Source organism: Manis javanica, chromosome 1 (genome assembly GCF_040802235.1).
Source record: "Manis javanica isolate MJ-LG chromosome 1, MJ_LKY, whole genome shotgun sequence".
Taxonomy (NCBI): Eukaryota; Metazoa; Chordata; class Mammalia; order Pholidota; family Manidae; genus Manis; species Manis javanica.
Genome location: NC_133156.1, coordinates 154,284,466 through 154,356,554, shown reverse-complemented (window position 1 = coordinate 154,356,554; position 72,089 = coordinate 154,284,466).

Genomic DNA, 72,089 nt, shown 5'->3' with positions numbered 1-72,089 from the left:
TTCTGTGCTCTTTTGTGTTTCCTTTAACTGCTTTTAGTGGGTAGGTGATTTTATTTTTTGCCTTTAGTTGGTATTTGGTTGGTGTGCTTTCTTTGCTGTGATTTTATTTTCTCTGGTGACATCTGTTTAGTCTTAGGAGTGTTCCCGTCTAGAATAGTCCCTCTAGTATACCCTGTAGAGGTGGTTTGTGGGAGGCAAATTCCCTCAACTTTTGCTTGTTTGGGAATTGTTTAATCCCTCCTTCATATTTAAATGATAATCGTGCTGGATACAGTGTCCTTGGCTCAAGGCCCTTCTGTTTCATTGCATTAAATATATCATGCCATTCTCTTCTGGCCTGTAAGGTTTCTGTTGAGAAGTCTGATGATAGCCTGATGGGTTTTCCTTTGTAGGTGACCTTTTTCCTCTCTCTAGCTGCCTTTAAAATTCTGTCCTTGTCCTTGATCTGTACCATTTTAATTATTATGTGTCTTGGTGTTGTCCTCCTTGGGTCCTTTCTGTTGGGAGTTCTGTACACTTCCATGGTCTGTTCGGTTATTTCCTCCCCCAGTTTGGGGAAGTTTTCAGCAATTATTTCTTCAAAGACACTTTCTGTCCCTTTTTCTCTTCTTCTTCTGGTACTCCTCTAATACAGATATTGTTCCTTTTGGATTGGTCACACAGTTCTCTTAATATTGTTTCATTCCTGGAGATCCTTTTATCTCTCTCTGTGCCAGCTTCTATGCATTCCTGTTCTCTGGTTTCTATTCCATCAATGGCCTCTTCCATCTTATCCATTCTGCTTATAAATCCTTCCAGAGTTTGTTTCCCTTCTGTAATCTCCTTCTGGATGTCTGTAATCTCCCTCCGGCTGCATCCCTTATCTCTTGTATATTTCTCTGCATCTCGGTCAGCATGTTTATGATTTTTATTTTGAATTATTTTTCAGGAAGACTGGTTAGGTCTGACTCCTTCTCAGGTGTTGTCTCAGTAATCTTTGTTTACCTCAAATTTGCCCTTTGATGGCAATAGAGATAGTTTGCAGAGCTGGCATGGGTGACAGCTGGAAGAACTTCCCTTCTTGTTGGTTTGTGGCCTTCCTCTCCTGGGAGAACAGCGACCTCTAGTGACTTGTGCTGGGCAGCCGCTCACATACGTTGCTTCTGATTCTTGTCCGGCTGCTATGGAGTATATCTCTGCTGTTGCAGTGGGCGTTGCCTGCCTTGGGCTGCTCCTCCAATATGATGGAGCCATGTTGGAGGGGGAATGGCTGGGAGGGTGTTTATCTCCATGAGGGTCCTCTAAGCTGCCCTGCTATCCAGGGGTTTAGGGTGCCCGGAGTACCGTGCTGCTCGACTAAGTGTCCCAGGATGCTTCCGTCCATCTGTGGGGTCTCTGTCCCTTTAAGACTTCCAAAAAGCACTTGCTTTTCTTTGTTCCCAGGGCCCTGGCTGCAGAGACCCACTCACAGGTCTTACTGTCCTGTTTCCCTAGTATCCAGGACCCCACATGTGCACTGTGTCTGCGCTCTCGTGTGGATAGCTAGGGCTGGGTGTTCAGCTGTCCTGGGCTCCCTCTCCCTCCCCACTCCAACTCTTCTCCTCCCACCTGGAGCTGGGGTGTGGGACACTCAGGTCCCACCAGGCCAGGGCTTGTGTCTTACCCCCTTTGTGAGGTGCTGGGTTCTCGCAGGTGTGGATTTGGTCTGGATGTGGTCCTGTGTCTTTTGGTCTCTCTTTTAGGAAGAGTTGTCTTTGTTGTATTTTCAAAAATATATGTGGTTTTGGGAAGAGATTTCCCCTGCTCTACTCACGCCGCCATCTTAGCTCTGACACGTAAGACATTTTTAAGGTGGTAAATGTCACATTAAATAGTCTTACCACAATAAAATAAATAAAATAATTAATTTTAAAAGTTAAATTAAGTAAAGAAAATAAAGCAGTTATGGATAACTTATGACCCTAAGAGCATACCTTCAAATTAAACAAGTAAAATCAAATTGAATTACAAACAGAAACTGACAAAGTCATTATGTGAGATACACGAACCTCTCTCATAAAATGGCAGATAAAGTAATCAGAAGCATAGAAAGTATGCTGGAAGTTTTAGCAACACAAATATTCTAATAGATGCATAAAGGCATGCAACCAAACAAATTAAATAAAGCATATTTATTAAAAATTTACAATAAAATTCATACTTAAAATTTCAGAAGTATTTTTATTAAAGCCAAAAATAAATTACAGCTCCTTCATTTAGTCCTCTACAGTTTAATATTCTATGGCTGTTATTTTGCAGTTTAATAATACAATAGATAAATAAGGTTTAAGGATGAAAAATAAAGAGAAGATTATTTTTTCAGATATTAATATTATATAAATAAAATTTAAACAGATATTTAGAACAAATTATAAAGTTTGAAAGGGTTACTGGATAAAGGATAAATATATGAAATTTTTTTTATATCTTTATAACAGTGTTACTGTGCAACCTATTAGAAAATGGAGTGTTACAAATACAACATTCACAATAGTAATACAAACTATATAGTACCTGGAAAAGGTCCTTTTAATTAAAAATTTCTAATTGAAGTATAGTTAACACACAATATTATATTGATTTCAGGTATACAAAACAGTGATTCAATAATTCTATACATTATGAAGTACTCACCATAAATGTAGTTACCATCTTTCATCATGCAAATGCAAAGATATTACAATATTATTGACTATTTTGCTGTTCTTTTCATCCCTATGATTTATTTATTTTACAATTGGAAGTTTGTACCTCTTTATTCCCTTCACCTATTTCACTTATCCTAGTTCCCACTTCCACTAAGGCAACCATAAAGTACTGATAGGTTGATTTTTCTTGTTTGTATGTTTAGATTTCACATATAGGTAAATCACATGGAATGTACTTCCTGTGTCTGACTTATGTCATTAGGTATAATATCCTCTATGTCCATGCATGTTGTCACAAATGACAAGATTTCAGTCATTTTTATGGCTGGGTAGTATTCTATTTCATACATATAACACCTCTCCTTAATCTGTTATCTGTTGATGAACACATAGATTGCTTCCATGTATTGACTATTATAAATAATAATTCATCAGAAATAGGGGTGCATAGATCTTTCTGATTTAGTTATTTGTTTTCTTCAGGTAAATACTCAGAGGTGGGATTACTGGGTTTTCTGATATTTCCACTTTTAATTTTTTAAGGAATCCATACTGTTTTCTGTAGTGACTGCACCAATTTATACTCCCACCAATAGTGCATGAGGGTTGCCTTTAGAAAAGGTCTTTTGGAAAGAACTACAGTGTGTTTATGGAGAATATTACAAAATAATATAGAAGAATATAAAAAAAGATATAAATAAATGGTAACATATGCATATACCATGTCCATGAATTAGAAGACTCAATATTATAATAGCATCAATTCTCCCTCAATTAATTCATAAATTCAGAGGAGGGTGAAAGAAAACCTAACAGGGTTATTTGTGTATATGAGTTAATTTTCTTAAATCATAATGAAGAACAAAGGAGAACATACATTAGCATGTCTACATTAAGATGCTTTTTAACACTATAATTAGATCAGTAAGCATAGATATGCAGAGTAGATAAATATACTAATGGAGAGCTAGGAAGCAGACCTAAGCAGATTAAGTGACTCGGTGTATCATAGAGTAAGTATTGCAATCTTTGAAAGTAGGATGAGACAGATGGAACTAGACTTACTGTTGAGCATTTTGTAAAGGTTAAAAATAATAAGATGATCCTTTTAATAAGAGGTTTTCCAAACTGAAAATAAAATAAGGCCCTTTTTCAGACTATACATAGACACAAGACCGATCAAGATTTAATTATTGAAAAAACCTTTAAAATAAGTAAAATAAAATACAGGGAAATATCTCAGTGGTACACACAATACAAATACATTTCATTGTATACATTTTTAAAAATCTGTAGACAGAAAATGGCACACACAATATTTAGAAGGTAAGAACTGGAAGAGGATATACCAAAGGATTAATATTTATACATACAATATATAATTCATACAAATCAGTAAGAAATATAAAATTTAATAAAAATTGTCGAAGGATATAAACAATTCACAGAAGAAAAATCAAGAAAGTAAAAATCATGAAAATATGTTCAACATTGAGTAACCAGAACTCTTTTAGAATTTGACGGATTACGAGGACAAAAAGTAAATAATAACTGAAGCAACACTGTGTTTAATCCCAGCTCCACAAAATGTTGTATTCTATAAATAGTATAAAGCCCACATATTCACTGGTTCCTTAGACAAATCCTGAGACATAAAAGAAACTGTAATATAGAATTTCCCAACAAATAGTCCATGAATGTTTCCCAGATTTTTTGAGATATAGCTCCTTTTAGTTATCCAGAAAGTCGGGGAAGTCAGAGCCCCTACCTCCAGGCAATCTCATCCATGTACATATAAATGATCATTTCTATACATATTATTATGTTAATAAAAAATGTTGAGAAGTGTTGTTTTAATGATTTCCAAAAACCTGAGATTTTACAGGTCACATTTTCTCACCATAAGAACAGAAATCAACAGTAAATCTTTTCTCAAAGTAAAAAAGGAAACAAAAATACCACCCCTTCCAAAAAAAAATGATAACGAAACTTAGTGGCTTGGAGATTCATAATCTTTCTAAATAAACTTACATTAAAGATGTAATAAGAACAGAACAGCCAAAGTATTGTATAAGTAAATTACTTTGTTTAAATGCTTAGGAAATGTAGTCAAAGCTAAAGTTCAGAACAAATACATATCTTTAGAAGCTTTTATTAATTATAAACCTACTTGATTATATAAAACAGGCTGCTAGTCAATCGATTTAATGAAATCACTAAGGGCCAAGCATAAAGAGTGACATATCCAACAAGACTTATCATCTTAACATTTCATATCACCAGGAATGGAAAATATTCTAAAACTTCAGAAATTAAAAGAACAGCAAGAATACTATTCTTATTATTAATCAAAACAACACTAAATTGAATAGTTTTAAATTTGAAAAAAAAAAAAAGATTTTCTGCCAGAATTCAATACCTAGCTTAAGTATCAATCAGCTAAAAAGGCAGATTAATTTTTTGATATGCAAGCTCCCAAAGTATACCTTTCTTAGGAACATACTGGAAGATATTTTTCCAGCTAAAGTATTTAATAATAATTCCTTTATAAAGCAGAAGACAAAAGATTCAGGAAATGTGCTCTAAAGAGGAAAGTGTTAGAGAGAATCACTGGACTCATCAGATCTAGACAACAGCTAGTCCTGCCTAAAATAGAAGAGAGGGCTATAGCAACATTCTGGATAATTTAGTCTGTATAGATGATGTAGCATATGACAAGACAGAACATCCAGAAAGAAACAAGTGGATTAGTGGAAGCCTATGTAAATGAAAAAGTGGTAATTATTAAATTAAGGAAAAACTGTATATGACTAGCTTTCTACAGTGGATAATACTTACATAGTGATAAGTAATGTGAAATATGTTTACTAACATAACTAAAAGTGGTAGTTAACTTTATTATTGATATAACCAAAACTGGTGGTTATATTGAAGAGATAAAGAAGGATATGCTAAGGGCTTAAATAACAAATATTTGTCATATTTAAATTTAATAAAAATTAGTAAAATTAGTATGTGAAAATATGGATGTAACTATCAAGATAAATAGCCAAATGGTTAAAAGTGAGTGACCATGGAGTTTCATAACAACAGCTAGGAAGTACCTGAGCAGAACACCAGTCCTGGTAGTGTTTATTGGTATCAACTAGTGTTCTCAACTTTAAAGGCTTATTTGCTGAGATCACTTAAAATCACAAAAAAATGTTTTACTATTTTTTATTTATTTCCCCTCCCAAAATAATTGAAATAATTTAACTTTGTAAAAGCTTTAAATAGGTTAATTTAGGCAAGTGGTCACCAATTTTTAAATTTTTGTCCTATCTCCTCCCCACTCTAGATGACATTTTTTAAATTTCTGGGGAAAGTTTAAGTTTCCACAATAATGAGGGAATATCACTGGCATTTAATGCATAGTGGATGGGAAGGGAAGGATAGGCATGATAAACATTCAGCCCACTCAATGTTCCCTCAAGTGATCCACCAGATATAATTTACTTGAAATATATCTATCAGGTGCATTAAGATAAGTTAATACTTTTTCACTACTTTGGAAAAGTTACACCTACAAACAGCATATGGTACCTGTGTGGGTAGAAATATTGCAAATATATATAAGAATATACATACCTCCTGTAGAAGTGGGATCTGACTACTTTATGTTTTCTGGTGCAGTTGTATGAAATCAAGTTATTTTTCATGAAACAATTTAAGAGCTGGAAGGAAATCTTTCCTCTAGCTTCAGGGACCCTTAAGAGAGATTTGATCCTTCATCAATCTTTTTGCAGTATCAACTCAAGGAGAATATCTACCAGAGATGAAGAGGATCTTGCTGGGATGCTAAGTACTTATTACTGATCTGAGAATGTCCTACACATACCACTCTTTTGTCAAGGTTGTTTGTTTTTCCACCTGTAACGCGCTTTCAGGTGCATTGAGTAATAGAGGTTGGATAATTACCTAAGTAGGTGCTGCACAACACGACTAGCAAGATACTTAAGCTGACAAAGCCCAAGTGGGAGCTCCCTGTGCTGATGTGATTTCCAATCATGTCAGTGCTCATCTCCCAAGTTAATATTTTTTTTGGACATTGGAAGTCTTGTCTGGGTATCTGGGCCCTTCAAAAGACTTGATTCTGGGCTGGTTATTGTGTTTGCTGTTCACTTTTTTTTATAAAGCTAAATGTAGCTGGTGCTGGATAAACCTACTGTGTCATGTAACTCTGAATGACAATCGAACCTGACATCTACTAATGCTGTCTCTTAGGGCTATCTATATAGTAGTCCCAGGATAGTAAAGTGTGTGTCATACAATATTTGTCACAAAATGGAGAATTAGCTCTAGAGAGTTGAGAACCACAGTTACAGGCCATTAGACATTAATTCTCATGGAGTTTCTTGTTCTGTAGATCAATTAAAATATTAAATAAAATAATATATTCATAACAGGTGGATGCTTAATCCATGGCATAACAATATTTAAATTGAATTCTCAATTTATGTATTGTGATACCAAGGAATATTCTGTGACTAATGAATTATCTAGAGATTTAAAAAGTCAAATCAACACTCATGCTCCTTGAGTTTATACATAAACCTCTATTTAAGAGGATAATATTTCAAGATGACAACAGAAAAACTCCAACTCTATCTTGCCAGAAGGGAGAATTTTAAAAGAAATATAAGGAAAGTGGGCAGGGTTATGAAAATGGAAATGTTATGTGAAATTTTCTGGAAAACTCCACAGAAGTAATTCAAATGTAAGGAATGTCCATTTTCCTACTGTCCCTTTCCCCATTTGGTACCTCTTGATGCTTGCACAGAGTATGTGATGTCTCGAGTCTTAGTAAATGCTTTGGAACTCTGAGGTTGTACACAGTGCTCTGGGGAGATCAAAGAAGAAACACAGAAGCAGCCTGAGAAACTGATGAAGTTACAAAGCTTCCTACCAGCCCTGAGTGACAGCCCTTAAATGAGCCCTTTAAATGAGAAAAGAAAACAGCCCTTATCTGTTGAAGCCATTGCTATTTTGAGTTTTCTGTAACATATAGTTTGATAAATCCTAATAATTCTGCCAACTTCCTCTCTCCCTTCTTTTCTAAAAAATATCAAATCACTTGTTACAACATATAAACACCTGAAGAGTTAAAATAAGAAAAAATGGGAGAAAAATATTTGGAAATTAACATGTTAAGAACCAGGAATTAAAGTTGTAAGTGAAAAATAACATAGCAACTTAAAAAAAAACAAACAGTGCCTTCAACCAAAGGGAATGAAATGCATTTATATGGTGAGAAATAACATTTTTGGTGAGGTTGCTCTGATACAGCTTGATCAAAAGTAAATTCCCCACAGCTCTTACTAAACTGTACACCTCCTAGCATCAACTAGTTTTGATCAATAAAGAGAATATTCATTTTTCTTTTTTGCATAAAAAGAAAGCTTTCATTGGAGTGTATTGCTGGATGATTAAAAAAAATAAAGCTTGCTGATTCTAGATTCCTCTTGTAATGTCCTCCTCACCATACCTGACTGAGTCTCCATGCTCCAGGCAAGTGGGCCATGTCTTAGCTCTAACATTTTAAAGCCTTGTTAGGAGCAAAGAATGAACATGATAACATTCAGATGATACCATAAGCTACGAAATGAAAATACTTTCCAGTCTATTTTCAGGATCCCACTTTCACTTCCCACAGTAACTGAATTTCACTTATTTTGTGTTTGTTTTAAATTCCTTTATGGTTGTTCTTTTTTAAATTTTGGTATCATTAATGTAAAATTACATGACCAACATTATGGTTACTAGACTACCCCCATTATCAAGTCCCCCCCCACATACCCATTAGTCACTGTCCATCAGCATAGTAAGATGCTGTAAAATCACTACTTGTCTTCTCTGTCTTGCACAGCCCTCCTCGTGCCCCCCCCCACATTATACATGCTAATCATAAGGCCCCCTTTCGTCTTCCCCCCTTCACTCTTCCTTCCCACCCATCCTCCCCAGTCCCTTTCCCTTTGGTAACTGTTAGTCCTTTTTTGGGTTCTGCGATTCTGCTACTGTTTTGTTCCTTCAGTTTTTCCTTTGTTCTTATATTCCACATATGAGTGAAATCATTTGGTACTTGTCTCTCTGCCTGGCTTATTTCACTGAGCATAATACCCTCTAGCTCCATTCATGTTGTTGCAAATGTTAGGATTTGTTTTCTTCTTATGGCTGAATAATATTCCATTGTGTATATGTACCACATCTTCTTTACCCATTCATCTACTGATGGACACTTAGGTTGCTTCCATTTCTTGGCTATTGTAAATAGTGCTGTGATTAACATAAGGGTGCATCTGTATTTTTCAAACTGGGCTCCTGCATTCTTAGGGTAAATTCCTAGGAGTGGAATTCCTGGGTCAAATGGTATTTCTATTTTGAGTTTTTTGAGGAACCTCCATACTGCTTTCCACAATGGTTGAACTAATTTACATTCCCACCAGCAGTGTAGGAGGTTTCCCCTTTCTCCACATCGTCACCAACATTTGTTGTTGTTTGACTTTTGAATGGTGGCCATCCTAACTGGTGTGAGATATCACTGGTGTGATATCTCATTGTAGTTTTAATTTGCATTTCTCTGATGATTACCAATGTGGAGCATCTTTTCATGTGCCTGTTGGCCATCTGAACTTCTTCTTTGGAGAAGTGTCTGTTCAGATCATATGCCCATTTTTTAATTGGATTATTTGCTTTTTGTTTGTTGAGGTGTGTGAGTTCTTTATATATTTTGGATGTCAACCCTTTATTCGACATGTCATTAATGAATATATTCTCTAATACTGAAGTATGCTTTTTTGTTCTATTGATGGTGTCCTTTGCCGTACAGAAGCTCTTCAGATTGATATAGTTCCACTTGTTCATTTTTGCTTTTGTTTCCCTTGCCCGGGGAGATATGCTCATGTTTATGTCCAGGAGACTTTTGCCTATGGTTTTTTCTAAGAGTTTTATGGTTTCATGACTTACATTCAGGTCTTTGATCCTATTGAAATTTACTTTTGTGTATGAGGTTAGACAATGATCCAGTTTCATTTTCTTACATGTAGCTGTCCAGTTTTGCTACCACCAGTTGAAGAGGCTGTCATTTCCCTATTGCATATCCATGGCTCCTTTATTGTATATTAATTGACCATATATGTTTGGGTTAATATCTGGACTCTCTATTCTGTTCCACTGGTCTGTGGGTCTGTTCTTGTGCCAGTACCAAATTGTCTTGAATACTGTGGCTTTGAAGTAGAGCTTGAAGTTGGGAAGTGATATCCCCCCTGCTTTATTCTTCCTTCTCAGGATTGGTTTGGCTATCCAGGCTCTTTTGTGGTTCCATATGAATAGAACTATTTGTTCCAGTTCATTGAAGAATGTTGCTGGTAGTTTGATAGGGATTGCAATGAATCTGTAGATTGCTTCAGGCAAGATGGAAATTTTGACAATATTAATTCTTCATAGCCAAGAGCATGGGATGAGTTTCCATTTGTTAGTGTCCTCTTGAATTTCTCTTAAGAGTGTCTTATAGTTTTCAGGGTATAGTTCTTTCACTTGCTTGGTTAGGTTTATTCCTAGGTATTTTATTCTTTTTGATGCAGTTGTGAATGGAATTGTTTTCCTGATTTCTCTTTCTGTTAGTTCATCATTATTGTATAGGAAAGCAACAGATTTCTGTGTATTAATTTTGTATCCAGCTACTTTGCTGAATTCAGTTATTAGTTCTAGCAGTTTTGGTGTAGAGTCTTTAGTATTTTTTATGTACAATATCATGTCATCTGCAAATAGTGACAGTTTGACTTCTTCCTTACCAATCTTGATGTCCTCTATTTCTTTGTTTGGTCTGATTGCTGTTGCTAGGTCTTCCAGTACTATGTTGAATAGAAGTCGGGAGAGTGGGCATCCTTGTCTTGTTCCCGATCTTAGGTTAAAAGCTTTCAGCTTCTCGCTGTTAAGTATGATGTTGGCTGTGGGTTTGTCATATATGGCCTTTATTATGCTGAGGTACTTGCCCTCTATACACATTTTGTTGAGAGTTTTTATCATGAATGGATGTTGAATTTTGTTGAGTGCTTTTTCAGCATCTATGGAGATGGTCATGTGGTTTTTGTCCTTGTTTTTTGATGTGGTGAATGATGTCGATGGATTTTTGAATGTTGTAGCACCCTTACATTCCTGAGATGAATCCCACTTGATTATGGTGTATGAGCCTCTTGATGTATTTTTGAATTCAGTTTGCTAATATTTTGAGTAGTTTTGCATCTATGTTAATGAGGGATATTGAGTTTTATTTTTGAATGTTGTAGCACCCTTGCATTCCTGAGATGAATCCCACTTGATCATGGTGTATGAGCCTCTTGATGTATTTTTGAATTCAGTTTGCTAATATTTTGTTGAGTATTTTTGCATCTATGTTAATGAGGGATATTGATCCATAATATTCTTTTTTTGTGGTGTCTTTCCCTCGTTTTGGTATTAGAATGATGCTGGCCTCATGGAATGGGTTTGGAAGTATTCCCTCCTCCTCTATTTTTTGGAAAATTTTAAGGCAAATGGGTATTATGTCTTCTCTAATTGTCTGATAAAATTCTAGTTTCAATGATTGTGACTTTGGACTATTCATTTGGGATTGTTCTTCCTTCTTTAAAAATATCTGGATTTCTATATACTTTCCTCTTAGCACTGCTTTCACTGCATCTCACAGAAGTTGGGCATTATGTTGTCATTTGTCTCCATATATTGCTTGTTCTCTATTTTAATTTGGTCATTGATCCATTGATTATTTAGGAATGTGTTGTTAAGCCTCCATGTGTTTGTGAGGCTTTCTGTTTTCTTTGTACAATTTACTTCTAGTTTTACACCTTTGTGATCTGAGAAGTTGGTTGGTAGAATTTCAAGCTTTTGAATTTACTGAGGCTCTTTCAGTGGTCTTGTATGTTGTCTATTCTGGAATATGTTCCATGTGCACTTTGGGTGAGTGGTGTGTTGAAGTCTCCTATAATGAATGCATTGCATTCTACTTCCTACTTTAATTATGTTAGTATTTGTTTCACATATGTTGGTGCTCCTGTGTTGGATACATAGATATTTATAATGGTTATATCCTCTTGTTGGCTGACCCCTTTTTCATTCTGTGATGTCCTTCTTTATCTCTTGTTACTTTCTTTGTGTTGAAGTCTATTTTGACTGACACAAGTAGTGCAACACCTGCTTTTTCCTCCCTACTGTTTGCATGAAATATCTTTTTCCATCCCTTCACTTTTAGTCTGTGTATGTCTTTGGGTTTGAGAGGGGTCCTTTCTAAGCAGCATATAGATGGGTCTTGCTTTTTTATCTATTATATTACTCTGTGTCTTTTTACTCTGTCCTTTTACATTTAGGGTGATTATCAATAGATAAGTACTTATTGCCATTACAGGCTTTGGATTCGTGATTACCAAAGGTTCAAGGGTAGCTTCTTTACTACCTAACCATCTAACTTTAACTCACTTTTTACACTATTATAGGCATAGTCTGATGATTCTTTATTTCTCTCCCTTCTTATTCTTCCTCCTCCACTCTTTATATGTTAGGTATTTTATTCTGTACTCTTTTGTGTTTCCCTTGACTGCTGTTGTGGATAGCTGATTTTAATTTTTCCTTTAGTTAGTATTTGGTTTGTCTGCTTTCTTTGCTATGATTTTATTTTCTTTGGTGACATGTATTTAGCCTTATGAGTACTTCCATCTAGAGCAGTCCCTTTAAAATATCCCGTAGAGGTGGTTTGTGGGAGACAAATTCCCTCAACTTTTGTTTATCTGGAAATTGTTTAATCCCTCCTTCAAATTTAAATGATAATCTTGTTGGATACAGTGTTCTTGGTCCATGTCCCTTCTGTTTCATTGCATTAAATATATCATGCCATTCTCTTCTGGCCTGTAAGGTTTTTGTTGAGAAGTCTGATGATAGCCTGATGGGTTTTCCTTTGTAGGTGATCTTTTCTCTCTCTCTGGCTGCCTTTAATACCCTGTCCTTGTCTTTGACCTTTGCCATTTTAATTATTATACATCTTGGTGTTGTCCTCCTTGGGTCTTTTGTATTGGGAGATCTGTAGGCTTTCATGGTTTGAGAGACTATTTTCTTCCCCAACCTGGGGAAATTTTCAGCAGTTAGTTCTTCAAAGACATTTTCTATCCCCTTTTCTCTCTCTTCTTCTTCTGGTACCCCTATAATGTGAATATTGTTCTGTTTGGATTGGTCACACAGTTTTCTCAATATTCTTTCATTGCTAGAGATCATTTTATCTCTCTCTGCCTCAGCTTCTCTGTATTCCTTTTCTCTCATTTCTATTCCATTAACAGTCTTTTGAACCTCATCCAGTCTGCTCTTAAGTTGTTCTATTGATTGTTTCATTTGTGTTATCTCCCTCTGGACTTCATCCATTAGCTTTTGCATATTTCTCTGCAGGTCCATCAGAATGGTTATGACTTTTATTTTGAATTCTTTTTCAGGAAGATTGGTTACATCTATCTTACCAGGCCCTCTCTCTGGTATTGTTTGAGTGATTTTGAACTGAACCAGGTTCTTTTACCTTTTCATGGCAATAGAAGTATTTGCTGGCAAGTGATGCATGTGTCAGCTGGGACAACAAAGTCTCTTCCTACTTGCTGGTTGTCTTGCCCTTGTCTTCTGCCTGTGCCAGTTACCCATTCACAGGGAGAAGTCTTTGAGTTAATCTCCTGAGCTGCCATGGGTGGGGTGGCCCTCAGAAGAGCCTAAGGCACTGGCAGGGGTCGCAGAGGAGTGGTGTGTGTTCTCCTGCAAGAATGGTGCTCCTTCCTGCCTTCTGGAACTTGCACCAGCTTCCTCTGTCTGTGCCAAGCAGGTGTGCATAGGCATCAACCTCTGGGTCTGGCCTGGTTAGCTGCACACTGGAAGAAGACTCTGTGTGGTTGCTGTGGGTGGGGCCGCTCCCAGGTGGTATTCAGCAGTGGCAGGTCTGCCAGTTTTCTTGCAGTGCTGGCAGGGAAGAATGGATGTCAGGCTGCCTTTCTCTGTGAAGGGCTTTGGAGCTGCATTGCCACCCAGGGCATTAGGGCACCTGAAGTTCCTTAAGATTCCAGCCTGCTAGGCTGAGTGTGCCAGGATGATTTTGTCCACCTGCTAACCCTTGTCCCTTTAAGACTTTTAAGGGGACAAGGCTCTTTTCTTTTCTCCCAGGGGAGATGGTTGTGGGGACCTGCTCCAGGTCTCCATCTCAGATTTTACTTTTCTGTTTCTCTAATATCCAGTACACCATGCAATGTGTGTGTGTGCTCCTGGTGCAGATTACTAGGGCTAGTTATTTAGTAGTCCTGTGCTTCCACTCCCCTCCCACTCTGATTCTTTTCCTCCTATTGGGGTTGAGGGAGTGCTTGGGTCCTTCTGGGTCATGGCTTTCTATCTTACCCTTTTCATGAGATGCTGAGTTATCACAGATGTAGATATAGCCTGACTATTGTACTGTATCTTCCAGTCTCTCTTTTAGCAATAATTGTATTTGCTGTATTTTCAAAATATATATGGTTTTGGGAGATTTCTTCTGCCCTACTCATGCCACCATCATGAACAACCCCTTTATGGTTTTTCTTATATTTCAAAATAATATATTAGTACTACTGATTCTTAGCTTATGAAATTCAGATAGTATCCCCTGGCTCTCCACCATGAAATATGAGGGATTTTGCTTTAATTTATTATTTTGGAAGCACATTGTTTTGTTTTCCTTATGACTTCTGCTTTTTGAGCATTGTTTAGGAAGTTCTTTTGGACTTCCCTCAAGTTCTTCTCCTTTCCTGTCTCATAGTATCTTTTTCCACTTTCTTCTTCTAATTTGATACCATTTATAGGTGCTTATTTACATGGATCTACACTGGTGGGGGAGGTGTTGGATAGAGGTACAGTATTCTTTCTCTCCATGTTCTTCTCCACCATCTGTGGAGTGACCTTTCTTCCCTTACTTTTGTGATTTAATACTAGGAAACTTATCAATTAGGAATAGGATAAAACTTCCCTAAATATAGAAAAATTTCATAGCAACACCTACAGTGATCATCATACTAAATAGAGAAACTTTAGACACATATCTGTTATGTGTCTTCTTTCCCTATTTGTGATTTTTTTAATGAAATATTTATTAGATTTGCATATGTGTATGTTTGTGTGTTCATAGGTATATATATGTAGGAGTGTCTCTGAGCTAATCTATTCTGCTGGTCTACTCTGTTGTGTGGTCAAATTGTCTGTTTTTTATGAGCAATGTGCTGTAATGTAAGTTTTACTAGTTTTATGCAGGCTTTATAGTATGTCAATATCTAGAAAGTCAAAGGCTACTTATTTTTCTTTCTGTTTGAAAATTGAACTAGCTATTTTACCATAGGAATTTAAGCTGAAATTTTAAAAGATTTGTTTAAGATTACATTGATTTTATAGATTAATTTGATGAAAAATGATAACATGACATCCCATCTAAGAATGTGGAATAGATTTTCCTTTATGCCATTGAATGGAATTTGAAGTTTTCCACTATAAAATTTTGAGCCTTCACACTTAAAAATATTGTCCCTACATGTTTTACAGTTTTGTGGTTATTACCATTAGGTCTTATTTTTTTTTTTTCAGTAAGACATCATTTATTGTGGAAAATCTGGCAAAGATCAAAAAATAAGAATCATCCATAATCCCATCATCCCAAGTAGTGATTATTAAATTCAGATGTATTCTGGTCCATCTACTGTTACGTGTGGAACATGATTATAGATACAGATGTCCTTGTATGTTCTCATCCACATATACTTTTGTACTTTTTTTTTTTTTGAGAGGGCATCTCTCATATTTATTGATCATATGGTTGTTAACAACAATAAAATTCTGTATAGGGGGGTCAATGCTCAATGCACAATCATTAATCCATCTCAAGCCTAATTCTCATCAGTCTCCAATCTTCTGAAGCATAACGAACAAGTTCTTACATGGTGAACGAATTCTTACATAGTGAATAAATTCTTATATGGTGAACAGTACAAGGGCATTCATCACAGAAACTTTCTGTTTTGATCACGCATTATGAACTATAAACAATCAGGTCAAATATGAATATTCGTTTGATTTTTATACTTGATTTATATGTGGATTCCACATTTCTCCCTTTATTATTATTATTATTTTTATTTTTAATAAAATGCTGAAGTGGTACATAGATGCAAGATAAAGGTAGAAAACATAGTTTACTGCTATAAGAGGGCAAATGTAGATGATCAGGTGTGTGCCTATGGACTAAGTAATAATCCAAGCTAGACAAGGGCAATAAAACATCCACGGATGCAGAAGATTTCTCTCAAAACAGGGGGGGTGAGGTTCTGAGCCTCACCTCTGTTGATTCCCAATTTCTCACCTGATGGCCCCTCTGCGACTGTGCCTGTCTTAGGTTGTTCCTCCCTTGAGGAATCTTACCCATCTCTGGCTAACCAGTCATCTTCCGGGGCCATACAGGGAAATGTAAAGTTGGTAAGTGAGAGAGAAGCCATATTGTTTGAAAAGGTTAGCTTTTTACTTCTTTGCAGATTTATGCCCTGTGGCTTCTATGCCCAGCACTTGTCTCGAGGTATCTTTACCACCTGGAGGAATTATGATACTCGGTAAATTCGATATGAGGCACGAATTCTATTTAAGGGTTGTAATTAGGAAGGAAGAAGAAAAGCTATAGAGGTAGCATATGGAAGAAAACATGGGAGGATTGATTATTTCTTTGACATATCTTCTTGTAGAGTACCTTAAGCATGTATAGGTTTTAAACTACTAACTAACTTGCACTCACATATTAACATAATAGGAATACAGTGACATAAACAAAGCAAATCTATAATTACCATCCATCTCCCGTGAAGCCAAGAAAACCCTTTAGGCACCCTAGGCATTTGTGAAAATTTGTCTATGATATGATAGATATTGTCCAACTGTACTTGAACAGTCTGAGAGAAATCAGACAAATTAAAGCAACCCATTTCTGGGATCTGTTCACATCCCATATGTTCTTTTAACTGTAGATAGTCTATAGTCATAAGATTTTGGAGTGCTACAACTTGCACCCCTCCCAACTCCTGGTTGAGTTCCAACAGTGCAGATCCGGTCAAATTCGTTGTCTCACTGTATGCACATGCGAGCCTAGACATCTCCCTCCTCATTCCAATGGCAAGTCCAGGAAACGGTGAGATGGATGCAGCCACAACCGCAGCATCGTCTGGATCCCTGTGGAGGCTTTTTGATGATCGTCCCCCAGCAGAAGCCCTCCAGAGAGTGCTGATGCCGGAAGCTCCTCCTCATATCGTATCTTAGTTCATTTTCTGGGTAGCCAAGCTAGGCCTTGATCTTCTGCATAGAAACAAACAGACCCTTTGCCCACACTTTGACATGCCCTCTATACCACTGTGTAGAACTCATTGGAGGTCAGCACACAGGAACTGCTTTTTTTTTTTATTAAGAGAAAGGAATATTATCAGAAAAGAGTACCTCCATAGCTGATCATCTGACACCCTTTAAGTGATCAACATTAAGGATGTATAAAGCATGCGTTGATCTTTGATTTACCAATAGTATTATCCTATCAAGGAGTAACCCCCTTTTCTTTCTTTCTTTCTTTTTTTTTAATCTTTAATCTACACTTACATGAAGAATACTATGTTTACTACGCTCTCCCCTTATATCAGGTCCCCCCTAAAAACCACATTACGGTTACTGTCCATCAGCTTAGCAAAATGTTGTAGAATCACTACTTGTCCTCTCTGTGTTGTACAGCCCACCCTCCCCTTTCTCCGTTCCCCCATGCATGCTAATCTTAATATCCCGCTTCTTCTCCCCCCCCATATCCCTCCCTGCCCACCCATCCTCCCCAGTTCCTTTCCCTTTGGTACCTGTTAGTCCATTTTTGGGTTCTGTAATTCTGCTGCTGTTTTGTTCCTTCAGTTTTTCCTTTGTTCTTATACTCCTCAGATGAGTGAAATCATTCGGTATTTCTCTTTCTCTGCTTGGCTTATTTCACTGAGCATAATACTCTCCAGCTCCATCCATGTTGCTGCAAATGGTTGGATTTTTCCACTTCTTATGGCTGAGTAGTATTCCATTGTGTATATATACCACATCTTCTTTATCCATTCATCTATCAATGGACATTTAGGTTGCTTCCAATTCTTGGCTATTGTAAATAGTGCTGCGAAAAACATAGGGGTGCATCTGTCTTTCTCAAACTTGATTGCTGTGTTCTTAGGGTAAATTCCTACGAGTGGAATTCCTGGGTCAAATGGTAGATCTGTTTTGAGCATTTTGATGAACCTCCATACTGCTTTCCACAATGGTTAAACTAATTTACATTTCCACCAGCAGTGTAGGAGGGTTCCCCTTTCTCCACAGCCTCGCCAACATTTGTTGTTGTTTGTCTTTTGGATGGCAGCTATCCTTACTGGTGTGAGGTGATACCTCATTGTAGTTTTAATTTGCATTTCTCTGATAATTAGTGATGTGGAGCATCTTTTCATGTGTCTATTGGCCATCTGTATTTCTTTTTTAGAGAACCGTCTGTTCAGTTCCTCTGCCCATTTTTTAATTGGGTTATTTGTTTTTTGTTTGTTGAGGTGTGTGAGCTCTTTATATATTCTGGATGTCAAGCCTTTATCGGATCTGTCGTTTTCAAATATATTCTCCCATACTGTAGGGTTCCTTTTTGTTCTATTGATGGTGTCTTTCGCTGTACAGAAGCTTTTCAGCTTAATGTAGTCCCACTTGCTCATTTTTGCTGTTGTTTTCCTTGCCCGGGGAGATATGTTCAAGAAGAGGTCACTCATGTTCATGTCTAAGAGGTTTTTGCCTATGTTTTTTTCCAAGAGTTTAATGGTTTCATGACTTACATTCAGGTCTTTGATCCATTTTGAGTTTACCTTTGTATATGGGGTGAGACAATGGTCCAGTTTCATTTTCCTACATGTAGCTGTCCAGTTTTGCCAGCACCATCTGTTGAAGAGACTGTCATTTTGCCATTGTATGTCCATGGCTCCTATATCAAATATTAATTGACAATTTATGTTTGAGTTAATTTCTGGAGTCTCTAATCTGTTCCACTGGTCTGTGGCTCTGTTCTTGTGCCAGTACCAGATTGTCTTGATTACTATGGCTTTGTAGTAGAGCTTGAAGTTGGGAAGTGAAATACCCCCTACTTTATTCTTCTTTTTCAGGATTGCTTTGGCTATTTGGGGTCTTTGGTGTTTCCATATGAATTTTTGAATTATTTGTTCCAATTCATTGAAGAATGTTGCTGGTAATTTGAGAGGGATTGCATCAAATCTGTATATTGCTTTGGGCAGGATGGCCATTTTGACGATATTAATTCTTCCTAGCCATGAGCATGGGATCAGTTTCCATTTATTAATGTCCCCTTTAATTTCTCTGAAGAGTGACTTGTAGTTTTCAGAGTATAAGTCTTTCACTTCTTTGGTTAGGTTTATTCCTAGGTATTTTATTCTTTTTGATGCAATGGTGAATGGAATTGTTTTCCTGGTTTCTCTTTCTATTGGTTCATTGTTAGTGTATAGGAAAGTCACAGATTTCTGTGTGTTAATTTTGTATCCTTTAACTTTGCTGTATTCCGATATCAGTTCTAGTAGTTTTGGAGTGGAGTCTTTAGGGTTTTTTATGTACAATATCCTGTCATCTGCAAATAGTGACAGTTTAACTTCTTCTTTACCAATCTGGATTCCTTGTATTTCTTTGTTTTGTCTGATTGCCATGGCTAGGACCTCCAGTACTATGTTAAATAACAGTGGGGAGGGTGGGCATCCCTGTCTGGTTCCCAATATCAGAGGAAATGCTTTCAGCTTCTCGCTGTTCAGTATAATGCTGGCTGTGGGTTTATCATATATGGCCTTTATTATATTGAGGTACTTGCCCTCTATTCCCATTTTGCTAAGAGTTTTTATCATAAATGGATGTTGAATTTTGTCAAATGCTTTTTCACCATCTATGGAGATGATCAGGTGGTTTTTGCCTTTCTTTTTGTTGATGTGGTGGATGATGTTGATGGATTTTCGAATGTTGTACCATCCTTGCATCCCTGGGATGAATCCCACTTGGTCATGGTGTATGATCCTTTTGATATACTGTTGAATTCTGTTTGCTAATATTTTATTGAGTATTTTTGCATCTACATTCACCAGGGATATTGTTCTGTAATTTTCTTTTTTGGTGGGGTCTTTGCCTGGTTTTGGTATTAGGGTGATGTTGGCTTCATAGAATGAGTTTGGAAGTATTCCCTCTTCTTCTATTTTGTGGAACACTTTAAGGAGAATGAGTATTATGTCTTCTCTGTGTGTCTGATAAAATTCCGAGGTAAATCCGTCCGGCCCTGGAGTTTTGTTCTTGGGTAGTTTTTTGATTACCATTTCAATTTCTTTGCTCGTAATTGGTTTGTTTAACTTTTGTGTTTCTTCCTTGCTCAGTCTTGGAAGGTTGGATTTTTCTAGGAAGTTGTCCATTTCTTCTAGGTTTTCCAGCTTGTTGGCATATAGGTTTTCATAGTAGTCTTTAATAAATCTTTGTATTTCTGTGGAGTCTGTCATGATTTTTCCATTCTCATTTCTGATTATGTTGATTTGTGTTGATTCTCTTTTTCTCTTAATAAGTTGGGCTAGAGGCTTATCTATTTTGTTTATTTTCTCAAAGAACCAGGTCTTGATTTTGTTGATTTTTGCTATTGTTTTATTCTTCTCAATTTTGTTTATTTCTTCTCTGATCTTTATTATGTCCCTCCTTCTGCTGACTTTAGGCCTCATTTGTTCTTCTTTTTCCAGTTTCGATAATTGTGATGTTAGACTATTCATTTGGGATTGTTCTTCCTTCTTCAAGTGTGCCTGGATTGCTATATACTTTCCTCTTAAGACTGGTTTCGCTGCATCCCACAGAAGTTGGGGCTTTGTGTTGTTGTTGTCATTTGTTTCTATATATTCCTTGATCTCTATTTTGATTTGTTCATTGATCCATTGATTATTTAGTAGCATGTTGTTAAGCCTCCATGTGTTTGTGAGCCTTTTTGTTTTCTTTGTAGAATTTATTTCTACTTTTATACCTTTGTGGTCTGAAAAATTGGTTGGTAGAATTTCAATATTTTGGAATTTACTGAGGCTCTTTTTGTGAGCTAGTATGTGGTCTATTCTGGAGAATGTTCCATGTGCACTTGAGAAGAATGTATATCCTGTTGCTTTTGGATGTAGAGTTCTGTAGATGTCTATTAGTTCCATCTGTTCTAGTGTGTTGCTCAGTGCCTCTGTGTCCTTACTTATTTTCTGCCCGGTGGATCTATCCTTTGGGGTGAGTGGTGTGTTGAAGTCTCCTAAAATGAATGCATTGCAGTCTATTTCCCTCTTTAGTTCTGTTAGTATTTGTTTCACATATGCTGGTGCTCCTGTGTTGGGTGCATATATATTTAGAATGGTTATATCCTCTTGTTGGACTGACCCCTTTATCATTATGTTATGTCCTTCTTTATCTCTTACTACTTTCTTTGTTTTGAAGTCTATTTTGTCTGATATTAGTACTGCAACCCCTGCTTTCTTCTCACTGTGTTTGCCTGAAATATGTTTTTCTATCCCTTGACTTTTAGTCTGTGCTTGTCTTTGGGTTTAAGGTTAGTTTCTTGTAAGCAGCATATAGATGGGTCTTGCTTTTTTATCCATTCTGTTACTCTGTGTCTTTTGATTGATGCATTCAGTCCATTTACATTTAGGGTGACTATTGAAACATATGTACTTGTTGCCATTGCAGGCTTAAGATTCGTGGTTACGAAAGGTTCAAGGTTAGCTTCTTTAGCATCTTACTGCCTAACTTAGCTCACTTATTGAGCTGTTATATACACTGTCTAGAGATTCTTTTCTTCACTCCCTTCTTATTCCTCCTCCTCCATTCTTCATATGTTGTGTGTTTTGTTCTGTGCCCTTTTTAGGAGTGCTCCCATCTAGAGCAGTCCCTGTAGGATGCCCTGTAGAGGTGGTTTGTGGGAAGCAAATTCCCTCAGCTTTTGCTTGTCTGGGAATTCTTTAATCCCACCATCATATTTAAATGATAGTCGTGTTGGATACAGTATCCTTGGTTCAAGGCCGTTCTGTTTCATTGCATTAAATATGTCATGCCATTCTCTTTTGGCCTGTAGGGTTTCTGTTGAGAAGTCTGATGTTAGCCTGATGTGTTTTCCTTTATAGGTGACCTTTTTCACCCTAGCTGCCTTTAAAACTCTTTCCTTGTCCTTGATCCTTGCCATTTTAATTATTATGTGTCTTGGTGTTGTCCTCCTTGGATCCTTTCTGTTGGGAGTTCTGTGTAATTCCGTGGTGTGTTTGATTACTTCCTCCCCCAGTTTGGGGAAGTTTTCAGCAATTGTTTCTTCAAAGAGACTTTCTATCCCTTTTCCTCTTTCTTCTTCTTCTGGTACCCCTATAATACAAATATTATTCCTTTTGGCTTGGTCACATAGTTCTCTTCGTGTTGTTTCATTCCTGGAGATCCTTTTATCTCTCTCTATTTCAGCTTCTATACGTTCTTGTTCTCTGGTTTCTATTCCTTCAATGGCCTCTTCCATCTTATCCATTCTGCTTATAAATCCTTCCAGGGATTATTTCACTTCTGTGATCTCCTTCCTGACATCTGTGATCTCCTTCCGAACTTCATCCCATTGCTCTTACATTTTTCTCTGCATCTCTGTCAGCATGTTCATGATTTTTATTTTGAATTCTTTTTCAGGAGGACTGGTTAGGTCTGTCTCCTCAGGTGTTGTCTCTGTGATCTTTGTCTGCCTGTAGTTTTGCCTTTTCATGGTGATAGAGATAGTTTGCAGAGCTGGTATGAGTGACCACTGGAAGAGCTTCCCTTCTTGTTGGTTTGTGGCCTTCCTCTCCCCCTTCGCAAGTCGCTGGGGTCTTGCATGTGTGGGTGTGGTCTGGATGTTGTCCTGTGTCCTCTGGTCTCTATTTTAGGAAGAGTTTTCTTTGTTATATTTTTATAGGTCTATGTGTTTTGGGGAGGAGATTTCCACTGCTCTACTCACGCCGCCATCCTGGCTCCACCCTCCATTAGGTCTTATTTTTAATTGTGTTTTAGTTGTTTATTGCTATAGTAGAAAAATGCTGTTGATTTTTATAAGGTGATATTGTATCTGGCAACTTGTTGAAATCTTATGTAATTTCCAATAACTTAATCTCATTTCATTCCATAAAATGAATGAATTTCTTCTTCTCACTGCTCACTTCTTTTTCTTTCCTACAGAAATGGTGAGACCCTTTGCCTTTCATCTTAATGGTAATGGTAACAAGATTTGATCTTCAGACATTAACAGATATGTGTCTAAAGTTTCTCTATTTAGTATGATGATCACTGTAGGTATTGCTATGAAATTTTTCTATATTTAGGGAAGTTTTATCCTATTCCTAATTGATAAGTTTCCTAGTATTAAATCACTATAAATGTTGAATTTTCTCAAAGGTTACTCACATATTTGATGGAAAACCTCTATTGCTCACAGCATGAAAGGATGAAAATACCACTCCATGCGTTCATGTGCTCCCCTCAGCCCCCCTCCCAGATCTTTCATTTGTATATTACTTTGAATTGTCAAAGTTTCTTATTTGTATTATGTTTGGTAATCAAAAGTAAGTCTTTCATATTTTTGCTTTTGGTGGATCATAAAATTTGAAAATAAGTAATAACCCTTAAAATACTATGATTATGAAATAAAATTCACTCTAGAACCAAATTTTATGATTGAGTCCTAAAATAAGTGAATGCAATTTCATGTCACTAAACTCTGTTCAGATTGCAAGAATAAGGTATGATTATTTCTGTTCTTTGATTATTTGGTATCATTCCAACTTTCAGATATCTCCATGTTTATACAATTTTTTGTGTAAAGTGTTTGCTTTCCTTGGTTTTCTAATTACATTTTTATTTCTTGTTAGCAGAAGACACAGCATTCTTTTCTTTTAATTGTTTATTAGGGTATTATTGATATACACTGTTATAAAGGTTTTACATGAACACACATAGCATTCTCAACAAACAATATATTCCATATTGTATTCATGTGGTCTGTCTGTTCAATGGAATCTATAGTTTTTGTTTGAAACTATTTTTCTTAAAACTCTTTACTTCAGTCCTAATTTGGACTAATGAAATTCTTTACCTACTGTTAGTTGTCATGCTGACATCTTTAATCATAGACTCAGGGTTCTTGGGTTCTCAAGTTTTCTCTTTCTTAGACTGCCTTTTTGTTTTAATGCAATATTTTGAATAAAATTTACTAATAAAACATCTTCATTTCTGCATGTCTGAAATTGTCTTTGTTTTGCCTTTATAGTCTTGTTGACAGTTTGATTTGGTTTAGATTTCTACATTCAAAAGAACTTTTCCTCAAAACTTTGGATCATTCATTCCTCTCCATATTTTCTAGAATTAAGGATAGCTAAAGAAAAGTATGATAGCTTTCTCTCGCCATTCCTTTGTAGAGAAGATTCCAGTGCTGCTTAATGTTCATATTCTTTTTCCAAGACAGCATAATATGTGTAGGAAGAAACTCCATAGGCATTCCATTTGAGAAAATATAACATGAGCTTTAGAATTGATTGAGTTGAGAGACTTTTTTAAACTTTATTAATGGCTGGTCTTGGAGAGCAAAGTTATCTAATAAAGAACTAAAAATGTGCTTATAATATAGGTCCTTCATAGATGCTAGAATATAATTTATTTAACAGTCATTGTTATGGTCTTTCAGATGACAAGGTCCAACTCAGTTAATATTTTCCTGTGACTTGGTTTCTAAATGAGCAGAAGAGTCTAGGTCAGTGGCCCTTCATGGAGGTCCCGAGACCTTTGAAGACATAATTAAATCTATGGATCTTCTGCCCAGAAAATTGCAAGTACATACATACAGAGATATTATGCTGTATTTCAGAAAATTATATAACTCCTTGAAGAAATCCATATACCCTGTAACTGCCTTTCCAGATATCCTGGGTTAATGGATCCTAGAAAAAATTGCTCTGGTCCAACCCAGGGTTCTCAAATTGTAGTTCATGGACCACCAGCATCAGCAACATCTATAACCTGTGGGACTGCAGTTTCCAGGCCTCCTCCACTCCCGCTGCATTAGAACTTCCTGGACTACAGCCTGGAAGTGCATGCTTCCATACTCACTGAGAAGCACTAGTCTGCATGGTTTCCAACATCCGTTTGGATTTGAGAATTCCATAATTGTCATTATGTTTTTACTGAAGACCTATTACCAGGAAACTCCCTGGGAAATACAGAAAAGTGTGTGGTGGACTTCCTGTTCTCGTTTCACTTAAAATTCAGTTGGGATGAAGGGAACACTTGGCAGTTACCTCTAACTGCAGTGATGTATGATAAAATAGAAGGGGATGTAATGATTAAACTCTAAGTGAGCTGTCTGCTCCCCCATGTCTACTGTGTTAGCACAGAGCAGTCAAGTTAAGGAGCAAGTGGAACCAGAGACCAGCAAGAAGGTGTCGGAGGGACCAGTCACTGGTGTGGAGAGTGAGCCATGTCAGGGACAGGGCAGGGTGAGGAGGGCAGGCCAGGGTCCCTGTGAGTCAGCTAGCAAAATGGTGCAAGAGTGAGAAAAATGGGAAGTCACATAGGAACCAGAGTGTGGCAAGCCTGACTATGGAGAAAGATATTTTTCATACTTCAAATAATATTTACTCAATTAAAAATAAATATATTTCATTTTTGTGTATAGAACACAGATTTACTGTACAAAAAGAAGTCCTGCAAGACATAAACGTACATGCCAGAAAGCAAACTCCCTACGAAGCTGCCCCGAAGCCACACTGTAGCTTGGTTCACTCTGGAGACGGTGAGTCCGGAGTGTGGGAGAGTCCTTCTGGCCGACAACACTCTCAGAACCTCTGGGAATTCTCTGCCCCAGAGGTTCCCTGAGAGGCACGTGGCTCCAGGAGCCAGAAGGGCAGTGCCTTTTCCTGTTTGAACTGCACTGGGCTTTCCTGAAACCGTGTTTGCACAGCTTATATCTCTGGTTCGAATCTTACTCCTGTAATTTATCTTCCTGTACCTTGCAAAGCAACCTGCACATTTTTATAAAATAGCCTTTGTTTTTGATACCCAAGCCTTAATTGTTCTGGTAGATTCTTTTTACATTGTCAAGGGATGATAGTAGGAGACAGACGAATGTCTCTGTAGCAATTATCTCAACGAATTCAGATGAAACAAGCCCTCCACTTACATGTCTGTGTCCCCGGCAGAGTTCTCCTGAAAAGCACACTTAGATTGCTCTAGAAACTCTGCTTTTAGCAGAAGTGCTGGCATATGCACGTCATTGCTACCATGCAAAGCATCTGACCTGTCAGATCCAGCAAAGCACTCCTTTGTGCAGTAAGAGGTTTCCATTTCAGTGGCACCTTCTTCGCCCTTCCAGCATTTTCACTACTAGGAGGATGGTGTGTACCATGTGCACTTAATGAGCACTTGCTTGCTCAGCTGTGGGCAGCAGAGGCCACGACAGGTTTTCCCTTTTAAATCAAACATCAATTGCAGAAAAGGAAACACTACATGAAGTCCTGAAATGGGAAAGTCTGTCATCTTCAATCTTCCCTACCACCAGCAGATGCCTGCTGCCCTGTCTTCAACTCAACAGCTTTACTCTAGCAGGCACAGAATAAAACATGTTCTGGCTGAAACGTGAGAAAAAGCCAAAGGAGGACACAGCTAATTGTATTTATGTCAGGTTTTGAGAATAGTCAATATGTCATTGCTTTAGTATTCATTTCTGGTCCAGTGTACACACATCTACCACTCACTGTTTGTTTTATTCCTTGAGCTCAGGGATCTCTGTGCAAATACCTCCTTAAAGAACAGGGAAGGTTTCTCTGAATGCTTGCAGCCTCTGAGCAACACCAAAGCTGACAGGCGAAGCTGTCTTCTGCAACCAGTTTGTTTTCCCTTCTATTGCAATCTTGTCTTCTCAAGCCATGGTCTCAGTTGGGAATCTAAGGGTCGGATTACTATTTTATGTTCCCACAGCTGAATTAATTCTCTTCCCCAGTATTTTCACCCACCCAGCACAGGAAGTACCTTAGTAAGGAATGGTTATTCCTTCTCATTGAAAATTATATCAAAAGATAAGGGACCTTTTCACATGAGACCCCTATTTTGCAGAGTTAATGCCTCCTCATGGGATCCTCACGTAAATGATGCTGATGCCCACACCTCTGAATACCTGGGTGCTGGGGCTTCCCTAGCTCTGCTCAACACCTGTGGTTCCCCACCACACCCTCAGCAAATCCTGTCACCCACCCCTTTCAATAATGGTATTTCCCACTGGCCTGAGCACTTCCTGGGCAGCGGTGTTCCTCTGGATTTTGATCTCTTCTGTGGCCACCGACAGCTTCTAGCACCTTATCGTGTCCATGGCTCACACCTGCTGCCTCAGACAGCTCAGTGCTGCCTTCCTTGTGCTGTGCTGGACCCGACGGCGAGGAGGCAGGCATTCATGCCTGATTTATGACCTTGGAGTGGAAGCTGGTGTTGCCCCACACTAAAAGACAGGTGTATGGGGAAGTGCTGATTTGGAGTGAATCCTTTGGCTGCTGCCTACTCCTTGGGCCTTGTTTTCTGAACTGAACTGTGGAGCCCCTCATAGCCAGGACCCTGGTGAGCCTCAGTGGCAACACTAATCTTCACGGCTCACCCGGAGGCAGTGTAGTGTCACAACCACGGCGCTTCCTGCCCCCTGTGTCCTGACTCAGGTGAGCCTTCCAAAGGGGCTGCTTGATGGGGTCTCACGTCCTGCCCCCAGCCAGGTCCAGGTCATAGACTGTGATAGGTTGGCTTCTCGGTGTGCTTGGAGGTGTCACTCCTGGCTGCCCAGCGCGGGACGGCCCCTGCCTCTAGGCCACCCAGAGGTCAGTGTGGGAAGGGTTTGACCCCCAGGCATCCTGACTCCAAGGTCAAGAGGAGTAGGGCTCAGGCACAAGGGTTAGATTTTCGTAAGAGTAGGCTCATCGCTCAGGTGTTTTCTGCTAGGTTCACGTGGCGCTCTAGCCCAGGGGGACGCAGCCGGGTCCTGGAGGGTGAGAGGGAAGGAGGGCGGTACAAAGAAATCCCCGCCGTAGTTCATTTTAGCCTCATGCTGGTTCCTGATTTTCTCCCATTCTTGTCTTTTTTTCCACTGGAAATCCAGAGTTGTTTGCTGCATCGGTCCAGTATCTTTTCTTATTGACATTTGGAAAAATAAGTCATGTAATTTTTAATGATGCAAACTGGTTAACTTCTCTATAAAGTTCCATCCTAAAAACTATTTGACAAGAAAACTAGGATACCTTTTGTATGGCCAGGATATTTCTGGACATTTCAAAGTTGCCTTACATTTTTCCTGGTTTCTATTTTACTTCTAGGAGCTATTAAGTTAGTTTATCAGAGATATTGTTAAAAAACAAAATATGTAAACTATTTCCTGTACTTTGTTCATAGAAATAAGCAATTTCCAAAAAGCCCATGTATAATATTAATTAATGTTGTATCGATAGGGAACCTCTTGGTGAATCTGACTGGGGTGGCTTTTGCAACATTTAAATCAAATTTGCTTATTTTAAAATAGTTGTGTAGTATTTTGTGGTACTTTTCATTTTGACCTACACTTAATATTTCTACAGATTTTTTTAAACTCCAGATTCCCAAGCAGAATTCTTAACAAGATTTTACTTAGGAAGGGATTGCTTATATAATCACCATCTCCTCTGTACCTATTCCATCTCTCCAACTTGTACTCAGTACATAAAGTGATTTCTGTAATGTTCACGATGCTGAAAGTCCAGTTTCTCTCTTGGCTGATGAGAAATCTGCTCCGTTTTGTGTTACGTGCAGTCACGGACCCCGATGGCAAAAATCACACCCTAAGTGCTGGGGAGTCAAAGTACCGCGGCTGCTGATTGCGTCAAGCTCGGGGGCTGGGCGAGCTGCCTCCTGCCTCCTGGACTGAGGGAACACAGCTGTCCCCACTGCCAGGACCTGTCTCAGCTGCCCCGCTGGACTGTTAGACACTGGTTCTCCTTTCTTGTGACCTTCCTGCCTGCAGGGACCTCATGCGTTCTTGCCTACTGGCTTTGGTCAGGAGCATCTTAGCCTATCAGGCATGTTTCAAATAACATTTAAATTGGCAATTTCTCAGCACACAAAATTGTTGTTGCAAAAACATGTACAGCTCTTATTTGACTTGGGTGCTGGCTGCTCAGGGAAGCTTGCTTCATCATCATTCATCATCAATCTGTACACTATGACTTGTGCTCTTTTCTGTATTAATATTATATTCAATAAATATGATTACAAAAAAATTTAAAAAATGAGAAAAGAAGCATCATACAATGCCAGCTTGTAGTATCCAGATGTGTTTTTCTGTGTAAGGAGTAAAAGCATTGGCCTTACTCTGTATAAATGCTCAAATGCCTGTTTACTTACAGGCCTAGTGAAGAAGTTTCTCCTATTGTTGATCTCTGCCTCTGCAATTGCTCATCTTGGCCCAGGGCTGGTCCTACTGTCCTCAAATCCTGAGCTTGGTCAGCATAATGAACTCAAAATCTCATTCCTTCAAACTATGATTTGCTCTTCAGGCTAGAACTTGAATTTGCAACCTTTAAAAGGCAGTCAAAGTACCACTGTGAAGGTATGCTCTCAGAGCCACCATCTTTTTTTAGGGAGCTTATTCCAAAATCAAAGAAAAGTGTCTAAACAAAACATCGAGATTTCTATCACTGCTTGTGAGAGAAAATGATGGAGTTAAGTTAAGCTGAGCAGGTTATGCTCCTTCATGCTTTGTTTTGGAACTTTCAGGTTTGAATGAAAACCAATGGATTTAGGCAAGCAGAGAGTGGTTGGACTCTTGAGCTATTATTACAAGAAAAAGGTATAAGGCAGAAACAAGTCTAGGTAGCTGCCCTCACTGGAACTTTGATAAAAGTAATATATAAAAAAAAGACTTGGAATTCAAAGAAATAAACATTGTAATTGCAACAGATCTGAGATAAGAAACTGACATTTTCTTTCTTGGCTGTGGGCAAAGTTAAATAGCAAGGGGACAAGTTGCGAGGGCCAAAACATAATGGAAACTGGATCTTTTCATCTTTTGTTCCTCTCTTTTCCTCTTTTCTCTTTCATTTCATTCTACTTTGTTTCTTTGATTTTTCTTTCTTCTCCTTTGCAAAAAAGATTATTGCAGTTTTGGAACTCTCATGTGGGTTAATGGCTAAAATGTATTCATGAACTATTTACTGGCTTTGCCTTATCTGATGGGATTGACTCTGTTTTGAAAGTAAGTTAGAGAATGTTTCTTGAAGCAGTGAAAACAAAGAATGACCCTTCGGAGTCTGAGGCCACTGTCGAGCTGCTAAAGCTGCCCAGGAGAACATATGATTTTGCAAACTTATGGGGGCCCTTTGCCTTGCACTCAGCTGTCCTGATTCGTTTAACAACTTACAGGGATTCCCTCCTGCATACAGGCCTCCCTTGTCTTCCCCACTCTATGAAAGCACATTAAAAAAAAAATTTCTTTCATGTTGATTATAGTTGAATAGTGTATTTAGAATTTTCCCTGCAATTGTATATCTCCTTGTTTGGAAGATTTCCTGCACAAGTATAAATATGTAGAGAAGACCAGAACATTCTTTATAATATCTGAGGACATCACTTGTCCCCTCCTCAAAGGAAATAGGTCACCATGGCCAGGAGCCATGACTATGGGATGTGGGCCGGCTCAGTGGCCTTGGGACGTCGGCTAACTACTCTGAGATCACACCATCTTCTGTAAAAACAGGGGCAATGATGGGTGCTCCTTTCCTGGAGTCATGAGCCATAGAATACTTAGCCCGGCCACACAGTAGGTGCTCAGCAAGTGTTTGTCACAATGACCCAGAGGCCATGCTTCATCCACTCTGTAGGCCATGGGTCCCTGTAATACCTTCTGCAGGGAAAGAACGAGATTTAAATTCATGATGCTGCATGTTCCTAGATTTTATACATTGATATATTCTGTTCCTGTACATATTTTTTTGTTTGTATGCCTCCCCTCCTTCACATCGTTCCTCAAATGTCATCTTCAAAGTGAGGCCCACACTGACTATTTTATTTAAATTTTAAGCCCTACTCCCTCATCCAACCCCGTCCTGGTTCTGCTCCTGTCCCATATTCTGTTTTATTTTTCTCAATGGCATTTATCATTTTTTAAAGATGCCATATAACTTATTTATTTGTTAGTCTATTGTCTATCTTGCTATGTTAGAATGTGAACTTCTTGAAACCAGGGGGTTATTTGTTTTTTATTGCTGAATTTCATGTCTCTCCAAAAAAATCTTGCTAGGTAGTAAGCTAAGACACCTAGGAAATGATGGCAAAAATCCTACCCATCCTTTGCCTCACCTGGACAGAATTTGAGTTTTAGAAAAGAGCCAACTTGAAATCCTGGCTTCTCCACCAACTGTATGACCTGAGAAAACTATTCAACCTCACCAAACCTCATCTGTTTTGTCTCTAAAATGGGGACAACGATGCCTGCCTGCAGGGATGCAAGGTTTAAATGAGAAGATGGATTTGGCAATGCCTGGCATCAGAGGGTAGCAAACATTCAGATTCTTATTCTTTTAAGAATAAAAGGTGCTGGGACAGTCCACATGCAAGGTTAATTCATGAAAGCAGAAAGTACCCCCACTAATTAGATCTTTGAGGGGTTAGATGAAATAAAACTGTGGTGGGATGAATGCACCCCAAAGATGTCCCTGTCAGCTATGACTATGTTATATTTTATGGCAAAGGGACTTTGCAGAAGCCATTAAAGTATGGACCTTAAAATAGGGAGATTATCCTGTGTTATCCAGATGGGTCCATTCTAATGACATGAGTCCTTAAAAGCAGAGAACTTCCTTTGCCCAGAATTAGAGAGACTGAGGCAGTTTCAAAACGTAAGGAACTGAACCCACCATTGCCAGAGAGAGAGAGCCCCACGGAGAGCGTGAGAGCGAATGTAGTCAGTATCCAGGAAGGAATAAGGGCCCCCTGACTTCCAGCCAGCAAGGAAATGCAGACCTCAGTCATACAACCAGAAGGGGCTGAATTTGGCCAACAGTGTGACTGAGCTTGTGAGTGGATTCTTGCCCAGAGCCTCCAATAAAGAATGCAGCCGGGCCGACGCCTTGATATCAGCCTTGTGAGACCTCAAGCAGAGGACCCAGCTGAACCCAGCCAGACTTTTTAGCTACAGAAATAGATGATACATTAATGTTGTTTTAAGCTGCTAAATTTATGACAGCAATAGAAATCTAATAGAAAAACCAGTGCAGTACACCAGAAATGAATTAATGATATGGCATGTAAACTGTTCCTTAATAAAGCTATATTAAAAATCTCAATACAACAAAAACGTAAGATGTTAGTGAGCTGGAGTAGGGAGATAAGAATGCCATGGAAGGGGGAAGTTCTACCCAAGAAAGAATTCTGTAGTTCCTGAATTCTAGTATCTTCCACAGAGTTTCAGGCAGAAATGTGTTACCTATGGTATCTTGGACAGACTGCATGCATGTTTACACTCAGGGAAATGCACAGAGAGGAAAACAAGATCCCTTATGGAATCACTAAAACACTGTCTCACTTTTATGAGCCAAGGATGACGAGAAAAAAAATCAGAAAATGTGTGTAAATCTCAGGTAATGAAAAAATTGTATAAAAGTTCACTAAATTGTCCCCTGACATAAGAAATGCATGTCTGAGTATTCCAAGCTGGCAGCTTTGTAAGGGGCCGGGTTGGCAGCACCATCAGCATCATTCTCTGGTGGTTCCCAGAGCCACCTGCCACCTGCCACCTGCCACTTTGGATTAAGACTCAGTGAGATCCATGCTTGGATCCCAGGATGCGGGCTCATCTGTGATGGACAGAAAGAGTTCACTGCTGGAGGGGGAGGTGGCAGGTGTTCCTTCAGTGCCTTTCTTCTGCAGATTTTCGTAGTTCTTATCTCAGAAGCAGTCAGCTGCTAAATTTGGCTTCTTGTATAATTATTTTAGGAGAAGTCAAATAGCCAGTTTGTGTTGAGCAAAGTGTATATGGGTTTTTTCCTCCAGAGCGATCCAAAGGGTGTTATGAAATTTTGAGTCTTAATGTCTTGGACATGATGATCACCTTTGCATCATGAAGAAAATATCAGTTTTCTGACTCACCTGTAACCTGTATTCATATCAGTTTGGTGCCAACTGGAAAATCACGGGAATTTTCTTCACATCTTTGCATCACTTCCATCTATTAAACTGGAGCAATTCTCATTCCCTGATTCTTCTGATATGGAAGTCTTGTCTTAATTTTCTGATTGTACTGAAATACGTTTGCATTGAACTTTGGAATAATTTTTAAAAAGATAGCAAAGCTTTTAATATTTGGCTTTTATTCAAGGGGACCATAAAAACTGAACAACTTGAGAGCAAAAATTAAACCTCAAGCCATAGCTAGACCGTGTGCTCTGCCAGTGATGCAGTAGAGACACTGCTCCCCTGGGTTTATGTGTTTGACTGCAAAGGTTGCAGGCTTTAGAGAAATACAGACATGGGTTAGAATGCCACTTAATAACTAGATATTCTTTGGCAGGAAAATTAGTTCCTCCAAGTCTAGGTTTCTTGATCTGTGCCCTGCAGATTCATGTGGCAGCGAATGACATAATGTCTGAAGTGCTCAGCATTTATCTCCGCTGCTCCCAGGCCATTGTCACTCAAGTCCCATCACAATCTGGCCTCAACTAGACTCGCCTGCAAATGGAATTATCATTATGCTAACTCACTTACCCTTTGCCCTTGCATCTTCTGGAGGGAGTTTAAATTTGTTTTTATTTTCTAAATTATATATTATAAAATCAAATTTTTTCTATGTGTGCAATTCTTTGAGTTTTAACATGTGTAGAGGTTTGTGTGATTACAATTCCATCAACTAAACAACTTCCCTTTCACAGCCAGAGGCTCCTAACCCCACTCCCTGGCAACCACTGATCTGTTCTCAGTCAGCTCCTGTAGTTCTATCTTCTTGTCTTTTGTTATTTTTGACTTTGTTTTTGTTTTTGACAACATTATATAAACAGAATCACAGATTATGTAATCTTTCGAGAGTGGTTTTCTCCCAGCACCATGATTTCCTTGGGATTCATCTCTGCTGTTGGGTCTTTTGATAGCCTTTTCCCGTTTTACCAGCAGATGCACAGCTAGATCAGAGTTCACCCTGTCATGTGTTGAAGGACTTTGGGTGGCCACGTGGGTTTGTGTTATACACTGAGTGAACATGGGCTTTACCTTTTCCCCTCTAGGCCCCTGCTTACAGTAGTTCCCAAACCAGACTTCCTGTTCTGCCTCTCTTTCTTCCTTTTGTCTGACTATGCTTCAAGAGCCCTGCCCTCGGATTTGCACTGTGAAAAAGGGAGGAAGAGAGATTAACCTCCTTGCCATAACCTCCACTGATCCTTCCCTGAACGGTCCCAATCGGAACCGGCACCTCTCTCTTCCTGCTGTGGCATGATCTGTTATGCAGGTGTGTGTTAGGTACGCCTCCTACAGCTGGTGCACTACAAGATCCTTGAGGTGCAAGTTTTATACGTCTTGTCATCCAGTACAGAGCTCAGCAGATTTCTCATGCAAACTGAATCAAACTGAATACAGCTGAGAAAAAGGCTGAGTCCATCAAAGTCATGAAGTAGGAGGAGCTCTTCTTTTGTTTCCCAGCCTATCCATTTGTAGCTTTTCTCAGACTTTTCTAACAATGTTGAGAGGCCCTATGAACTCTCCTTTTCCCTAACATGTCTTGCTCACAGGTAATTTGCACTGAATTGCAAATGACTGATGGCTTAAAATGTGACCCAGGAGTCTTTGCAACTTTAAAGAAACCAGAGTCCTCTTGTATAGGGGTGAGCATATGAAGTTGGAATTTCATCTATACTCAGAATGAGAGAAGTATATTGGGCAAGGATAATGGGCCTTTCAGCACTGTTGAAATCACACTATTTAAGAGTTTACCTACATCACCTTCACATGAGTTTAGGTTTACATGTACGGTTATTTTATGGTCTCAAACTAGATTTTATAATCATGGCAGCAAACTTCAGAGACGATTGCTATGTCTGATTGGTTGCTCCCACTGGGCCTGGGGCCAGGCATGGTTGGGAAAATCCTTACCTTGAGGAACTGTTGGTCAAGTTCAGGAACTTTTGTTGTGGAATATTTTAGGGGCAAAGCAGGAGGTGGAGCATGAGTGTTCTACAGATGAAGGCCACATTTCTTAATGTTTTCATACACTGTTTGCTGAGTTTTGGCTCTGTGTTCAGGCTTATTTTTAAATTGTCTAGGTAAAACAGATAATATTAATACAGAGCAAGTATTCAGCAGTCAGCAGTACACAGCCCAAATTCTAAGCCCATTCAGAAGTGCATGAATTCTATATTGAGCTTACTGGGTCAGTAGCTCAACAATGGTGGCATTTTTCTTATTTTTCTTATGGATGCCACTTTCCATCCACCCATACCTCCATTCAAATACACGCTGCCTCATTTCAAAGCAACAATAGGCCGATACATGACACAGCTCAATGAATTTTATGAAATAAATTAGTGTGCTGCTTTATCATTCAGAAGACTGAACCTTTATGTCATGGCCATTAATTCTTACCTGGAAGTTTGGATTGTGATCTTGGATAACTGGCAAAACACTTTTCTGGTTGGCATCTATGTATAGGTTCTACAAAAGGGCTACCAACATATTCGACACCTGCCCTGACTCATTCTGCTTGCAACTTCCTCTATCCCACCAGGTGCTCACATAGATATTCTACAACCTTATAAATGTCTTTGACCATTAAACTGTGCTTGTCTTGTCTGACTCAGGTAAACCTAATCCTCTGATTGTTTTCTGTGATGCTTAATGGTATTATAGGTCTCAAGGGTGTTGGAGTTTATAAGGAAATGAAACAGCATTTACTCAGCAGCTGATATGTGCCAAATACTGAGCTAAAACTGGCATATCTGCTGTTTCATGCTCACAATGAATCTTAGAGAAAAATATGTGTGTCTGCTTTTACAGATGAGGAAAAAGATGCTCAGGAAGGCAGTTCTCAATCCTGATAAGTACAAAGTCAGGATTTGGATCCAAATCTCTGACTACAGTTGTGTCCCTTTCTTTGGAAGTTCTTGGCAGGGGTCTGCCTGTAGTGACAGGCATGCTGTGAATAATGAATATGAGAAACTCCCTGAGACCTTATCTTTGTCACAGAGCATTTCCCTTTTTGGGAGACTCACGACATGTGGGAATGGCGTGTTTGGCAGGACAGACAGCCCATTAAACTTCAATTTACCCTCAGACTTGACTCTTCCTTTGTTCTGCTACTCAGCTCGTTGTCTTGTACACTGTATTGCAGTTTTGATTGTTAATTTCTGTGTGTACTTTCATGTGTTTTCCTAGTCATATCAGTACAAGTCACAGGGCCAGAGGAGGTGATAAAGGGTTGGTCCCCAATCTTCACTGACAGTGGTCCAGTAAGGGAAAGGCTGGACTGGGCCCAATTCATAAAGGGTCCAAGTCAGAGCACGAACTCCCTGGAAGTTCACTTCCTGCTTCATTAGTCAAGAGCTCTATTTACTACCTTATTATGTGTTCCTTATTAGTGAGATTAAGTGGGTGAGAAAGAGAGCAAGAAAATAAGTAGGAGCAAATTTATTGATAGTGGCCATCTTTATAGTTCCATCAGTTAACTATTTCTTGTTTCAGTCTATCTACTTAGTTACCTGTTTGTGAGAATCATCTTTGTTTATAGTGTGCACACACAGAGTTTAATTTCCTTTTTGAGGCCAAATCTCAGCAAAAATGCATTCTTGTAGATTGCAAGTTCTTGGCAAAATGAAGGGTCTACCTTAATAGAAAAAATAAAAAAGTGTCCTTGATGTTATTAAAAACATACTTTTAAAACAAGGAATATGGAAACTCACTGAGCCCAGTGTTGTGCCCTGTTTACTTGAGTGCCCCATGTGGAGCCACAGTCACCAGCCTCAGTCATGAGATGCAAGAGCAAAACAGGTCTTTATTGCTAGTTCGAACTAGCAATGGCCCATCAAAACACAGGACTTGGTCTGAGACCATGAACAAAGTTTCCTTTCTGCTTTTAAACTTTTGGAAAAACAGGTAGGGGCTTTCCAAGGGGGTGGTTTATTGGTGACCTTAGCTGATTGGCTGAGGAGGGTCAGGGTCTTGTTGCACAGGTTGCTGGGCATGGTTACTGTGGGAATGGGTGTGGCTTGAGTGGGAAACTTCTTCCTCAAGATGGAGGACACAAAATGGAGGCAGGGGATCAAGGTAATCTTCCAGGGGTCCCACACCTAGGTGCTCACCTAAAATTTTTTTTAGAAAACCCACATATTATATCCTTTTTCAGAGGATTCCATATTAAAGTCTTTAAGACTTACAATAAAGGAAATTATTTAGTTTCCTTAACATGACTAACCCAAATTTATTTTAACATTTGACTTTTTTTTTTGCAAGTCCAATTGACATCTGGAAAGAACACAGTTGGTAAGGGTTTGCAAAACACACCTTGTGGAGTAAAAACATTCTTCTCGCTTCTGTGTGAACTATGCCAATTTCTCAGCCAGTGTGGGTGGAGCAGGAGATGCAATTTGGTGCCTTCAGAACAGTCATGGCTCAGGATCCAGGATCTCTTCTTGAGTGAGAAAAACAACATAGAGTTAACATGAAATTCTTTTCCAACTAAAGTACTTAAAATATTCTTCAGCAATACAATCCTAGGAGGGAATTTTTAATACCCTACTTACATTAGTGGATAGACTATCCAGACAGAGAACCAATAAGGAAAAATTGGCCTTAAACAACATGTTAGAACAGGGGACTTAAAAGTTAAATACAGACCATTCCATCCAAAGGCAAGAGAATACATATTCTTCTCCAGTGCATATGGAACACTTTCCAGGGTAGATCACAAGTTATACCACAAAACAAGTCTCAATAAATCATATTGAAATCATAACAAGCATCTTTTCCAACCACAATGTATGAAACTAGAAATTAATTATATGAAAAAAATGGGAAAATACACAAATATATGGAGATTAGGCAATATGCTATTGAACAACCAATGGGTCAAAGAAGAAATCAAAAGAGAAATTTAAAATACCTTGAGACAAATTAAAATTGAAATATAACCAAAATTTTGGGATGCAACAAAAGCAGTTCTAAGATGGAAATTCATAATGATAAATGCCCACCTCAAGAAAAAAAGAAAAGTCTCAAATAAATAACCTAACTTTGTATTTCAAGGGATCATAAAAAGAAGAACAAATGAAGCCCAAAGTTAGTAGAAGGAAGAAAATAACAAAGATTAGAGAAGAAGTCAATGAAATAGAGACTAAAATGATAAAAGAGAAACTCAGTGATGCCCAGAGATGGTTGGTTGAAAAGATAAAATTGAAAAGTCTTTAGCTAGACTCACTGAGAAAGAGAGAACTTAGATAAATAGAATCAGAAATAGAAAGAGGTGTTATAACTGATATCACAGAAATACAAAAGGATCGTGAGACTGCTATAAACAATTATATGCCAACAAATTGGCAACCTAAGGAATGGATATTTCCCTAGAAAAATATGACCTATCAAAACTGAATCATGATGAAATACAAAATACAAACAGACCAATTACTACTAAGAAGACTGAATCAATAATTGAAAACTTCCCAACAACCAGAAGTCCATTACCAGATAGCTTCACAGGTGAATTCCACCAATCATTCAAAGAATACCAATCTTTCCCAAACTCTCCCAAAATACAGAAGAGGATAGAAAACTTCCAAACTTAGTTTATAAGGCCAACATTACCCTGATACTAAATCCAAGCAAGCATAACACAGGAAAAGAAAATTACAGGCTGTATATCTGATGAATATAGATGCAAAATTCCTCAACAAAATATTAGCAAACTTAACTCAGTAATACATTAAAAGGATCATACACCATGTTCAAGTGGAATTTACTGCAGGGATGCAAGAAAGGTTTAACATCCACAAATCAGTCAGTGTGATATACCACACTAACAAAAGGAAGGATAACGATCATATATTGTCTCAATACATGCAGGAAAAGCATTTGAAAAAATTCAACATCCATGATAAAACATCTTAACAAAATGGGTACAGAGGGAATTCACTTCAACATAATAAAAAAAGCATATACAGTAAGCCAACAGGTAACACTATACTCAATGGTGAAAAACTGAAAGCCTTTCCTCCAAGATCAGGAACAAGACAAGTATACCCACTCTCACCACTTCAAATAAACATAATATTGGAAGTCTAGACAGAGTAATTAGACAAGTAAAAGAAATAAAAGGCATCCAAATTGGAAAAGAAGTAAAACTGTTACTATTTGCAGATGACATGATATTATTTACAAAAAACCCTAAAGACTCCATCAAAAAAAGTGTTAGAAGTAAGTGAATACAAGGCAATAGAAAAAATTATTTGCATTTCTGTACACTAATAATGAGTTATCACAAAGATAAATAAAGAAAATAATTCCATTTATGCTTGCATCAAAAAGAATAAATTTAACTGAGGTGAAATGCCTGTATATTGAAAAAGACAAGAAATTATTGAAAACAATTGAAGACAAAAATAAATGAAAGATATATTCTGTTTATGAGTTAGAAGAATCAGTATTCTTAAAATGTCCATACTACCCCAGCAATCCATAAATTCAATGCAATCTCTATCAAAATTCAATAGCATTTTTCAAAGAAATAGAACAAATAACATTATAATTTGTCTGGAACCACAAAAAACTCTGACTAGCCGAAGAATCTTAAGAAAGAAGAACAAAACTGAGGGCATTATGTGCCCTGATTTTAAACTATATTACAAAGCTACAGTAATTAAAAGAATATTGGCATAAAAACAGACACTAGGAGGAGAACCAAGATGGCAGCATGAGTAGAGCAGTGGAAATCTCCTCCCAAAACCACATATATTTTTGAAAATACAACAAGTACAACTAATCCTAAAAGAGAGACCAGAAGATACAGGACAACAGCCAGACCACATCCACACCTGTGAGAACCCAGTGCCTCACGAAGGGAGTAAGATACAAGCTGCAGCCCAGCAGAATCCGAGCGCCCCTCACCCCAGCTCCCAGCGGGAGGAGAGGAGTTGGAGCGGGGAGGGAGAGGGAGCCCTGAACTGCTGGACACCCAGCCCTAGCCATCTGTACCAGAGAGCAGACACACAGTGCATCTGTGCGGTGCTGCACACTAGGGAAACAGGACAGTAAGACCTGTGAGCGGGTCCCGCAGCCGGTGCCCCAGGGACAAAGAAAAGAGAGTGCTTTTTGAAAGTCTTAAAGGGACAGGGACCCCACAGCTGGATGGAAGTGCCCGAGGACACTTAGCCAGCAGCTGGGAATCAAGGGGAACTCTGGGCACCCAAACCCTAGCAGCACAGTGCGGAGGCCCCTCACTGCAATAAACAGCCTCCCACCTGTTCCCCCTCTGATGTGGCTCTGCAATATTGGAGCAGCAGCCTGAGGCAGACCACACCCACAGCAACTGCAATGCTAAACTCCATAGCGGCCGGGCAAGATCATAAGCCCTGTCTGCACACAGCTGCCCTGCACAAGCCACTAGAGGCCGCTGTTCTCCCAGGAAAGGAAGGCCACAAACTGGCAAGAAGGGACTTTCTCTTACCCAACACATGCACCAGCTCCCCACAAATATATCTATCACTATGAAAAGGCAGAAGAAATTTATGCAGACCAAGATCACAGAGGCAAACCCTGAGAAGGAGATAGACCTAACCAATCTTCCTGAAAAAAAATTAAAAATAAAGCTCATAACCATGATGAATGAGCTGCAGAGAAATATGCAAGAGGTAAGGGATGATGTCTGGAAGGAGATTACAGAAATGAAACAATCTCTGGAAGGATTTATAAACAGAATGGATAAGATGCAAGAGGCCATTGATGGAATAGAAACCAGAGAACAGGAACGCATAGAAGCTGGCACAGAGAGAGAGAAAAGGATCTCCAGAAATGAAACAATATTAAGAGAACTGTGTGACCAATCCGAAAGGAACAATATCCGTATTATAGGGGTACCAGAAGAAGAAGAGAAAAAGGGATAGAAAGTGTCTTTGAAGAAATAATTGCTGAAAACTTCCCCAAACTGGGGGAGGAAATAACCGAACAGACCATGGAAGTGTACAGAACTCCCAACAGAAAGGACCCAAGGAGGACAACACCAAGACACATAATAACTAAAATGGTACAGAACAAGGACAAGGACAGAGTTTTAAAGGCAGCTAGAGAGAAAGAGGTCACTATAAAGGAAAACACATCAGGCTATCATCAGACTTGTCAACAGAAACCTTACAGGCCAGAAGAGAATGGGATGATATATTTAATGCAATGAAACAGAAGGGCCTTGAGCCAAGGATACTGTATCCAGCACGATTATCATTTAAATATGAAGGAGGGATTAAACAATTCTCAGACAAGCAAAAGTTGAGGGAATTTGCCTCCCACAAACCAACTCTACAGGGTATACTAGAGGGACTATTCTAGACGGGAACACTCCTAAGACTAAACAGATGTCACCAGAGAAAATAAAATCACAGCAAAGAAAGCAGACCAACCAAATACTAACTAAAGGCAAAAAATAAAATCACCTACCCACTAAAAGCAGTTAAAGGAAACACAAAAGAGCACAGAGTAAAACAACCAACATATAAAGAATGGAGGAGGAGGAATAAGAAGGGAGAGAAGAAAAGAATCTCCAGACAGTGTACATAACAGCTCAATAAGCAAGCTAAGGTAGGCAGTAAGATACTAAAGAGGCTAACCTTGAACCTTTGGTAACCACAAATCTAAAGCATGCAATGACAATAAGTACATATCTTTCAATAGTCACTCTAAATGTAAATGGACTGAATGTACCAATCAAAAGACACAGAGTAATAGAATGGATAAAAAAGCAAGACCCATCTATATGCTGCTTACAAGGAACTCACCTCAAACCCAAAGACATGCACAGACTAAAAGTCAAGGGATAGAAAAACGTATTTCAGGCAAACAACAGAGAGAAGAAAACAGGGGTTGCAGTATGAGTATCAGACAAAATAGACTTCAAAACAAAGAAAGTAACAAGAGATAAAGAAGGACATAACATAATGATAAAGGGCTCAGTCCAAAAAGAGGATATAACCATTCTAAATATATATGCACCCAACACAGGAGCACCAGCTCTGCAAACTATTTCTATCACCATGAAAAGGCAAAATTACAGGCAAACCAAGATCACAGAGGCAACACCAGAGAAGGAGACAGACCTAACCAATTTTCCTGAAAAAGAATTCAAAATAAAGGTCATAACCATGCTGACGGAGCTGCAGAGAAATATGCAAGAGCTAAGGGATGAAGTCCGGAGGGAGATTACAGAAGTGAAACAATCTCTGGAAGGATTTATAAGCAGAATGGATAAGATGCAAGAGGCCATTGATGGAATAGAAACCAGACATCAGGAATGCATAGAAGCTGATGCAGAGAGAGGTGAAAGGATCTCCAGGAATGAAACAATGTTAAGAGAACTGTGTGACCAATCCAAAAGGAACAATATTCGTATTATAGGGGTACCAGAAGAAGAACAGAGAGAGAAAGGGATAGAAAGTGTATTTGAAGAAATAATTGCTGAAAACTTCCCCAAACTGGGGGAGAAAATAATTGATCAGACCATGGAAGTGTACAGAACTCCCAACATAAAGGACCCAAGGAGGACAACACCAAGACACATAATAATTAAAATGGCAAAGATCAAGGATAAGGAAAGAGTTTTAAAGGCAGCTAGAGAGAGGAAAAAGGTCACCTACAAAGGAAAACCCATCAGGTTATCATCAGACTTCTCAACAGAAACATTATAGGCCAGAAGAGAATGGCATGATATATTAAATGCAATGAAACAGAAGGGCCTTGAACCAAGAATACTGTATCCAGCATGACTATCATTTAAATATGAAGGAGGGATTAAACAATTCCCAGACAAGCAAAAGTTGAGGGAATTTGCCTCCCACAAACCACCTATATGGGGTATTTTAGAGGGACTGCTGTAGATGGGAGCACTCCTTAGACTAAATAGATGGCACCAGAGAAAATAAAATCACATAAAAGAAAGCAGACCAACCAAATACTAACTAAAGGCCAAAAATAATATCAACTACCCACAAAAGCAGTTAAAGGAAGCACAAAAGAGCACAGAATTAAACAACCAACATACAAAGAACACAGAGGAGGAGGAATAAGAAGGTAGAAAAATAAAGAATGACCAGACAGTGTTTGAAATAGCTCAATAAGTGAGTTAAGTTAGTAAGATACTGAAGAAGCTAACCTTGAACCTTTGGCAACCACGAATCTAAAGCCTGCAATGGCAATAAGTACATATCTTTCAATAATCACCCTAAATGTAAATGGACTGAATGCACCAATCAAAAGACACAGAGCAATAGAATTGATAAAAAAGCAAGACCCATCTCTGTGCTGCTTACAAGAGACTCACCTCAAACCAAAGACTATAGGAACAAAGAAAGACTGAAATAACAAAACAGTAGCAGAATCATAGAACCTAAGAATGGACTAACAGTTGCCAAAGGAAAAGGGACTGGGGAAAAAGGGAGGGAAAGGAGGGATAAGGGTGGGGAAAAAGAAAGGGGCATTATTATTACCATGTATAATGTGGGGGGGCATGGGGAGGGCTGTGCAACACAGAGAAGACAAATACTGATTCTACAGCATCTTACTATGCTGATGGACAGTACAGTAATGGGGTTTGTGGGGGGGGGATTTGGTGAAGGGGGGACCCTAGTAAACATAATATTCTTCCTGTAATTGTAGATTAATGATAACAAAATTAATTAATTAATTAATTAAAAACAACAGACACTAGGATCAGTGAAACAGAATAATGAGCCCAGAAATAAACTTATGCAAATGGCCAATTAATTTATAACAAATGGGCCAGAATATATAATAGAAAAAGATAGGCTCTTTAATTAACGATGTTAAAAAACTTGACAGCCCCATGAAAAAGAATGAATCTGGAACATTACCTTAGACCATACACAAAAATTAAATTAAAATGAAATAAAAACTTAGACATAAGAAATAATAAAATTCCTAAAGGAAAGCATAGCATCTTGACATAGGGTTTGATGATGATATTTTGAATCTGACACCATAAGCAAAAGCAACAAAAGCAAAAATAAACAAGTGGGACCAGATCAAACTAAAATGTTTCTGCACAGCAGAGGAAACCATCAACAAAATAATAAAGCAAGCTACTAAATGGGAAAAATATTTGCAAATCACATATCTGAAAAGGAATATTATATTTCTGATTTTGGATATTATAAAATATATAAAGAACTAATTCAACTCAATAGTAAAAAAGAAATCCAAAAGAAGCTCCACACTGCTAATTATCAGGGAAATGCAAATTAAAAGCACAATGAGATATCACCTCACACCAAATAGGATGGCCAACATAGAAAAGACTAGGAACAACAAATGCTGGTGAGGATGCAGAGAAAGGGGAACCCTCCTTATTGCTGGTGGGAATGTAAACTAGTTCAACCATTGTGGAAAGCAATATGGAGTTTCCTCAAAAAACTAAAAACAGAAATACCATTTGACCTGGGAATTCCACTCCTGGGAATTTACCAAAAGAAAACAAGTTCTCAGATTCAAAAAGACATATGCACCCTATGTTTATTGCAGGACTATTTACAATAGCCAAGATATGGAAGTAGCCTAAGTGTCCATCAGTAGATGAATGGATAAAGAAGAGGTGGTACATATATACAATGGAATACTATTCAGCCATAAGAGAGAAACAAATCCTAACATTTGCAACAACATGGATGGAGCTAGAGGGTATTATACTCAGTGAAATAAGTCAGGCAGAGAAAGACAAATACCAAATAATTTCCCTCATTTATGGAGTATATCAACGAAGCAAAACTGAAGGAACAAAATAGCAGCAGACTCACAGACTCCAAGAAGGGACTAGTGGTTATCAAAGGGGAGGGGTGGGGGAGGGCAGGTGGGGAGGGAGGGAGAAGGGGATTGTGGATTATCATAACTGGTGCACATGGTGTGTGTTGTGGGGGTCAACGGGAAGACAGTGTAGCTCAGAGAATACAAGTAGGGACTCTGTGGCATCTTACTACACTGATGGACAGTAACTGCAATGGGGTATGGGGAAGGACTCGATTATAAGGGTGAATATAATAACCACATTGTTTCTCTTGTGAAACCTTCATAAGAGTGTATATCAATGATACCTTAATAAAAAATGTACTCTGTAAAAAAAAAGTGGGCAGAAGATCTGGATAGATCAATGGGTACATGAAAATATGTTCAACATCATTAATCACCAGGGAAATACAAATGAAAACCACAGTGTGCTATCATCTCATATCAGAATGACTATTGTCAAAAAGACTGGACAAGTTTTCCCAAGGATGTGGAGAAAAGGGAAACCTTATGTACTGTTAGTGAGAATGTAATTTGATGAAGCCACTATGGAAAACAGAGTAAAGTGTACTCAAAAAATTAAAAATAGGACTGCCTTTTGATCCAACAACTTTTCTTTTGGTTGTTTATCTGAAGAAAATGAAAAATAATTTGAAGAGAGTATTATTTACAATAGCCAAGATATGGAAACAACTTAAGTGTCCATTGATGGATGAATGAACAAAGAAATCATGGCATACACACACACACATGCACACACGCATGCACGCACACACACACACACACACACAGGAATATCATTCAGCCATAAAAAATAATGAACAAGCATTGTTAAGTGAAATAATTGGGAAAGACTAACACTATGTGATCTCACTTATATGTGGAGTATAAAATGAATGAACAGACAAGCAACTGAACTCATAGATAGAACAGGTGCTTTCCAGAGGAAGGCAGTGAGGATGGCAGAAATGAGTAAAGGAGATCAATACAAACAAAAAAATGTCATGTGCATAGTAGAATACATGATAAACCCTGTAAATTCCACATTGATAAAACACAATCTTCCTATTGATAAATGTATAGGACTTTAGAAGCAGGTGTCAGTGACTTAGAGTCCTAAAATGGAAATCAGGCATTGAAGTTCTTGATGGAGAAGGGACCCAGGGAAAATTCCTCCTACTGTGCACATTCCCTGTACTCACAACAAACTTTGTAAGAATTGATTTGGAAGCACGGCAGAAGGAAAACATTAAAGTTTCAAATGGAAATTAATTGCTCATCTGAGAAATGCAAAATATGTCAAAGTAGAAAAAACACATTTACTGCATTGTCTTTAACATTTATTTATTATTTTGAAGGTCGGATCTGTCATTTATTGAGGTTAATTTTCTTTTTGGTATCATTAATCTACAATTACATGAAGAACATTATGTTTACTAGGCTCCCCCCTTCACCAAGTCCCCCCCACAAACCCCACTACAGTCACTGTCCATCAGCGTAATAAGATGCTGGAGAGTCACTACTTGTCTTCTCTGTGTTGCACAGCCCTCCCCAGGCCCCCCGTCACATTATACATGCCAATCATAATGCCCCCTTTCTCCCCCACCCCTTATCCCTCCCTTTCCACCCGTCCTCTACAGTCCTGTTCCCTTTGGTAACTGTAAGTCCATTCTTGGGTTCTGTGATTCTGCTGCTGTTTTGTTCCTTCAGTTTTTCCTTGTTCTTATACTCCACAGATGTTTGAAATCATTTGGTACTTGTCTTTCTCCACCTGGCTTATTTGACTGAGCCTAATACCCTCTAGCTCCATCCATGTTGCAAATGGTAGAATTTGTTTTCTTATGGCTGAATTATATTCCATTGTGTATATGTACCACCTCTTCTTTATCCATTCATCTACTGATGGACACTTAGGTTGCTTCCATTTCTTGCATATTGTAAATAGTGCTATGATAAACATAGGGGTGCATCTGTCTTTTTCAAACTGGGCTGCTGCATTCTTAGGGTAAATTCCTAGAAGTGGAATTCCTGGGTCAAATGGTATTTCTATTTTGAGCTTTCTGAGGAACCTCCATACTGCTTTTCACAGTGGTTGAACTAATTTACATTCCCACCAGCAGCATAGGAGGGTTCCCCTTTCTCCACAACCTCACCAACATTTGCTGTTGTTTGTCTTTTGGATGGTGGCAATCCTTACTGGTGTGAGGTGATATCTCATTGTGGTTTTAATTTGCATTTCTCTGATGATTAGCAATGTGGAGCATCTTTTCATGTGTCTGTTGGCCATCTGAATTTCTTCTTTAGAGAACTGTCTATTCAGCTCCTCTGCCCATTTTTTTTTGAGAGGATATCTCTCATATTTATTGATCATATGGTTGTTAACAACAATAAAATTCTGTATAGAGGACTCAATGCACAATCATTAATCAACCCCAAGCCTAATTCTCAACAGTCTCCAATTTTCTGAAGCATAACAAACAAGTTTTTACATGGTGAACAAGTTCTTACATAGTGAATAAGTTCTTATATGGTGAACACTGCAAGGGCAGTCATCACAGAAACTTTAGGTTTTGATCACGCATCATGAACTATAAACAATCAGGTCAATTATGATTATTTGTTTGATTTTTATACTTGATTTATATGTGAATCCCACATTTCTCCCTTATAATTATTATTATTATTATTATTATTTTTTAATAAAATCCTGAAGTGGTAGGTAGATGCAAGATAAAGGTAGAAAACATAGTTTAGTGCTGTAAGAGGGCAAATGTAGTTGATCAGGTCTGTGCCTATAGACTAAGTATTAATCCAAGCTAGACAAGGGCAACAAAACATCCATGGATGCAGAAGATTTCTCTCAAAACAGGGGGGGGGGGTGAGGTTCTAAGCCTCACCTCTGTTGATCCCCAATTTCTCACCTGATGGCCCCCCTGCAAATGTGCCTGTCTTAGGTTGTTCCTCCCTTGAGGAATCTTACCTGTCTCTGGCTAACCAGTCATCTTCTGGGGCCATACAGGGAAATGTAAAGTTGGTAAGTGAGAGAGAAGCCATATTGTTTGAAAAGGTTAGCTTTTTACTTCTTTGCAGATTTATGCCCTGTGGCTTCTATGCCCAGCATTTGTCTTGAGGTATCTTTACCTCTTGGAAGAATTATGATACTTGGTAATTTCGATATGAGGGACGAATTCTACTTAGGGGTTGTAAGTATGAAGGAAGAAGAGAAGCTATAGAAGTAGCAGATGGAAGAAAACATGGGAAGATTGATTATTTCTTTGACATATCTTCTTGTAGTGTAACATAAGCATGTATAGGTTTTAAATTACTAAATAAATTGCATGTACACATTAACATAATAGGAATACAACTACATAACCAAAGCAGACCTACAATTACCAGCCATCTCCAGTGAAACCAAGAAAACCAGTTAGGCATTTGTGAAAACTTATCAATGATATAATGGATATTGTCTAACCGAATTTGAATATTTTGAGAAAAATCAGACAAATTAAAACAACACATTCCTGAGAACTCTTCACCTCCCATAAGTTCTTTTAACAGTAGATAGTCTATAGTTGCAAGATATTGGAGCACTGCAACTTGCATTTCTCCTAATTCTTGGTTGAGTTCCGACAATATAGATCCAGTCAAATTTGTTGTTTTACAGGCCAGCTTAGATATCTCCTTCTTCATTCCAATGGCAAGTCCAGGAACTGGTGGGATGAATGCAGCTACAACTGGAACAGCAACAGGAACTTTGTTGAAGTTTTTTGATGATCATCTTCTGGAATGACTTCCAGAGGATGTTGATGTTGGAAGTTCTTCTTCATATCGTGTCTTAATTCATTTTCTGGGTAGCCAAATTAGGCTTTGATCCTCTGTATAAACACAAAGAAACCCTTTGCCCACACTTTGATATGATCTTTATACCATTGTGAAGAACTTATTGGAGATCACCACACAGGAACTGCTTTTTTTTTTAAGAGAAAGGAATATTATCAGAAAAATGTACTTCCATAGCTGATCATCTGACACCCTTTAAATGATCAAAATTAAGGATGTATAAAGCATGCATTAATCGGTGATTTGCAGTTAGTTTTATCCTATCAGGGAGTAATACCCTTTTTCTTTCTTTTTTGTTTTGTTATCATTAATCTACAATTACATGAAGAACATTATGTGTACTAGGCTCTCCCCTATACCAGGTACCCCCCCCCACAAACCCTCTTACAGTCACTCTCCATCAGCATAGCAAAATGTTGTATAATCACTACTTGTCTTCTCTGTGTTGTACAGCCTTCCCCTTTCTCCCACCCCCATTATGCAGGCAAATCATAGTAACTCCTTTCTTCTTTCCCCCCCTTATCCGTCCCTACCCTCCTATCCTACCCAGTTCCTTTCCCTTTGGTACCTGTTAGTCCATTGTTGGGTTCTGTGATTCTGCTGCTGTTTTGTTCCTTCAGTTTTTCCTTTGTTATTATACTCCACAGATGAGTGAAATCATTTGGTATTTCTCTTTCTCCGCTTGGCTTATTTCACTGAGCATAATACCCTCTAGCTCCATCCATGTTGTTGCAAATGGTAGGATTTGTTTTCTTCCTATGGCTGAATAATATTCCATTGTGTATATGTACCACATCTTCTTTATCCATTCATCTACTGATGGACCCTTAGGTTGCTTCCAATTCTTGGCTATTGCAAATAGTGCTGCAATAAACATAGGGGTGCATCTGTCTTTTTCAAACTTGAGTGCTGCATTCTTAGGGTAAATTCCTAGGAGTGGAATTCCTGGGTCAAATGGTAAGTCTATTTTGAGCATTTTGAGAAACCTCCATACTGCTTTCCACAATGGTTGAACTAATTTACATTCCCACCAGCAGTGTAGGAGGGTTCCCCTTTCTCCACAACCTTGCCAACACTTGTTGTTGTTTGTCTTTTGAATGGCAGCCATCCTTACTGGTGTGAGGTGATACCTCATTGTGGTCTTAATTTGCATTTCTCTGATAATTAGTGATGTGGAGCATCTTTTCATGTGTCTGTTGGACATCTGTATTTCTTTTTTGGAGAACTGTCTGTTCAGTTCCTCTGCCCATTTTTTAATTGGATTATTTGTTTTTTGTTTGTTGACGTGGGTGAGCTCTTTATATATTTTGGATGTCAAGCCTTTATCGGATCTGTCATTTTTAAATATATTCTCCCATACTGTAGGGTATCTTTTCATTCTATTGATGGTGTCTTTTGCTGTACAGAAGCTTTTCAGCTTAATATAGTCCCACTTGTTCATTTTTGCTTTTGTTTTCCTTGCCTGGGGAGATATGTTTGAGAAGAGATCACTCATGTTTATGTCTAAGAGGTTTTTTCTATGTTTTTCTCTAAAAGTTTTATGGTTTAATGACTTACATTCAGGTCTTTGATCCATTTCGAATTTACTTTTGTGTATGGGGTTAGACAATGGTCCAGTTTCATTCTCCTACATGTAGCTGTCCAGTTTTCCCAGCACCATCTGTTGAAGAGACTGTCATTTTGCCATTGTATGTCCATGTCTCCTTTATCAAATATTAATTGACCATATATGTTTGGGTTAATGTCTGGAGTCTCTAATGTGTTCCACTGGTCTGTGGCTCTGTTCTTGTGCCAGTACCAAATTGTCTTGATTACTATGGCATTGTAGTAGAGCTTGAAGTTGGGGAGTGAGATCCCCCCTACTTTATTCTTCTTTCTCAGGATTGCTTTGGCTATTCGTGGTCTTTGGTGTTTCCATACGAATTTTTGAACTATTTGTTCCAGTTTGTGGAAGAATGTTGCTGGTAATTTGATAGGGATTGCATCAAAACCATATATTGCTTTGGGCAGGATGGCCATTTTGACAATATTAATTTTTCCTAGCCACGAGCATGGGACGAGTTTCCATTTGTTAGTGTCCCCTTTAATTTTTCTTAGGAGTGACTTGTAGTTTTCAGGGTATAGGTCTTTCACTTCCTTGGTTAGGTTTATTCCTAGGTATTTTATTCTTTTTGATGCAATTGTGAATGGAGTTGTTTTCCTGATCTCTCTTTCTATTGGTTCATTGTTAGTGTATAGGAAAGCCACAGATTTTTTTGTGTTAATTTTGTATCCTGAAACTTTGCTGTATTCTGATATCAGTTCTAGTAGTTTTGGAGTGGAGTCTTTAGGGTTTTTTATGTACAATATCATGTCATCTGCAAATAGTGACAGTTTAATTTCTTCTTTACCAATCTGGATTCCATGTATTTCTTTGTTTTGTCTAATTGCCATGGCTAGGACTTCCATTACTATGTTAAGAGTGGGCATCCCTGTCTTGTTCCCGATCACAGAGGAAAAGCATTCAGCTTCTTGCTGTTCAGTATGATGTTGGCTGTGGGTTTATCATATATGGCCTTTATTATGTTGTGGTACTTGCCCTCTATACCCATTTTCCTGAGAGTTTTTATCATGAATGGATGTTGAATTTTGTCAAATGCTTTTTCAGCATCTATGGTGATGATCATGTGGTTTTTGTCTTTTTTTTGTTGATGTGGTGGATGTTGATGGATTTTCAAATGTTGTACCATCCTTGCATCCCTAGGATGAATCCCACTTGGTCATGGTGTATGATCCTTTTGATATATTTTTGAATTCTCTTTGCTAATATTTGATTGAGTATTTTTGCATCTATGTTCATCAGGGATGTTGGTCTGTAATTTTCTTTTTTGGTGGGTTCTTTGCCTGGTTTTGGTGTTAGGGTGATGTTGGCTTCATAGAATGTGTTTGGGAGTATTCCCTCCTCTTCTATTTTTTGGAAAACTTTAATGAGAATGGGTATTATGTCTTCTCTGTGTGTCTGATAAAATTCCAAGGTAAATCCATCCGGCCTGGGGATTTTGTTCTTGGGTAGTTTTTTGATTACCGTTTCAATTTCTTTGCTCGTAATTGGTTTGTTTAACTTTTGTGTTTCTTCCTTGGTCAGTCTTGGAAGGTTGTATTTTTCTAGGAAGTTGTTCATTTCTTCTAGGTTTTCCAGCTTGTTGGCATATAGGTTTCTATAGTAGTCTTTAATAATTCTTTGTATTTCTGTGGAGTCTGTCATGATTTTTCTGCTCTCATTTCTGATTCTGTTGATTTGTGTTGATTCTCTTTTTCTCTTAATAAGTTTGGCTAGAGGCTTATTTATTTTGTTTATTTTCTCAAGGAACTAGCTCTTGGTTTCATTGATTTTTGCTCTTGTTTTATTCTTCTCAATTTTGTTTATTTTTTCTCTAATCTTTATTATGTCCCTCCATCTGCTGACTTTAGGCCTCATTTGTTCTTCTTTTTCCAGTTTGATAATTGTGATATTAGACTATTCATTAGGGATTGTTCTTCCTTTTTCAAGTGTGCCTGGATCGCTATATACTTTCCTCTTAAGACTGCTTTTGCTGCGTCTCACAGAAGTTGGGGCTTTGTGTTGTTGTTGTCATTTGTTTCTACATATTCATTGATCTCTATTTTAATTTGTTTGTTGATCCTTTGATTATTTAGGAGCATGTTGTTAACCCTCCATGTGTTTGTGAGCCTTTTTTTTTCTTTGTAGAATTTATTTCTAGTTTTATACCTTTGTGATCTAAAAAGTTGCTTGGTAGAATTTCAATCTTTTGGAATTTACTGAGGCTCTTTTTGTGAGCTAGTATGTGGTCTATTCTGGAGCATGTTCCATGTGCACTTGAGAAGAATGTATATCCTGTTGCTTTTGGATGCAGAGTTCTATAGATGTCTATTAGGTCCATCTGTTCTACTGTGTTATTCAGTGCCTGTGTGTCCTTACTTATTTTCTGCCCGGTGGATTTATCCTTTGGGGTGAGTGGTGTGTTGAAGTCTCCTAAAATGAATGCATTGCAGTCTATTTCCCTCTTTAGTTCTGTTAGTATTTGTTTCACATATGCTGGTTCTCCTGTGTTGGGTGCATATATATTTAGAATGGTTATATCCTCTTTTTGGACTGAGCCCTTTATCATTATGTAGTGTCCTTCTTTATCTCTTGTTACTTTCTTTGTTTTGAAGTCTATTTTGTCTGATATTAGTACTGCAAACCCTTCTTTCTTCTCTCTGCTGTTTGCCTGAAATATGTTTTTCCATCCCTTGACTTTTAGTCTGTGCATGTCTTTGGGTTTGAGGTGAGTTTCCTGTAAGCAGCATATAGATGGGTCTTGCTTTTTTATCCATTCTGTTACTCTGTATCTTTTGATTGGTGCATTAAGTCCATTTACATTTAGGGTGACTATTGAAAGATATGTACTTATTGTCATTGCAGGCTTTAGATTCATGGTTACCAAAGGTTCAAGTTTAGCCTCTTTAGTATCTTACTGCTTAACTTACCTCACTTATTGAGCTGTTATATACACTGTCTGGAGATTCTTTCTTCTCTCCCTTCTTATTCCTCCTCCTCCTCCATTCTTCATATGTTGGTTGTTTTATTCTGTGCTCTTTTGTGTTTCTTTTAACTGCTTTTAGTGGATGGTTGATTTTATTTTTTTGCCTTTAGTTAGTATTTGGTTGGTCTGCTTTCTTTGCTGTGATTTTATTTTCTCTGGTGACATCTGTTTAGTTTTAAGAGTGCTCCCGTCTAGAACAGTCCCTCTAAAATACCCAATAAAGGTGGTTTGTGGAGGGCAAATTCCCTCAACTTTTGCTTGTCTGGAAATTGTTTAATCCCTCCATCATATTGAAGTGATAATCGTGCTGGATACAGTATCCTTGGTTCAAGGCCCTTCTGTTTTATTGCATTAAATATGTCATGCCATTCTCTTCTGGCCTGTAGGGTTTCTGTTGAGAAGTCTGATGTTAGCCTGATGGGTTTTCCTTTATAGGTGAACTTTTTCTCTCAGCTGCCTTTAAAACTCTTTCCTTGTACTTGGTCTTTGCCATTTTAATTATTATGTGTCTTGGTGTTGTTGTCCTTTGGTCCTTTCTGTTGGGATTTCTTTGTATGTCTGTGGTCTGTTCGATTATTTCCTCCCCCAGTTTTGGTACTTTTTCAGCAATTATTTCTTCAAAGATACTTGCTATCCCTTTTTCTCTCTCTTTTTCTTCTGGTACCCCTATAATACGGATATTGTTCCTTTTGGATTGGTCACACAGTTCTCTTAATATTGTTTCATTCCTGGAGATCATTTTATCTCTCTCTATGTCAACTTCTATGAATTCCTGTTCTCTGCTTTCTATTCCATCAATGGCCTCTTGCATCTTATCCATTCTGCTCATAAATCCTTCCAGAGTTTGTTTCACCTCTCTAATCTCTTTCCGGGCATCTGTAATTTCCCTCTGGACTTCATCCCTTAGCTCTTGTATATTTCTCTGCATGTCCATCAGCATGTTTATGATTTTTATTTTGAATTCTTTTTCAGGAAGACTGGTTAGGTCTGTCTCCTCAGGTGTTGACTCTGTGATCTTTTTCTTCCTGTAATCTTGCCTTTACATGGTGATAGATATAGTTTGCAGAGCTGGCATGAGTGATGGCTGGAAGAGCTTTCTTTCTTGTTGTTTTGTGGCCTTCCTCTCCTGGGAGAACAGCGACCTCTAGTGGCTTGTGCTGGACAGCTGCATGCACACAGGGCTTCTGATTCTTGCCCAGCTGCTATGGAGTTTATCTCCACTTTTGCTGTAGGCATGGCTTGTCTCGGGCTGCTGCTCTGATATGGTGTAGCTGCATTGGAGGGTGAGTGGCTGGGAGGCTATTTATCTCCGTGAGGGGTCTCCGTACTCCCTGCTACCCAGGGGGGTTAGGGTGCCCAGAGTTCCCCTGATTCCCTGCTGCTGGACTAAGTGTTCCAGGAACCTTCTGTCCAGTTTAAGACTTGTGGTCTTACAGTTCTCTGTCCCTTTAAGACTTTGAAAAAGCACTCGCCAAAAAAAAAAAAAGAATAAAAAAGCTGCTTGCTTTTCTTTGTCCCTGGGCGCTGGCCTCAGGGACCCACTCACAGGTCTTGCTGGCCTGTTTCCCTAGTATCTAGGACCCCACTCATGCACTGTGTCTGAGCTCTGGTGCAGATGGCTAAGGCTGGGTGTTTAGCAGTCCTGCGCTCCCTCTCCCTCCCCTCTCTGACTCCTCTCCTCCTGCCAGGAGCTGGGGTGAGTGGTGCTAGGATCCCGCTAGGCTGGGGCTTTTATCTTATTCCGTTCACGAGGTGCTGGGTTCTTGCAGGTTTGCATGTGGTCTGGATGTTGTCCTGTGTCCTCTGGTCTCTATTCTAGGAAGAGTTGTCTTTGTTATATTTTCATAAATATATGTGTTTTGGGAGGAAATTTCCCCTGCTCTACTCATGCCGCCATCTTAGCTCCCCCCCTGAACATTTATTTAATGTAAAGTTTATATAAGGACTTTTATTAGTGGACTTATGATTTCAATCTTCCAACATTTTTTACATGAAGGTTCAATAAGACATTCCAGATTCCAGGCATTTTCTTTATCATTGTTCTTGTAAACCAGAACCTCCTACTGCTATGTACAGTGGTCCCCTTATCTGTTGGGGAGACATTCCAAGATCCCCAGGGGATGCCTGAAACTGTGGCTGGTATTGAACCTGATATAGTGTATTTTTTCTATACATATACACACCTATGATAAAATTTAGTTTATATATTAGTATAATAAGAGCTTAAGAATAATAATCAACAATAAAATGAAATAATTATAACATACTATAATGAAAATTATGTGTATGTAGTCTCTCACTTTCTCACAATAGCTTATTGCCCTGCATCCACCCTCCTGCTTTGATAAATGCCTGCGTGGTGAGATGAAGTGAGGTGAAATGATGTAGGCACCGTGACCTAATGTTAGGCTACTAGTGAACCACTGATGTCAGAATAAGGATCGTCTGCTTCCAGAATGCCATTGCCTTCAGGTCAGTGGAGAAGAGGTGACTGCTGGATCCACTTCCTGAGATGCTGACTTGGCAGAAGAACTGGGGACAGTGGGCAGAGGAGCCCCTGTATTTCTGCCATGGGCAATGTGAGAGGAGGCACAGGGCACCGGCTCCCACTCCTCCCTCGCTCTTCCATCACCCATCTGCCCCTCTGCCTTTGCAAGGAAGCTCAGAACCAGGTGTGGAAATTGTCATCCTTTGGCCTATTGAGACCAAGTTTTCTTTTTTGCTCTGGGGACAAATTTATTGCATGCATTATTAGTGGGGACAATATTGAAAGGAGGCTGTTCAAGTTAACCAGCGAAAAAACTTTTCAAGTATATAATGCTCATAATATTATGTAGATTTCTTCTCATTGAAAGTCAAAGAAGAAAATGCCAAAATATAGAAACTTATGGACTTCTTAAAATGAGCAATGCAAAATCACTTGGTGTTGTAACACACATTAAGAGACAAGAAAAGATAAATGTTTTTCCTGGGGCAGTTTTATGTGATGTTGGTCACCTTAAAACATTTTCTACACTGAAATATGCATGATATAATTTGGAGCCGAGGGAAAAATTAGGCAAGTACACACACACACACACATGCACACACACACACACACACATGCAATTGTTCACTCCCAAGCTTCCTAGTCAAGGCTCTGGAGCTCTAAGTGAAGCCCAGGCATTGAACTCTTACTGAGAGGTGGGCTGCTCCAAGCAGCAATATGGGAGAGGAGGTGTGGGGGCTCCCATGCCTATTTTCTCTTCTTACTCATCTTCCCCTCCCCCTTTTCTCCCAACCTGCCCCAGGCAGGCTGAGGCTTGGAGGAGGTCCACCCACGGATGACCTGGTGAGTGGAAAGGCTGGTCCAGCCAGGCTGTACTGGGTCAGCAATGTTCAGAGCCTTTCAAAAAAATCTTGGCTGTGGCCTCAGCCTCTGGTGGTCAGTGTGTGGTTTCCAAAGTAGAGCAACAGATTCCTTATGTTTTATCTCATTTTCTCTGTGGTTCGTACCCCTACATCCAGTCCCCAATGTCTGTGCCTCCCCGAGAGTTCCCCTCATGTAACCTCACAGCTCTTCAAGTGCCACCCTCCCCAGTCCCACCCCCCACTCCAGGTGTAAAACTTCCCCACCTAACATGGGCACCACCCCCAATCCCCAGTAACCCCTAGTAAGGCATTCATTTTTGTACTTGACTAATGTTCTCTCTGAGGGACACCTATATATTTTAAAAGACTTTATTAAGTTGAAATAATTTTTATTTGGTAAATACATGTAGGAGTAAATTGTTTCACAGACGAAGCTTCAGATAGCCTGACAAAAGCTTTGTGTCTATTATGGTACAATTACCCACCCCACTGTTTCTAGACTTCTTGCAAGTAAACTACAGGTTCTACTCTGACTGGGTGAACAGATGGCTTCACTGACACATGGATGCAAACCTGTTCCCCACCTCTCCATGCCATTCCACCCATTCATTCATCCATTTGCTGAGTCAGAAATATTGCTCAGCTTTGGCTACAGACTCAGACACTGGAACCTCCAAGGGACATAAAAATCAGCCTTGTCCCTGAGAAGCTCATAGTCTGGAAAGAGAGAGAAATACCAGATCTATTTCACAAAATCAGGAGTAAAGTAGTTGCCAGCAAAACCCCTAACTTAGAGCAGCCAGGCAGGGTGTTTGGTGATTTTGTGTGGACAGTCCCGGTCACTGTGGCCCTGCCAGAGGAGCTCCCAGGCTTAAGGGCTTGGTCTCAATCAGGGAGCTTCAGTCCAGCAAAGAGCATGGTGGGTGGGTCTCTGTTCCCACTGGGATAGCTCCAAATTAGACCCACACAAAAGTAGAGGAGTGATCGTTACAGGTGTTGCTCCTTATAACGTGCATAGAACAGAGCCCGATTTCATTGTTACTATTACTGTCAATATACATCAACATTTCAGTAACCTCTCCAGGAGGAAAAACTGAGAGGTTCACCACAAACCCCAGCAGATAGCTTTTATAGTTTTGGATACATAATTATTCTTACATTAATCATAGTTAATATGGTAAGGCATTTGCCTCCCATTAATAAATAAAACATATATTGATTTTCAACTTAGAGCATTCTGTCTTTACTTTCCTAAGTGCTCAAGTTAAGGAATGCGCGCAGGTTTTAGACCTGGAGGCCCACGCTAGCTGCATCTGCTCAGCTCTTCTGCTCAAGCTCGGAACACTCATATTAGCACTGTCCTCAAAGAGGGTGGTCTTCATCTGGTGCAGGTTACAGCAGAGCAGCAGGTCTTCTTTGTGCTTCAGGTTACAGCAGAGCACCATGTCTTTCCTGTTATCTGGGGAGAAGAGGGGAGAGGGTGTCTGTTTGGGGAAGTTGTGGTAAGTCTTAAGCAGGGAGCAGATTTTTAGCTGGGCACAGGAGGAGCGGGTGTCTTCTGGGGACAAGGGAACTGGGTGTCTTCTGGGGACAAGGGGCTAGAGTGGGATTTGGATACAGGCAGAACTGAGGTGTATCCTGGCCCTGTCATTGACCTTTGCAAGTTATTAACTTCCCAAAGCTTGTTTACCTTTCTGCCAAATAGTCAATTATACCTACTTAACTGTTGAATATACAGATTAAACAAGACAAGATATTGCATTGAAAGTGTTCTTGGCACACAGTGAGGGTTCAGTAACAGGTTCACACTGACCTCAGACATACTGCAGGTTGGATTTCAGACCACCAGCAATAAGTAACTATGTCAGTAAAGGGAATCAAATGTATTTTTTGGTTTCCCAGTGCATATAAAAGTTACGTTTACACTATGCTGTAGTCTCTTACATGTGCAACATTGTGTCTAAAAAAATGCACATATCTTCATTAAAAAATGCTTTTTTGCTAAAAATTGCTAATCATCATCTGAGCTCTCAGTGAATCATAAACATTCATCACAAATCACTATAACTATAAAAAATCTGAAATATTGTGGGAATTGCCAAAATGTGACAGAGACACGAAGTGGCAAATGCTGTTGGAAAAATGCTGCCAACTGACCTGCTTGAAGCAGGATTGCCACAAACCTCTGATTTGTAAAAACCACAATATTCATGAAGCACAGTAAAGCAGAGCCTGCAGGCTGAGGTAGCCCACATACATCTCTATGGGAAGGGTGACTGGGATCCTCGGAGTGAGAACGCCTCGCAGGGAGGCTGGGATGGCTGGTGATGAGATATGCAGGGGCCCTAGGACAAGGCGAAGCTGAGGTGGGGTCAGGGACCCTCGTGGCCAACCTTGGATGCTACAATGAGCCATTTCCTTCATGAGAAGGCAGGGCTGGGATGGAGAACAGCACATCTTCATGCTCAAAATCAGGAAGCCAGTCACATGGAGAACGTTATATATTTTAACAGTTGTAATGTGAACCCAACAAATAATATGTAGAATGTATAATGACATCTTACTTAGTCATTAAACAAGCCCAGTGCCAGTGGAGTGCAGGTCCATGTTACCAGCAGTTAGCTGAAGATTCCTTCTGTATTTAAAACCACAAGACTCAATTTCTGTAAAAATACTTGAGAATTTAGACTTTGTGTTAATTTTCTCTCAATTAGGTCTAATTAGTATGCCTCCCCCATGCCATAAGTAATGTTTTCTTAGCATGGCAAGCTGATAAATACCTTTAGTTTACTATTTTGTCTCAAGGCTATCTGTAAAGGAAAAACAAGCACGCTTTTAATAAATTACGGTCCCTTAATAAGGGCAGCTTCTATACAGTCCATTAAAGTGAGAAGAGAAGCACCAATGCCTGAACAGTCTCCCAAATTTCCTCCATTTAGTGGACATTAGTTTAAGGAGTTGGTGATTTTAATACAAAAACATATGTGACTATAAGGTCTATATGGTATATATATGTAAATATATGTGTATCTTGACTCTGTTACCCACAATTTAGTGATTAGCAACCAGAGAATTGTGGCAGACTCTAGATGAGTGTGGGAGCTGAGTGGTGTCAAAATGAATGAGGGGCATTCTCTGGCTGGGCTTCACGATCCAGTAGAAAGAGTTGGTCGCGTCATGCAAATCTGAATCCTAGCTGCTCCTGCCCCGTGCTTTAAGAGTGCACACCCAGCACTAGGGCGGTATGGGAAAAATGGTTTTGCCTAACAAAGCCCTGGATGGCATGGATGGCACAGGTGAGAGGCGGTGGTTGGGGCTTCCTGGAGAAGGTCGGCTCTGAGCTGGCCCTGAGGGGCTGGTAGGCTGCTGTTCTCTGACTCATTGTTAAAGGATGGTTTGGTGTTTACTTTTCAACTTTTTTCTTAATTATCTGCAATTTGTTATAGCCATCTTATTGAATAAGTAACAATATACCCTTAGTAGAAAGTTTGGAAAGCAAAGTATGAATAAACTAGAAAAAAATGATTTAGTGGGAAATACAGATATGCCATAAATGTACATTGCTGAGCAATATTGTTTCCTCCGGATTCCGCCTGGCTTAGTTTGCATGTGTCCCCATCGGGTGTGCTAAACCACTCCTGTTAATGCTACAGACCACTTGCTGTTAGTTCATCTTCAGAGTAATTGTGTTAGTTTCTGAGTGACTATTCTAAACGTTTTGAATTTAAGTGTAGAATTTATTCAGTGTGTTTAAATATTGTTAGCTGGTTTGAACTCCTGTGGTGGGCAGAATCACAGCCACCTGAATTCCTGGACCTCGGCATATGTGACCTCACATGGCACCAGGGATTTGCAGATGTGGTGAAGTCAGCACTGTTGGGATGGAGAGGTGAGGCTGGGCCCAGTGCTGATGGAAGCAGGGGTTGGAGTGATGGGGCCATAAGTCAAAGAATGCAGGCAGCCTTCAGAAGATGGAAAAGATAAAGGAAAGAGTTTGTTCCTAGATTCCTCACCCAGGAAACATGTAGCCCTGCTGACGCACCGTGCACCTGATAAGCCTGGCGAGGCTGATATCACACTTCTGACCTCCAAAACATAAGATATTTGTGTTGTTTTAATCCACTAAGCCTGTAGTAATTTGTTCAGTGGCCATAGGAAACTCACATAAATACTTAACATTTCCAGTGTTCAGTTAAGCAAAGGTTTAAAAGTTTAAAAATGTGAAATGTATTGCACTATATCTACAAATCCTGAGACATGGTGAAAGACGTGTTGGAGCAGAGATGAAATACCATGATGGCAGACAGGAGCTAAGCCTGCGCAAGAAACAGAAGCGGGCTGGAAGTGAGAGGAGGTGGGAAACTCCAGCCAACGGGAGACGGTTCGCTCACAAGCCACACCTCCTGTCAGCCTGAGGAGCAGAGCAGGGCACGCGCCCTTTCCATGTGCACTACAGTGCTGAGATGGGGACCCAGCTGAATACAAAGAATCCATACATTTTATCATTGATAAATATTATGATCTGATAGAACTGCACATGCTCTGCATATATAGATCATACTTCAGAAAATTTCTTTCCAGGTTTACTTGTTAGTGGATCATTTTATATAGTCAATTGCATGCTACATATACAATTTTGCAACTACATTTCCTTACCTAACATTGTAAGAATTTCCTTTACATAATCATTTTGAATAACAATTGTGAGCAAAATACTCAGTGTCAATATGAAAATTATTATCCTGCTATGGTTGGGCACTTTTTGTTCCCAATTTTTACTGTTACAGATATTATTGCAATGGATGTTATTGCAAAAAATATGTATACACAGCTGATGATTTCTTAGGATGAATTTGAAACTGTGAGACTTTTAAATCAAAAGCATTTTAAGATCACTAATTTGCTTTTCAGAAGTGTATTCATTCACACCATTCAGATGTTGGGTAGCATATCTTTTTTCAAAGATTCTGTAAGATCAAAGTTCTGAAGTTGTGGAATGGATGTAAAAAGGCATCAGCCTTGTCTGGATATGGGACTAACTCTAGAAGGGAATGATTAAAAGTTGCAAATCAACAAGGAGGGGAAGAAATAACTGGGCCAATCTGTGGCTGACCATAGGACCAGGACCACTTTGGGGGGATCTTAAAGATGAGACCTGAGTTGGGAACAGGGGAAGGAAGATTTCTCTTGAATCTGTGTTTGCAGGATAGTGAAAAGTTCTCACACATACTGTATGTAACAGATCAGCAAACATAGTATCTCAGCATTAACATTTCATGGTCCATGAGATCTGTATCTATTTATTGTTTTTGAGCCCCACAGGACAGTACTAATAGCAGTTTGAGAAGGAAAATTAAAACCACTCCAAGTTTGCAGTCAACAGCTGTGATTGATCACCTCTCTGAAGGCCTTGGTAGGCTTGGGAAATCACCAAGTTGTGGCCCCGGGACTCGGCAGTGGTGCACACAGGAAACACATAATTATGAAAAAAAAAAGTATTTATAAGGGTGCAAAGTGCCGAAGATGAGAAATACTGGAGGCTATGGTTTAGATAATCTTAGGGGTACTTATCTTTGGAGAGAAATCTTCAGAGAGCTAGTGCTCAAGCTGCTGGATGGAGGGAAGACAGCTACCCAGAGTAAGAGGAGAAGGGTGGTGGTGTCAGGCAAAGGTTCAGAGGGCTGAATATCTAGGTGTAAAAAGAATTAAAAATTGGCTTTAATAATATCAAGTGAGTGTGAGGGAACTCAGACTTAAAGACAGAATTATTATAGCTATGTACATATCTAGAGGTAAAATTGCTCTTTTGCAAATAATTGGGGTCCTTTTCTTTTCCTTCCTATTCATTTATCCCTTATCACACAGCACACATGAGAACACCTAATTACACTTGGTTTTATAGAAAGGGAAGATTGAAGGGGCTCATGTTTGCTAAAATCAGGAGCAGTTAGAATGCAAGCTCTACCTCCAAACAGTGACTCAACTCTTAGCAATCTCAGACTACAACCATCAAAGAAATCTAATGAAATGGTAAAGCAAGAGAGTCAAACGTAATTGGTACAAAAGCACAAATTCAAGTGAAGTGCAATTTGTCACAATAGCTAGTAATAAAAGAAACTTACTCTTTACATTCTAAATATTATTTTGGGCTGCAATTCAGTTTATATCCTCTCTGCTGCTTGCAATCCTGCAGCAGAGCAAGCACCACAGACTGTAAAATCTAAGTGTAGAGCCCAGATCTGATCCTGTTAGGGTGAAATGGATGTCAGAGACATGTACTGTGGAGTAAGAAGGCGTGGGCTCAGGAATGTGGGGTATATATATATATATACATATGGCTCTAATCATTCTTGTGATTTTTGAATCACTGTAGAGCCATTCACAAAGGAGAAAATGGCAGGTTTTTTAGAAATCCTTCTTCACTTCTTTTTAGTTGCTATGGAAAAATTTGCCAAAACATTTCATAAACAGGAAAGAATGATTTAGCTAACACTGGGCTCCAGAACCAAGCAAACAGTACTCCCAAATGCTGACGTGAATGGTCTAATCACTCGGTTTGAAGGATGTTTGCAAGGTAAATAGGCACTGTGATAGAGCAGCTTTCAAAGTATAAAACATAGATTCATTTGTTGTGCATTACAAAATGAAAATTTTTTTCTTAGAGCTATAATGCCATTTGAAAAGTATAATTTTTTTAATTGGAAAAGAGATGAAATAAAATGCATTAAGCAAAGGTAATATATCATGCACACTAAAACATATGAATGTTAAATATATTTACATAACAGCAGCTTAGGTTGGATTACTGCTTAATTAAACTATTGTGGCTGGTTGGCAAAGCAATAAAAAAGGTAAACTGCTTAATGATATCTAATGAGACATGATTATGAATTCCCTAGAGTTTTTTTCACAAGCATCTAGATATTAGAGTAACTGATTATTGTCCGTAATCTTTATCTTATTTTAAAGAATTTGCCCATCACTAGTCAAACTGTTCGAATGAGTCAGGATCATTATATCATGTTTCGAATCCAGAGCCACCTTGGCAGCACCACGAATGATTACATGAACAACTGCATTTAATCAGTTAAAGGTAAAACAGTGAATAATTTAAGTTTGAAATTTCAGAAGGCCAGTTATGGCTTTTTATTTCTACCTCTTGATGACTTATGCTGGAGATAGATGAGTTTGGACATGCTCTCCTTTGAAAAGTTCCGGTGGTTTATTTTAGCTTGTTAGTGTACCTCATTAGAGTAGGAGAGGTTGTATTTAACAAGGACAGAAGGCTGAGGATGGCACATTCTAAAGACAGGACAAAGAATAGTACATTTTCCTGAAGAAAATTGCATTTTCTCCATAAAGAAATGTTTGTGATTTTTATGTTTTAAGGTGAATAATAATAATAATAATTTTTTGTTTTTGGTATGGGTTTATAAGCATCATGGATCGTCCTATGTTTCTGCAACCAAAAATAATTGTTATTATTTGTACAAGATTTATAATCCTCTCAAGACTACAAACAAGATACTATTTTCCTCCATTGATAGGAGATATTCAGAAGTTTACTAACTTTTCAAAGATCTCAAGTTGAGCTTTAAATCAATTTCCCAGAGACCAAATTTCATAACTCTTTTGATGTTTTTACCAACTACAGTATTTGGGAATACCAAGTAATTTTTACATATTTAGCCACTTTACTATCAGAACCTACTAGCTGTTCAATCACATCAAAGGATGTTAAGTGCACATTCTTGTGTCATTAACTTAGCAATTAGCCAAAAATGAATCTGGCAATTTTAGACTGAACAGTGTTTGACTTCCAGGTGAAAGCATTTAGAAATGTTGGTCAAAATATGAAAAACTGTTTGAAGGGATGAGAAACTACCATGGCATCATAGAGCCAATGTGCAGAAGAGCAGGAAAACACAGAAACTGAGCCCTGCATGCTGCCCCTCTCCTGTCAGCGGGACTGCCAAGGCTTGCGTGGCTGAGGGGCTCAGCAGTTCTCTGAGCATGAGGACAGAGCATGGCTGGTGGAGGTGGGAGTCCAGGGTCCATAAAGGAGAAATAGCTCTGGTAAACACCCAAATTACTGGAGAAATAAAAACTACAAAAAAGGTATATACTAAAATTTGTGGGATGCAGTTGAAGCACAGATTAGAAGAAAATATGTAGACCTTAAATGCATATATTAAAAAGAAAGCAAGAATGTAATGATCTAAAAATCTACTGCAAGAAGAAAGAATAACAGATATATCCAATGCATAGAAAGGGAAGTGATAACGGCAACAGCAGATGTTACTGAAATAAAAACAAACATACAACAAAGAGTATCAATAAATCCATAAGTTAGTTCTTTGTTGAGACTATTATTATTGATAAACACCTGGCAAAACTAATTGAGAATATTAAAAAAAGACACAAAATCAATATAGAAAGGGCAAAGTGGAATATCACCACAGAACTTACAAACATTGCACATGTCATAAGAACATACTGTGCATAAGTTTATGCTAAAATATCAGAAAATTTAGTAGACACAAGCAAAAATAGAGAACTGGATAGTCCCATATCTACTAAAAATTGATTCATACTGGAAAACTTTCCTATGAAGAAAAATCATAGGCCTAGTTGGCTTCACCCTTGAATTGTACAAACAATAAAAGAATAAACAACTCCAATACTTCATGAAATCTTCCATGGAATAGAAATATTTTAGGTAATTCCCAACTTACTTTATGAGAATAAGAAAATTTAGACAAAAATCTAACTTGAATATTCAATGAAAAGAAAATCACAGGCTAATCTCTCTCAGGAACATCTATGCAAAGATCCCCAGAGTGTAAGCAAACAAAATCCAGCAATATACAAAAGATGACACACTGTGATTAAGTTGTATTTATCCTAGTACTTTGAATTTGATTTAACATTAAAAATTAGTGCAATATATTCCATTTTGATGGAATATAAAACAAATGAAAATTTCAATGAATATAAACAATTATTAGACAAAATTGGACATCCATTCATAACAAAAATAACTCAGCAAACTAAGGAGAAAGGGTAATATTCTTAATTTTATAACGATTATCTACATACAACTTACAGTGAACGTTATACTGAATGGTGAAATGTTGAAAGTTTTTCTTCTGAAATCAGCAATGGGATAAAAATGTCCCCTACCCCTGTATCTATTCAACACAGAGTTCCAAAGGTGGTCATAGACAGTATAATATGGTAAGAAAAAGAAAGAAACAGTTCAGGGTTAGAAAGAAATGAAAGTATTATTATTGTCTGATAATAGGATTGTGTCTGTGTAAAATCCAAAATAATGTACTTGATGCATTCTTAGATTCATAAATTAATCTAGTAAGACTTCTGTGTATTTGGCCATTCTGCTAAAACAATTTAATTTTTATGTGAGTGAAAAATGAAAAATAAAATATAAAAGAAAAGTAATTTTTTAAAAGCATTATCAACTTCAAATACGTAAGAGTGAATGTAAAGAAGAATGTTGTAGACCTCTACACAGGAAAGTATAATACATTATTGTAAAAAAGTAAAGAACACCTAAATAAATGAAGTCATAAATCATGTTCACAAATTGGATGACCCAAAGTTAAAAGGACAGTAATGACCCTCAAATTGATCTATAGTCTAAATGGAATTCCAATGAAAATCCAAAGACTGATTTTTTGTGTGAAAATCACAAGCGCATACTAAAATTTATATGAAATGACAGGGCTAAGAGTAACCATGACAATCTTGAAATGAGAGGACTTATTTACCAGATAAGACTTATTATAAAGCCACAGTAATTAATTCAGCATGTCTCTGGTTCAGTGATAAGTACATAGACCAAGACAAAAAAATAGGGACTAGAAAGAAATCCTTGTATATATAAACTTGATTTATGGCAGAGGAAGTACTCTAGTGCAGAGAGTAATAAAGGGCTTTTATTTTTTCAGTACAATTGTGCTGAGTTAATTGGTTATTCATTCAGAAGAAAATGAATCTTGACCCCTACCCTTCAGCATACATAAAAATCCACTTCAAGCAGACTATAGGTCTAAATGTAAATGGTAAAGCAACACAGCTTCTAGCAGATCACCCAGTCAAATGGCTTCATGATCTTGAAGTAGGAGAAGATTTCTTAAATAGTACACAAAAAATATCACATAATAGTACACATAATATCAACAACATATCTATAAAAAAAACATTAAGAAAGTGAAAAGACCATTTCAGTAGGGAGACAGCATCTACAACATACATAACTAACAAAGACCTTATGTACAAAAATAGAACATGAATTATTTCATGTAAATAAGAAAGAGACAGACCACCTAACAGAAAAGGAGGCACTGCATAAAGTGAGCTATCCAGAAGGCCCACAGCATGTGAAAATGCACTCAGCCTGACTGTCTTCAGGGAATCACGATTAGAGGCCCTCACCTGCCACATTTACTAAAATCACAACTGACAACAACTGCTGCTGAGGGTGCAGAGGAACCCATGCTCTCATATTTTGCTTTTGGGGATAAATCACTACAACTACTTTGGAAACTGATAATATCAATTGAAACTGAACATATCTAAAACCTGTGACCCAGCAATACCATATCTGGGTTTATGTCCAACAGAAACATGCACACAAAGTATGTACAAACTGTTTATGTCACTGTATTAGTTCTCTTTCTATGTAACAAATTACACTGAAAATGTGGCACTTTACAATAATGAACTTTCATTAGGTCACAGATTCTGTAGCTCAGGAATCTGTGTGTAGTTTATCTGGGTGTCTCCAGCTCAATCTGTCAGTAAGACGCAGAGTATCACCCAGGGTTGTAGTCTTATCTGACAGCAGGACTGTGGAGGATTTGCTTCTGTGCTCAGTCACAGGATTGCTGGCAGGATTCAGTTCTGCATGGCTGTTGGCCAAAGGACACCCTCATGTCTTTGCCCCATGGACCCAGCCAGGGGGTAGCCCACTATATAGGAGCCAGCTCTCCTCAGCAAATGAACCAGCAACAGTCATCAAGACAAATGCCACACAGTCCTTTGGGAGGGAACTATACAAAAGTCTGAATATCAGAAGGTGAAGATGATTAGGGGCTATCTCAGAGGTTGCTGGCCACATCATATTATTCAAAATAGCCAAAAGATGGAAATAAATTATTGGAGCAATGTACTATGCTACTGCCACACAGCAGAAGATTGGTATAAAAATTAGCAAATCATTGCTGTGTAAAATAACGTGGCTGGCTTTCACAAACAGAAGAGAACAAAACAGGTCAGAGACAAATGAATCATACTAAATTATCCTCTTTGCATCATGGGCTGAAGCTGGCACAACTGACCTGTAAAAGAATGCTTATCTTTTCAAAGTGGGGGATGGATAGTCACTGGGGTAAGTGTATAAAGAGGTGTGTTTGGTTGTCAATAATGTCCCATTTGTTGACCAGTGTGGTGATTTTACATGTGTTTCACTTTATGATAATTCGCTGAGTGGCATACATATATGATTTATGTACTTTCCTGTATACATGCTTATACATGCAACAAAGTGCTTATTTAAAATGGATTATAATGCCACACAGGTGAGTTGTTGTTTGAGGCCCAAGACACCACTGCTTCTGGCATCTTAATAAGTTAGGCTAAGTTTCTCAGGGTTAACTTCACTGAATTGGTATTGGAGATGTGTCTCCTGCTCATAATGCCTTCTATTGCCATGCCTAGAAAAGGCCTTTGTTTACAACAGTATGATTTAAAGCCACCTTGAGACTGAAAAGTTTTAAAAATGTTTCAGGTATAATTCCTATGCATCTGCTTTCACAAACAAACCCAGAAGGCCAGAGATGCAAGGAGTTCCATCTTTAGTGAGAATAGCAGATGGGAAGGGGGGTAATTTCTGAAGCTAGGGCAGATCTAAGGCCCCAGAAGATGGAAAGCCTTAAAGGTACTTGGGATCCTTAGAGAACCCAGGGATTCCATAAGGTGAAGAGCCCTCAGAGTGCACTGAGAGATGTGAAGGGATCTTATCTAGCATGTCTAGTTTTTTAAAAATATAAGACAGAGATGAGAAAGGCAAGTGGAGAAGTTAAGCCATAGACTAACCAAGGTGCGGACTGACGGAGGGTTGAGTGTCTTGGTCCTGGGCACAGGAAGGGCTAAGACAGCTCTACCTGAACTTTCTCAGATGGAGAAAGATCCATAAATGAAGGATGTGGAACAAGAAACTATGAGACTTCATAAATAGAAGTGATGTGAGTGGGCAAGAAATTTCAGTTGTTGGGCCAGAGGAATAGCAGTGCCATGTGGGCTCCCAGGGCAAGGTCTGGTCAATTAGCTAATATGAGTCATGCAGCCATACTGCCTTTCTGATATTCCTTGGCGTCGGAAGGGTGCTGCAGGAAGTTACCCCACTACTGTGCAGCCCTCACAGGCGGGGCACTTAATCTGGGCAACATAATTCACCTCTGCTATGGGGTCAATTAGAAAGTTGTATCCCACTAAATTCTCAGACCTGGGAATTTGACCCATGGGCCAACTTCCTATCAGAAGTTTCAGTGTCCATATGCCACTGCACATTGATAGAGTCAACTGACCCCCTCTTCATTCACCAGCATGCACATATTTCTTACCTACATGACTACTCTGTTATCCAAGGAGATTTATTCAAGCACCAAGGTGCTAATATTCTTTAATTGGTATACTGAATTAAAATCATCAGTGTTATTCATTGTGAAACTTGAGATGGAACAAGCAATAGCTAGAGCTGTTGAGATCACTTAAGGTATTAAACACTTCATGTACGTATTTTGTAAGGGAGAAAGACTCAGCAAGCCCGTAATATATCTGATGAGGAAGGAACAACATGCTTTCCCAAAACTACTCGGTTAGAGGTGCTGCAAAGTAGTGGACTCAATCATGTGTAGACAGAGTATAAAGTGGTCATAAGGGACTAGTTAATAATGACCAAGATGTTCTCCGCACCTATGGCTATAGTCTGATTCTATAGTAGATCCATTAAAAGCTACAATCAAACTTTATTTCATGTAGCTATCTTTAAATAAATTGTTCTACCTGCCAGGCTGATAGAACCATGAGCTTGGAATCCCCTGGTAGGCTACTGTCTTTGTAGTCCTGGCTGAAACAGAGTTTCATTATATTATTTTGCTTTTTATGATAACACCTGATGATTAATGATGATCAGTAATTTCATGCAGACATTTACACAGAAGGCAACTTTATAAACCCACACCCTTACACGTACATGCACACACTCTTCCCTATCTTCATGTCTTTCTGCATTCCCTGTTTGTTGTGTCCAAAGCACTCAGAAGGAGGCGTCTTTTTGCATGCTAAGAAGTTGATATTTTGGCCTCACTTCTTATCAATGAGTCTTTCTTTTAGCATTTAAAGCTGGATGCAAATAACAGTTCCACCTCTTGAAGCTGAAGTTGGGGTCTGCACCTCCTTCTAAAGCAACAGTTTGAGTTTGCACCTCATGGAAAGTGAATCTTATTGGTAAGAATCTAAATTTTACCTACAAACATGCACTGGGTGCTTCCTTTCCAATCCACCTTGCTAGGCAATGTGGGGGCACAGAGAAATGTAAAGTGTGCCCCCGTGCTCAAGGGTCATGAAGGATATGTGCACACTTAAACTAAGACCCAGGGCAGTGTGCCTTGGGGAACACACAAGGTGAAGAGGAGATGAGAGTCTTACCACCGTGCAGAAGGGAGAAAGCCCCTCTATCTGTGGTGGTGAGGGGAAGTTAACAGTGGCATCAACTCCTGAATGGGGCTTGTGATGGATGGCATCTGGATGTGCAGAGAGCAGATATTAACTTCAGGTATGTTAGTGGGTGTATAGTCATTCTGCAAAATGATTCATCATATGAAGCCTTTATCCAGCATAGAGTGTCTTTAAATGCAACTTCCCTTTCGTACGGAGGATCTGAAGCACCAAGAAGTGAAGTTACATGACAGAAGCCAGAAAGCTGCTCTGTGTCAGAGAAGAGACTTGAACCCAGATACTGCGGCTCTGGAGTCGGTGTTCTGAAAGTTTAGGCTGCCCATCCCATCATTCATTCAAATGACTATCCACTCTATATAATCTATTGCACTAGATGTTGGGGATCAAATAGTGAGTGAATCACAGATTCTTTCCTCAAGGTATGAAGAGTCCACTGGGAGAGACAGATAAGTAAGCAAGCAATTGCCAGACAGGATGGCAAAGGCTAGTGAAAGTACTGTAGGGTCACCGAAAGGGACCTGAGCCTTCCTGGAGGACCAGGAGCACATGCAGGGGGAGGACCTGACATAGATGCTGACACCTGGAGGGTGGAAAGTTTAACTGGCTAATGCAATGGGACAGACATTATGGGTACAAAGTGCCAGAGGCAACAACAGCCTCAGGCCAGCAGGCACTTCCAGCTCCGCAGCAGCCGAGGGCATGGTGGTGACCAAGGCAGAGGCCCACCCGCAGCCTGAGCCTGCACACCTTCATCTTCTCAGCTAAGAGGTTTGGGCTTCATCCTGAGGGCAGAGGGAGGCTGGAGAAGCGCCCAATTCTGGTGCCGTATTCTCTCTTGGGACGTTTATCCTCACAGCCAATTAGATCACTGACCCCTGGCAGGGTCGGTGGTCTCAGTCAGCAACACCATTCCTTGTGTCGCTCTGAGTGACGCCAAGGAGCAGGGCATGCCTCTCACCCACCTGGGCCTCTGCCCCACTCCCGGGTGCATGCAGCCCCCTGCCTGACAGTGGTATGGTCCGGGCTCCCTGTGGCACTGCAGCCCGCCCACTGCTCCACCTGTGTCCCCCGAGGGCTGCTGCGGGCACCCTGGCCCCTGCCTCCCAGGACTGCTCTAGGGTTGCAGCGCGGACTCTGTGCCACGCCTGCTGCACAGCTTTCTGCCTGGCCCCTCTTGGGCATCACCAACTCGCTGTCTGCACCCACCTCTCCTTCTTCGGGAAAGGGCGGTGAAGGGAATCCTTCGGAAGAGTTGCCTGGGCCCCTCACAATACACCTCCTCTGTTTTCACCCCAGCAGTCTCCTTTCAGCGTGCACGGGCACACACACACACACACACACACACACACACTGCAGGACTTGTCCAAGCATGGCCCCCACTGTGCCTGGAGCTGCTGGCTCCTGGGGCCACACTGTGCTGTGACACTGCTCTGCATCCCTTGCCGTTTTCCTCTCAGACATCCACAGTCACTCTGTGGCTCCTTTTATTGCCTGTACTTCTTTTCCAGTCCTTGGACAGCCAGCATTGGCCGAACCCCAGGTGCCCATTCCCATGGGAATTGTCCCCACGGGGGTGCAGCACTCTGTGCTGTGTGGTGGGCAAGGATCCACGTGTGCCCAGAGCCTGGAGAGAGGGGCGGGCGGGGCAGCGCTGCTGCCTCCACAGCTGGCTTTTCCTTCATGGTCGTGCGGTCCTGTAAGGTGAAAAGTTAAGTTAAAAAGACTT